General features: G+C 44.6%; 5 protein-coding genes across 6 annotated transcripts in view; all 5 read right to left on the reverse strand.

The window, feature by feature from the left end:
* Positions 1 to 4081: 4081 nt before the first annotated feature.
* emx3 (empty spiracles homeobox 3) lies at positions 4082 to 12103 on the reverse strand. The gene is made up of 3 exons (XM_053429281.1): positions 11734 to 12103; positions 5619 to 5803; positions 4082 to 4252 (listed from the first exon to the last, which is right to left on the reverse strand). The coding sequence occupies exons 1-3, from the start codon at positions 12101 to 12103 to the stop codon at positions 4082 to 4084; spliced, it is 726 nt and encodes a 241-aa protein (XP_053285256.1).
* Positions 12104 to 18748: 6645 nt separating this feature from the next.
* ccdc69 (coiled-coil domain containing 69) lies at positions 18749 to 29726 on the reverse strand. The gene is made up of 9 exons (XM_053429282.1): positions 29548 to 29726; positions 23413 to 23476; positions 22363 to 22541; positions 21936 to 22023; positions 21322 to 21395; positions 20996 to 21097; positions 20677 to 20796; positions 20481 to 20578; positions 18749 to 20382 (listed from the first exon to the last, which is right to left on the reverse strand). Exons 1-9 carry the CDS (start codon positions 29566 to 29568, stop codon positions 20214 to 20216), a joined length of 915 nt encoding a protein of 304 aa, XP_053285257.1. The 5' UTR covers positions 29569 to 29726; the 3' UTR covers positions 18749 to 20213.
* A 3335-nt stretch (positions 29727 to 33061) lies between these two features.
* On the reverse strand, positions 33062 to 40427 carry ltc4s (leukotriene C4 synthase). 2 transcript variants are annotated; one of them, XM_053428986.1, is made up of 6 exons: positions 40382 to 40427; positions 35326 to 35385; positions 34797 to 34896; positions 34024 to 34094; positions 33851 to 33932; positions 33062 to 33707 (listed from the first exon to the last, which is right to left on the reverse strand). In XM_053428986.1, exons 2-6 carry the CDS (start codon positions 35381 to 35383, stop codon positions 33566 to 33568), a joined length of 453 nt encoding a protein of 150 aa, XP_053284961.1. In that variant the 5' UTR covers positions 35384 to 35385; positions 40382 to 40427; the 3' UTR covers positions 33062 to 33565. The 2 variants fall into 2 exon arrangements, with proteins under 2 accessions (XP_053284961.1, XP_053284962.1); XM_053428987.1 differs by lacking the exon at positions 40382 to 40427 and having other exon boundaries at positions 35326 to 35919.
* Positions 40428 to 40997: 570 nt separating this feature from the next.
* Positions 40998 to 57387, reverse strand: maml1 (mastermind-like transcriptional coactivator 1). The gene is made up of 5 exons (XM_053429200.1): positions 55761 to 57387; positions 48091 to 49461; positions 46069 to 46335; positions 45460 to 45589; positions 40998 to 44313 (listed from the first exon to the last, which is right to left on the reverse strand). Exons 1-5 carry the CDS (start codon positions 56097 to 56099, stop codon positions 43271 to 43273), a joined length of 3150 nt encoding a protein of 1049 aa, XP_053285175.1. The 5' UTR covers positions 56100 to 57387; the 3' UTR covers positions 40998 to 43270.
* A 6150-nt stretch (positions 57388 to 63537) lies between these two features.
* Positions 63538 to 70643, reverse strand: part of canx (calnexin) — a 13009-nt gene continuing 5903 nt past the window's right edge. Inside the window, exons 3-15 of the mRNA XM_053428705.1 lie at positions 70618 to 70643; positions 70455 to 70513; positions 70012 to 70153; positions 69849 to 69930; positions 69528 to 69720; positions 69258 to 69447; positions 68916 to 69029; positions 68655 to 68811; positions 68307 to 68522; positions 67624 to 67743; positions 67125 to 67245; positions 66962 to 67050; positions 63538 to 66653 (exon numbers count right to left, since the gene is read on the reverse strand). The exon at positions 70618 to 70643 is cut by the window's right edge and continues 48 nt beyond it. Of these exons, the coding sequence (XP_053284680.1) occupies positions 66594 to 66653; positions 66962 to 67050; positions 67125 to 67245; positions 67624 to 67743; positions 68307 to 68522; positions 68655 to 68811; positions 68916 to 69029; positions 69258 to 69447; positions 69528 to 69720; positions 69849 to 69930; positions 70012 to 70153; positions 70455 to 70513; positions 70618 to 70643 (1569 nt within the window). The 3' untranslated portion in view covers positions 63538 to 66593. The remainder of the gene's footprint in view (positions 66654 to 66961; positions 67051 to 67124; positions 67246 to 67623; positions 67744 to 68306; positions 68523 to 68654; positions 68812 to 68915; positions 69030 to 69257; positions 69448 to 69527; positions 69721 to 69848; positions 69931 to 70011; positions 70154 to 70454; positions 70514 to 70617) is intronic.

Here is a 70643-nt window from a genome sequence, read left to right on the forward strand (position 1 = left end):
AATGTTTACAGTTATATCATTTTTTAAATTCAGTCAGATAAGTATGTCAAGGCACGTAGTTAAAAAGAAAACATTTTCCTCAGTGTATTTTCAAAAATATCCTTGCGATTATTTATTTATTCTTTGTGCTTTGCAGAAAGTCTGTGTGTAACGATGAAATGATTTATTGACCCATGATCCTCAGAGTGGATGAAGCAACACGGAGATGAACGTGAACTCAAACCTTATTTCTCTATGATTAAGTGTAATTATCTCGATCTGTGCTCCTCGGCTGTCATTACACTTAATTTGACTCTTTCACTGATTCATTAAAAAAAACATTTTACTGGCCGAGCTCCGTGACTGGAGGCGCTCTATCATTAACCCTGTGCTCCTCAGCAGCCAATCACAGAAGCCCGTCCAGGTGGCTTCTCCGGATACGCTCGGCGGAGGTGAGGTCGCCTACGGGCGCTGATTCAGGATCAGCTCTTCCTCCTGGCGCTCTCCATTGGTTGTGCAGATTGGAGGCTGATCCGGGAGCAGTGTCTGCGCCGCCTGAACCAGCCCGGCCTGTCTGTAAACGCAGCTCCACTGGCAGCACAGCTCCGGAGCCTGTCATTACCCCGTCATGGCATCGTAAATCAAACAGCGCCATCGCCCTGGCAGCACGAGAGGCCCCGGGTTGTAACTCCACATTCAACTCCAGGCGGGGGGGGGGGGGGGGGGGGGGTCAGACGAGGCGTTGAGGAAACATCGGGACAAACATCGATTGAGGTCGATCGATGTTTGCAGTGAAACGTTTCCCTCGGCTCATCGTTGAGCTTCAGCTCGTCAATCACCTGGTGGTGAGTTCGATACCCGGCGGCTTCTGAGGCGCAGCCGTGCACGTGGCTCGTAAACGTGATTATCGATGGACGTGTGTCATCAACTTTTATAGACGTTCCATTTTTCCCAGAGTCGTTTTTGTCAGTTGCTGTTTGGAAAACTCACGTTGAGGAAACGATTTCTTTGTTCTTCAGTTTTCTTTCAGTTCTGCGACTGATGGAGTTGTGATGTCACTGATCAGTGAAGTGAGAGGACAAAACACAAAGTCACAAGTCTCTTCATATTCATCACTTTCCGACCAATCACCTGTCAGTCTCAGCTGTCAATCATTCACAAACTTGACCACGCTAACATGGAGGAGAAAAGGTTTTTGATGTAAAATGTAATCGTGGAAAATAAAACGTTGTGTATCTGCTCAAAGTCGTCATGGTGTTTGTCAGTGAACGCAAATAAAGATGGACGACATGAAAGCTCGTAAAGTATCTCTATCGCCCCCTGGTGGCTGGCTGCAGTATCCTCCATAACCTCAACTAAGTTTGGTTTTGATTAGTTATTATGTTATGTAAAATCAGGACATCTTTATTGACAGCTCACGCTGACTGGTGATTGGTCGGTGGGACAGACTAATACCCGGAGTCGAACCTCCTCTCCATCCGTCGTGCTGTGGTCATGTGGTCAAGTGGTCGTGTGGTCGTGTGGTCATGTGGTCGTGTGGTCATGTGGTCGTGTGGTCATGTGGTCGCCATGCGGAGCCGCAGTTAAAGTGGCTAACGACTGCCTCTGATGTTAATTGCTTTTATTTGCAGCAATTAAGTTGATTAGTCTGATTAGAGGTTTGATAACGAGTGGCTGGTTAATTTGTTTCTTTGGATAAATAGTCTGATGAGCGTCAGCCCCTCGGATCAACTCACGCAGACGTCCTGTGGCTCTCGGCTGATTGGACGACGATTAACTCAACAAGTGAGAAACAAACTTCACGTAACGGAGAAAAAGCTTCGACGATAAACGAAGCCTGGAAACTTATTCAATAATAATATATAATAAATAAATAACTTTGTTTTCTTTCTGTCAACAAAGACCCAAACACTCAGCCTGTTGTTGTTTTCACTGATAAACTCCAGAACAGAGTCAGAACCACTCGCTCTCTGTGAAGGTTCCCGACTCTGACAGGTTCCTCAGTTCCTCAAAATCTGCTTCACATGATGTCTGAGGATTAAATTAACAACTATTACTAACCACCATGGTTCACCTGCCCCCCCCCCATCACACACACACTCACACACTCACAGTAACACACTCACACACTCAGAGGAGGTAATGTGTTTCTGTCGATCGTGCACCTACATGATTTCCAGCGTCTGTTATTTGAATTCATCGTCTCAGTGTGAATATTGAAACGTCTCCATGGCAACAGCAGCAACATAGACAGGTATCAGCGATCGGGGGGGTGGGGGGGGGGGCGTGTCGTGAGAAGCTCAGTTTTGTTTCCTGTGATGTCATCGTGTCCTGGTTTAATCTCTTTTCTAACATTCAGTTTCCTCAGTTTGAATCAATGTGTTTAAAGCTGATTCACTTTATTGATTTTTATTTTTATTATTATTAACAATCGAGTAGAAAATCATTTAGAGCAACGAACACATTACAACTGAATCAGTGTTGTTCATATTTCAGCTCATGTTTCATGTTCAATATGGTCACATGATTCAAGTTTCAGGAGAAACATGAAAATGGAGACAAAAGAAAATGTTAAAATAATAATGATAATTATTATAATTAATATAAATTTCTTTAAAAACAAAGTCCTTAAATTTCTTCCAACTCAAAGATCTTCTCATCAACTTTAAAATCACTGATTCATAATTTTTATTTTATCTGAAAATCCAAACCAAATTAACAGAAAACATAGAAAATCGATTCAACACCGTTTCATTTTATTTCATTTTATTTATATTTTTTCCAAATGTGAACACAGGAAGTACAAAGTTTCTTTCTTATTCTTTTTCAGAGTCAAACAGTGTTAGTGCATTCCATCCTAAAACGAGGAAAACGTAGAAATGACAAAGAAGAAGAAGATGAAGAATAAAGAAGAAGAAGAAGAAGAAGAAGATTAAAGAAGAAGAAGAATAAAGAAGAAGAAGTGCTACATGTGAGATGATGAGGTAAATCTGTCCCAGAAGAAGAAATGAACAGAACAAACAGATGAAGAGAGAAACACCTTGTTTTTATCTTCGTCATTATTTACACATCAGATGCATAGAATACTTTTCAAATCCATTTTTACATAAATAACTACAACTTTTTTTTGTTTCTAATAAAAAAAACGTTCACAGCAGTGAAAAGTGAAACAGATCAGCTGCAGCTCTGCCGCAGTGCCGCTGAGCAACCACCGGAGACACACCTGACTTCCTGAAGCAGTTCAACAGACGATTGGTTCGAGTCTTTTCATCACGATCAAAACGTGATGAGACTGAAAACGTGTTTTTATCGAAACTAACGATGGAGACGGTTTAATTTAAACAAACAGATTTTGGGAGAAAAGAAGACGCCCCCTGCAGGACGCCCCCTGCAGGACGCCCCCTGCAGGACGCCCTGCAGGACGCCCCCTGCAGGACGCCCCCTGCAGGACGCCCCCTGCAGGACGCCCCCTGCAGGACGCCTCTGTCCACGTGAAACTGAGTCAGTGACGGTTTGAAATCAGGTTTGAACCGTGTTCGTCACAGACGGAGGATTTTTTACTTGAGTTAAAAGAAACTTTGAGGATGAAAGTTCTTCCTCCAGACGTGTGGAGCAGATTTCCTGCGACTCGCCGTCCGTCTGCTGTGGACAGACTGCTGGGGACAGACTGCTGGGGACAGACTTCTGTGGACAGACTGCTGGGGACAGACTGCTGGGGACAGACTGCTGGGGACAGACTGCTGGGGACAGACTTCTGTGGACAGACTGCTGGGGACAGACTGCTGTGGACAGACTGCTTCTCCTCTCGCTCTCATCCACACTCTCTCTCTCTTTCTCAGGACGCTGGTTTTGTTTGGCACCAAAAATCGTTTTTTCAGTCGACAGCTGTTTCTTTATTTCTGCCGCTCACACGCGTCAGAACTTCCTGTTCAGTCCGACTCCGACAGGAAGTCACAGTTTGTGTTAAGCTCCGCCCCCCTCGTGGCTGAGGAGTCTCTTTTGTTCCCGTCGACATGTCAACAGGATCCGTGTCTCTCTGATGGGATCGTCAGAGGTGTGTGTGTGTGTGTGTGTGTGTGTGTGTGTGTGTGTCTGAAGCAGTCTAGTCCTCGCTGAGCACGTCCACGTCCTCGCCGGCGCCCCCTTGCTGCGTGGCGGCTCTCCAGCGGCTGACGTGTTGACTGCCCTTCCTCTTCAGCAGCGCCTCTGGAGACTCCTCCTCCAGCTTCTGACGCTTGTGCTTCGTCCGGCGGTTCTGGAACCACACCTTCACCTGGGCGGAGACACAGAGACACACAAACGTTACACAACAGAGACACAAAGTAAAATCCACATAATTAAATAGAACGGTGGATTTCCCACTTGCATTATTATATTTCTGTTAAATTGAATATCAACGTGAGAAGTGTCTTTTCAGGGCTGAGTTACTTTCAATGGTTTAAATAGTTCATAAAAAGAGATGCAACACAAATCAACCAACAGAGACAAAATGAACACAAACAATCGCACACACACACACACACACACACACACACACACACAGTTGTGACGTGTCGCTGCTCAGGACGGTTCTCTGACTGTTGTTAGCAAAGTGACGAGTTGTGAGTCTGTCAGTGACGAGTTGTGATGAAGTGTTAAACTGCTCCTGAGATTTAAAATATTCTCTGACAAAACAAACACGGAGGATTTTCTAGTTTGATCTAGTTTGTAAAACATCAGCCTCTGACCTCTGACCTCTAACGTCACCAGGTCATTAATGTCGACACCGTCTAGGAGACAGGAGTTTGAGACAGAGGCTGAAACGAGGAGCAGCAGCGATGAACTTTAAAGCATGAAAACGTTTTACACTCATTAAAATCCTCGACCTGAAGATGAACAGGATCTTTAATGTTACTCTGAGAGTCAGGAGGAAGTAATCAGATACTTTGGTCCGGTTAAAGTACTAATGCATGTCTTAGCAAACTGCTTCCAGCCTTTATGCTAAGCTAAGCTACGCTAATCCCCTGATGAATCAGCTCTGAAGACGTCTCATGTGACTCTGGGAGAGAACTCAGTGAGACGTGTTTTCTTTGTGACTTCACGACACACACGTTGTGTTGTCTTTGTGACTTCACGACACGTTGTGTTGTCTTTGTGACTTCACGACACGTTGTGTTGTCGCTCTGTGGCGTCGTTGTGTTGTCACTGGGATGTGAACGGACGCTCAGCGTTTGTCGTTGTGAGCGTTTCTGGGTCGAACCATCCCGTCTCCCGCGGGGGCCCAGGTGATTTACGTGTGATTAACAACTGCTGATGTCTGTGATTGATGGTTCCCCCCCCCCCCCCGCTGTGAAATGAGCTCATAAATATCTGCGGATGATTCACGTCCTTTTACGGGCGTCGGGGTTCGTATCGCCGTGGCGACCTGATGACAAACAGTGAGAGAAGGAGGAAGCTGACTAACTGCTGACTCACCACCCCCCCCCCCCCATCATTCCTGGGACCTGGATCCGCTCCAGAGACGACGAGGACGCTGCGAGACGTTTGAATGGAAACGCTCACTGAGCAAGGCACAAGGGTTCCAGGTTCGAATCTCTCTCTCACACACAAACACACACACACACACGTCAGGCTCCTCCTCCTTTTCCCAGCATGCCTACCTGCGTCTCGGTGAGGCACAGGCCGCTGGCCAGCTGCTTCCTCTCGGCTCCGACCACGTAGTGGTTCTTCTCGAAGGCTCGCTCCAGACGCAGCAGCTGCGACGGAGAGAAGGCCGTCCGGATGCGTTTGGGTTTCCTGGAGAACGGACCGTGGAGCAGCAGGTTCTCTGGACTGCTGTCGTCCCCTGGACACACACACAGACACACAATCAGTTATTACACCTGCACACAACGTCCAGGAAACACAAAGGTCACAGCTGATGTCTCAGTTCTCGTTCTTCAACTCTCTCATCGTTTCTTCTACGTGAACGTTCACTGTGACTCGATGAGCCTGAAGCAAAGTCTCCTCTGCCGCCATCTTGGCTCCGGACGTCAGATGGCGGCAGAGGAGGAAGAAGACGAGGGTGACACGACTGATCAGACTGAGGATTACAAAACAAACACTGGGAACAGGAGCTTCTGTTTGTAACATCTATTTGTTTACATTGTTATAATTAACGACGGCATAAAGTAAATGTAATCTGTGACTGTTCGATGACTGACTAACCCTATGAATCCTGGGTAACGTGTCCTCGTTTGTTGATCTGAGGTTTGACTCAACGTCTTTAACAAGAAGATGAATATTGAAATATGTAGCTGGTCAGAATCGGCTGATAAGCACAAAGTGGTATTTATGTAAATACTTATTAATATATATGTGTGTACTGTACAAGTTCATCATTTGTATCCCCCCCCCCCCCCCATGGTTCGTCTCAGTTGACTTTTCACTGATGAGGTGATTTGTGTTCGGTGAGAACCCGACAGTGATTTGTTTATCGGACGTGTCGCCGGTGACGCCGTCTCTTTGTGTCCCCGCTCGTCCTCCACAGCCTCACTCAACATCTGCTTCATTTTTCTGAACCTTTATTGAAATCTCACGGTAATCTTTCAAAGCAGTTTACATAAAAACAAATCCACGAAACAACTCCTTCAACCGCCGCCGCCCGGCTGAAAGGAGAACGCCGCGCCGCACGCAAACCCGTCGGTTGGTCGGCGGCGTCCAGCGGTGGACGGGACAATGAGGCCGTGACTCGGAGGCCGACACGTAGCCAGCGGCGGCTTGAAGTGATATTCACATGCAAAGTGGGAATCGACTGCGTCTGTGTCTGCAAATATGACGGTTGATTTCTGTTGAATATCAAATAAAACGTGTCGACGCTTCAACGAGTTTCCACGAAGGTCGTGAGGTCACGGGGACCGCAGGGTCACAGAAGAGGCTCATTCATATTACAGCCATACGCAGGAGGAATAATAATAATTGTAAAATAATTATTATAATTATTTGTAAAATGATATAACTAATGTGACATAAACTTGGTGGTAAAATAGATTCAAGTTTAACCGGCTTAATAGTAATAATCACAATATAAATTATCATTATGATAGAAACTAAAGTTTTCTGTACAAATAAATAAACCTGAACTAAATACAGATTAATTCTCCGAACAAAACAACTTCATGGAATCAGTGACACAAACTGCAAACACAACAATCTGATTCACACGTTTGGTTGAACTCAACACAGCCTGTTGTCGTCGTTAACACACAACAAGTCAGATCGGAGCTCATGTTCCTTTAGGAGCAACAACACTAGACGTCATATTTCTGAAGGTCGACGGAGGATTTGCTCTGAGGTCAGAGCTTCCTGTTTATGAGACATTCTGAAGTTTGAATTGTTGTGTTGCTGTTTTCTGTTTCAGACAAACTGTGAGACCGACAAACTCCTCCTGTCAAAGACAAAACCTCCAGTTGTTGCCTCAGACGTTCCCTCCTGTCTTCAGCCTCTAATGACTTTTAGTTTGAAGGTGTCGACGCTTTTAAAACACCGGCTCACGTTCTGGAAGCAGCTAATGACAACGTGCTGCAGAGGTTACACACTAATGGACCCACAACATGACGACAGGCCGGAGACGTTTGGTGCAAAGGTTCCAAACAACGTTCAGAAAAAACTGCAGCAGAAGAAAAACTCATGATGAAGACTACAACTCCCATCATCCCTCAGTGCTGCTCCACAACAACTAACTCATGATGAAGACTACAACTCCCATCATCCCTCACTGCTGCTCCACTACAACTAACTCATGATGAAGACTACAACTCCCATCATCCCTCACTGCTGCTCCACAACAACTAACTCATGATGAAGACTACAACTCCCATCATCCCTCACTGCTGCTCCACCACAACTAACTCATGATGAAGACTACAACTCCCATCTTTCTTTAAACACTTTAAACACTTAATTATTTAGTTTTTGCTGAACTCAACATTTTGCTTGTGGAACCGAGCTGAAGAAAACTTTGATTGAACAGGAAGTCTGAAACTACTGAGGAAGAGGAGGAGAGACAGAAAGAATGACAAAGAAAGGAGGAAGACGACGAAGAGGAGGAGTTTTGTTGGGGCAGATGGTGAATCAGGGTCCCCTGGCACTGACAAGTCCAGACCTGTTTGTGTGTGTGTGTGTGTGTGTGTGTGTGTGTAACGATTAAAGCAACTGATTAGATTTTCATGATGATGATTATCTCCACATTAACGTAGAACGAGGTTCTCTCAGCACAGAGATGATCCTGAACTTTTTCAAATATAAAAAACTAAATTTATCATAAAGTTATCGATGTCCAGATAATCATTATTTAACATGACTGAGAGGATGCTTCGATCTCAGGGGAGACACTGACCATGTTCTCACCTCCAGAACACGTGAGGAACACGTCAGTGGTTCAGTTCACGACTGAAAACAGTTTTAGAATAATATTTTATCACACAGACGTTTTTAAAAACAAGACATTTAATGTTATATTTAAATCTTATTCAGTTTCTGTTTTTAAGGCGTCAAGAGCCACAATTTAATATTATTATAACCAATAATAACTACACTCATCAATAGTTGCACAGAATCAATAAGGAGTGAAACTTCACTGCTTCAGTCATTTTTCATGAGTTGAGATGAAGTAACTGAACTTGTTCCTGGAATCTGTGACGACTCTTTTCATTCCGGTTGTTGACAATAATCATTAACGTCAGCTCATTAAACAGAGTCAACAGCTGTGATCCTCTCCGAGTCATTAAAGTTCATATTACATCTGTGACACATTTTAATAGACGAGGGTTCAACCCGGCGCATTTTCCACAAGACTTTAAAACAACGGCTTAATGTTGACTGTCAGTTTAAAGTCTAATGTTAAATCCAACAAGAGAGGTGAGGAAATTATATTTATTAATTTCAATAAAACTATGAAAATTGAAAGAAGCCACAAGTTAAACTTCCACTTGTGAGATCCACCGTGGAGAAAGCTGATGAATGTCTTATTTTTATGCAGTGAACTGCGACTTCTTTAAAAGAATGTGTGTGTGTGTGTGTGTGTATGTGTGTGTATGCGTGCGTGTGTGTTTGTGTACGTGTGTGTGTGTACGTGTGTGTGTGTGTGACAGGTGAATACACATCATCACAAACTGCACGAGATCGTTACACAGAATAAATTCTGACAAACCAGATATTAACAGTGAGGTAAGTGAATCACATGGTATTTAAACTAAAGTATATTAACATTATTATTATTATTATTATATCTCAGCTTGAGATGATCAAAAACAATGTGATAATCTAGAGGTTTTAAAACTGTTGATTAACTAAAACATTCAATATGACCAGAAACTGGACAAATGTGGTTTAATGGTCAGTGATCACAGGTTGTATAAGTTTTGTTTGAAATTTATGATTTTAATCAAAATAGTTTTATTGTTGTTTCACTGAAAATGTGAATAACTTTTTTTTATATGATAACAGCAATATTTTATACGATAATGGGTTAGGGTTAATAAAATCAAATCTCGACTTTTTATTATTTTAGGAAACGGACATTGTTCGGACGGTGATAACAGAGAAGAGCTGCTCAGCTGCCGGATGATTGACAGTGATGAACACCAATCAGCTGACAGCACTGCTCTGATCCTTAACCCAGAGGTCAAAGGTCAAGAACACTCACAAACTCTGAATTTAAACTTGAAGAGGAAATTGTTTTTTGTGATATCAACTTTCAACTTATTCATCACTGATCAGAATCTGTGAAAAGTTTGTTCTGTCGTGTGAACGAAGATTAAAACTCAAAGATATTAAATTAAAAAAGATACCAAAAATAGAAAGTGTCATATTTCAAACATGTATGAAACATAAAGAATGATTCAAAACAACAGGAATCACAACAAGACAAAGAAATTAAATCTACTGAACTTTTCAATTATTAATAAAAGATCAAACTTTGCGTTTCACACACAGGAAGTTGAGCTTTTCAAATTTAAAGCTGAGAGGAAAACGAGGGGAGACTGGATGTTAAACAAATAAAAAACACCCAAATAAATATGAATATAAATAAATGAACAAATGACGTCTGATGTAATAAAGTTTTCTTCCTGTCAGTCACCGTTAAATAATATAAATAAGAGTTTAATAAAACCATCTTTAAATATTCACAGGTCAAGCTCTCATATCTGTATTTATCATATTTAATATATAACATATACATCACATGTATGAGTTTTGTTTTGATACACATTTAGATTTGATTAATTGATATGAAAATGTTGATATCATTAATGTTTTATTTTTAATGTAATTAATGTATTGTTATTATTTATACCCTTAACAAAATGTAACTTATAGGAGTAACATCATGTTTCCATCTGATTACAATGTTAATATATCTTAATGTTATTTAATAAGAATAATTATATAATTTATATATACATATAATTTATAATTCCTCCAGATTTCTGTGTCAGAAATGTTTCGAAACTGAATAATTTAATTTACTCTGTTTTTTGTAAAATATCAATAAAATTTAACAAGATTATTTTATGTTTGTCACATTACAAATAAAATTTATCAATTTCTCTTGATTTGTCTACTTGTGGTTTCATCATTTTACTTATAACTTCACTAGTTGTTTAAACTCATTTCACAGACATGAAAAGCTTCAGTTTATATTCATTATAAACCATCATTATTACTAATATAATAATTATTGTCATTATATACGCTGAAAATAATCTTGAGTTTACACTGAAAACACAAAATGTACATTTACAGAGAAAGTTTATTTAAGTGAGAAGTGATTTTCATGTGAAACCTCATCAGGTTCATTTTTGTTTTAGCTTGAAGATAAATCTCGTTTAAATTTGATTCAAAAAAATTATTTACAGTAAGAAAAAATTAACATTTGATCCATTTCTTTTATTACATTTTTTTTTATTTCCTATAATTTCATTCAAGTCAAAAATTAAGGTTAAAGATTCTTAAACGAACAATAATCAAACACCCGCGATAATAAAGTTTATTCACGGATCTAAAAGCGTCCAAATGTTATTAATGTTCTATTTTGAAATGAAGCAGTAATTTGATATGAGACTCACCCGTACAAATAAAAACAAGTTTAAATATCAGTTAGTGATGCTGTTTATATAAAGTTTAAATATTAGTGTGTGATACTGTTTAAATAAAGTTTAAATATCAGTGAGTGATGCTGTTTAAATAAAGTTTAAATATTAGTGTGTGATACTGTTTAAATAAAGTTTAAATATCAGTAAGCGATGCTGTTTAAATAAAGTTTGAATATGTGCTTTAATTTGAATATAACGTTAATCTTTGTGTTATTTGCTGCTTTGACCTGGTTTCACCTTCACATCAGAATTTAACGGAAAAATAAAGATAATAATAAAAACACGAGGCCTCAGAATCAAACAAACAGTGATCACCAGCCTCCATCGATCCATACACACAGTTCATGTAAATATATATAATTAACTATTTATCTGCGAACCCTGAGAATCTGTCATAAGAAGAAAACATCATCAGAGGATGCTGCAATAAAGATGAAGAAAATCAATCGTGTTGATTAAATATGGGGAAAAGATCTTCTCATGTTATAAAAAATTATATGAATGAAAATCCAGATCACTTCATTCACGTCAATCAAGTCTCACACGGTCAGAAATCAACAATAACTATATTCTGATGAGAGATTCACATGAATTTGATTCATATCGATCGTGACTGACAGAAGCCGGAACCCCCCCTCACCTTGGAAGCGGTGGCCCAGGTAGCGGCTCCTCAGGACCCAGGGGTAGAAGCTCAGCGCGTCCCGGTGCTGCGGGCTGAAGAAGCTCTGCGGGGGGATCTGCAGCGGGTGCAGCGGCAGACCACCGGGGCTCTGCGTGTGCGGCCCGGGCTCCTGGAGCACCATGTCCGGCCCGGACGAGTACAAAGTCCGTCCGCCGCCCCCCTGGAAGCAGGAGCCGAAGATCCCGGCCGCGGGGTGCAGGGACTCCGGGAAGCGGAGCGCCGTGGGCCGGATGGGCTCGTCCCCGGGGCAGCCGCCGTGGCCGCCCGCCTCCTTCCCGACCAGGGACTCGATGGTGAAGCACTTCTTGTGGCTGCTGTGCTGGAACATGGTGAGAAACCTGCAGCTGAACACGGTGGAGCTCGAAACACTCTGCGTCCACTTCCTCGGACTCAGAGAGCCAGCTGCCCCCGGAGAGACATGCCGCTCCCCGGTGTCCGGCCGTGCGTCAAACCCTGCACCAGTCCCGGCTCCTCGCACCTGGAGGCGGCTGAAGTTCACCTGGCTCCGGGGCGGTGTCTGCGGCTCTCCGCTCCTCGACCGGACCAACTCCTGTCAAAGTCTCAGGGGAGAGCGCGGATCCTCCGAGCTGCAGCCGGGTACACAGCGCTGAGCGGCGGCTACAGGACTCGGGTCGGTCGGTGCCTCCGTGCGTCGGTGCCGCTGCCGGTTGGAGTGAGTGCGTCTCCAGGCGGCGCGCTGCTACCTGCCCTGCCCAGAGGTGCGCGGCGCATGCGCACTGGCGGCTCCGCGCACTGCCATTTTGTTGATGGAGCGAATAGAATCAGAATAAAAGCTTCGATGAATTAATTCTTCTTTTTATCAAGTGAATGTAGTGACACACTTCTTCTTTGTTGGTTTCCACCTGCCAAGAAACCAACGAAGAAGAAGAAGTTGGTCCCTGAAGTGAACTTTATAAAAGTTCACTTGAAGAGTCCTTGGGCAAGATGCTGAACCCCCCCCCTCCCCCACCCCCCATAGAATAACTAAGTGCTGCGAATAGATGCACTGTATGAATGTGTGTGTGAATGTAAAACAGTACTGTAAAGAGCTTTGAGTCATCAAGACTAGAAAAGAGATTTATAAATACAAAACCATTTACCATTTACTGGTTTTATAAACAGTGTGTGGTTCAGAGTGAAGTTACACAACTTTGTGTTCATCCTACCTGGTTCATATTCATGACGTTAGAGTCAAACCAACTTCAGAGCCCACAACCTTTCAAAATAAAAGCTCCGTAATCACTTCCATAAGCATTGCAGCTTTTACTTTGTCGAGAACTTTCTCTGTGAATGTTTGAGTCTCAGTCCGAAATCATCACTTTTAGATTTTTGTCTGTGGACAGTGTGTCTCTGTCCACAGCCTGAAGACAAGCTGTCCCCTGTGGCCGACACAGACTGGGCCCCTGCTTATTAAAACTGTATTAATAAATCAAACCAGAGTCAATCTTGCACATCGCTGCAGCTCCAACGAGACACACAACTGTCAGACAGAGACTCAGGACTCAGGACTCAGGACTCATCAGACTCAGGTTCAGGCTCTGAATCTCCTCAACAAACTGAGGAACATCCTGGTTTTGCTACAAAATCTGTTTTGTTCCATACAACTTTTCATGTAAATCAGTTGAGTAGTTTTTTCATAATTCAGCGAACAAAGACACAAACAAACACGAGTTGAACAATGAATCAACACAAAGAAATACAACATCTGTTGTGATTTTATCCTCATTAATGCTGCTTTTATTCCTGAACACATTCATTTATAGTGATTTTATAGACTATATATCAATATTTAATTATTACTTATTATAATAGACCATTATAGAGACTGTTTAGTTATTATTAGACTTTTTCGTTATTTAAAATGTTTTAAATGATTTTTAAATGATCGAAATTAATTGTCTGTTGTTTCAGCTCTGGTTCCTGATGTAAAGTGTGTGTGTGTGTGTGTGTGTGTGTGTGTGTGTGTGTGTGTGTGTGTGTGTGTGTTGTGAGAATCATATAATAATTCCAATATGAATAATGTATTCATGTCGGGGACATGAGTCGCTGCAGCACGATGAAGAGAAGCAGAGAAAAGACGGAGGTTTCCTCTGACCTTTGACCTCAGGGTCAATTGTCTTGTTCTGTGTCAACTGAGCCGTCAGTCATGGGGAGAAAGACTCACACGCACACGCACGCACACACGCACACACACACGCACACGCACACACACACTGGTTTGTCTCATATCCTAGCAGCTTTAATGCAACAGATTATACTTTTGTTTTGATAAAAATGAATAACTTGAGTCACTTATTAAGTGTGTTTCTCTTTTTGAACATGTTTGTGTTTGTGTGGTCGGAGAAAACGAGACGTCACCTTCTGCTTCAGGAAATTCATCTTCAGCCTCTTGTTGGAAACTCAACAATCAAATGAAATTATCATGGAGATGTAAACAAGTCACATTAGAATCTAAACTAATACAAATAGAAACTGAATAAACAGGAGATTTAAAGCAATAGATGCAAAACAACCTAAATAATCAAATTAGATGCAAAATGACACAAAGCAACTAAAGTAAAAATAGAGACACATATAACTAAATGAGGCAAAAAAAACACGAAAGCACAAGCTGACGACCGATGACATCACTGGATCGACCAATGACATCACTGGATGTGTCCCTGGACGCTCGGGGCCTTTTCCCGTCAGGGGCCCGATGACCTGAGCCTCCACGAGACGAAGAGTCCCAGAGGAATCACACAAAGTGATCGACACGTGTTGTTCGAGCCGGTCTTGTGACTCGTGTCCTGTTCACGTCTCTGACGCCGTCGATCAGACTCGACCCTCGCAGCCGGACTCGATCCTTCCTGTGCAGCTTTGGTACGCGGGGGACAAACGGCAGCCCTTTCAGGAGCCTCTAATTGTGGCCGGAGCAGCTCCACAAAGCCCCCCTGCCTCCGGCCTCAATGGGCCGCCCTGCCGGGGCCCGTGTGAACCGCAGAGCCCCCTCCCCCCCCCCCCGTCCTGCCCCTGCCCCCTCCACATGTTAATTAATAGGCCTCACTGGCAGATTTGGATCCCGCTCGGCTTTGATTGAAGGCGGCCATTAGCATCTATTAATTTAGCCTCTGGCGTTTTATCGCCGGCTCTGAAAGGAGGAATTAAGTGGAGCGAGTTATTGTGAGGACTCGGGTGTGAGGCTGAGTTAAAACGTGATTATTGTCCCGCGGCCTGGAGCCAGCTCACTGCTGCTAAGCCCTCTTGAAAGTGAAGGGCGCCTCCTCTCATTAGAGCCCAACAAGGGAAAGATATTAACAGGAAATAACTGCAAATTTCTCTTTTCCACTTTTAATCTCTCTTCTTTGTGTTCCAGGTGAAAAGGTCACAAGGAGAAGGGAGGTGAAGAGAAGAGCGACCAGCAGCCACAGCCATGATACCGCTGATGAAGAGGCTGCAGAGCTCTAATGATGAAGAGGAGGAGCGACCAGCAGCCACAGCCATGATACAGCTGATGAAGAGGCTGCACAGCTCTAATGATGAAGAGGAGGAGCGACCAGCAGCCACAGCCATGATACAGCTGATGAAGAGGCTGCACAGCTCTAATGATGAAGAGGAGGAGCGACCAGCAGCCACAGCCATGATACAGCTGATGAAGAGGCTGCACAGCTCTAATGATGAAGAGGAGGAGCGACCAGCAGCCACAGCCATGATACAGCTGATGAAGAGGCTGCACAGCTCTAATGATGAAGAGGAGGAGCGACCAGCAGCCACAGCCATGATACAGCTGATGAAGAGGCTGCACAGCTCTAATGATGAAGAGGAGGAGCGACCAGCAGCCACAGCCATGATACAGCTGATGAAGAGGCTGCACAGCTCTAATGATGAAGAGGAGGAGCGACCAGCAGCCACAGCCATGATACAGCTGATGAAGAGGCTGCACAGCTCTAATGATGAAGAGGAGGAGCGAGACCGCTTCTGCTCCACTGAGACAGAAACTCTTACACTACGTGATTCTTTCATTCTACAATCTGCAGGATGAAGCTGTGTTCAGGCACAAACTGGGAGTTGTAGTCTTCATCATGAGTTAGTTGTTGTTGAGCAGTGAGGGATCATGGGAGTTGTAGTCTTCGTCATGAGTTAGTTGTTGTGGAGCAGTGAGGGATCATGGGAGTTGTAGTCTTCGTCATGAGTTAGTTGTTGTGGAGCAGTGAGGGATCATGGGAGTTGTAGTCTTCGTCATGAGTTAGTTGTTGTGGAGCAGTGAGGGATCATGGGAGTTGTAGTCTTCGTCATGAGTTAGTTGTTGTGGCGCAGCAGTGAGGGATCATGGGAGTTGTAGTCTTCATCATGAGTTAGTTGTGGTGGAGCAGCAGTGAGGGATCATGGGAGTTGTAGTCTTCATCATGAGTTAGTTGTGGTGGAGCAGCAGTGAGGGATCATGGGAGTTGTAGTCTTCGTCATGAGTTAGTTGTGGTGGAGCAGTGAGGGATCATGGGAGTTGTAGTCTTCATCATGAGTTAGTTGTGGTGGAGCAGCAGTGAGGGATCATGGGAGTTGTAGTCTTCATCATGAGTTAGTTGTTGTGGAGCAGCAGTGAGGGATCAAGGGAATTGTAGTCTTTATCATGAGTTAGTTGTGGTGGAGCAGCAGTGAGGGATCATGGGAGTTGTAGTCTTCCCCTGGTTATATTCCTTCAGTGTTCTAGCTCGGCTCTGATTGGCTGAGCTGCCGCTGTTGGCTCAGCTTGTTTCTCTGTAAACTTCAGATCAGACGTGAAATGAAGTTTTAAACTGGAGGAAAGTTATTTTTGACTCTGCAGACAAACAAACACTGACACAAGCTCAAAGAGGAAGTGACGCCACCAACAGGCGACAGAAGGAAACGGACCTGGACTCAAACTGATTTCTGCTGGCTTTGAGATATTGAGTAGAAACTCGGTTACAGAAATAAATCAAAAATAAAGATTATATTAGTTTTTTACTCTAAAGATGAAACATGAGACTCAGTTCCTCTTTCTGTTCCATCACTTTTCTGTTTCCTCCTTCACCGTTTATTCCTTTTCACACAGACACACACACACACACAGACACACACACAAACACACACACAAACACACACACACACACAGACACTCTCTCTCTCTCTTCTCTGCTTCAGGTGTTTCCAGGTGGCTGTGAAGTGCCATGGGAACACTGTGACATGACAGCAGAGGCTGTGACCCATAGCCAACACACACACAGACACACACACACACACACAGACACACACACAGCAGGGGCTGACCTGCAAGTTTCAGGTATTGTCTCGGTTTGTCAAACAGACACTGACACACTGATCCCTCTACATCCGCACAGCGCTTCTCACACACACAGACACACACACACACATACACACACACACAGACACACAGACACACAGACACACACAGACACACACACACTCAAACCAAACTTTTTGTACCTGTGAGGCGGCGTGATGATGTCACAGGAAGTCACGATTAAAAAGGTTGAAGATGAGAGAGAGATGGAGGGGGGGGGGGGGGGGGGGGGTAGATTTGACAGATATTAGTTCAGTTTAATTATAAATTTTATTATATTCTAACAAATCTCTCTGAACAAAACAAGACATCGCTGTACGATGAAGAAAAAACGATCAATGATCTGGTTCTTGGGTTTTAATTCTGCAAATAGAAAACTGAATGAAGTTTGTGGTGTTTACACAATATTAATAAAATAGAATTACCTGTACTGTCTAATATTACAGATTTAGTGTGTTACTGCTGGACACTGCATACTGTGACTTTATATTATTTTCTGAGAAAAATATTCATATGATAAAATATTGGTTCAGCCCTCAAAAAGCCAATTCATTTGCCTGAATAATAATAATAATAATAATAATAATCATTACAATTTCAATAGGGCCTCCCACTGTCAGTGCTCGGGCCCTAATTAATGAAAATAAGGGTTCATCCTCAGAGGAACATGAACGTCTGAACCTCATCTCATCACAAACTGTCCAACAGCTGAGACGTTCCCCTCAAACCACCAACATCAGCCTCAAGGTGGCGCCAGAGGGGAAGTCAGAGCATCTCTAAAGCCGTTAGGATTCATCCTGAGGACCAGGAATATATAAAACATATAGTGAGAGAAATAAATGGAAATAAACTCAAGTTTGTGACTTTATACTGTAGGGATCTGTGCTGCAGCGCCCCCCAGAGGCAAATTACAGGTTTTCATTCTCTCACAGCTTCATTCTTCTGTCTCTCTGATCACCTGAGGGTCGGTGGTTCGATCCCCATCTCCTCCAGATGTGTGTGGTTGTGAATCTAGTTGTTTAAAGAGCGTTGACTGGTTCTGAGAATGTTTCTTGTTTGGATTTGATCCCAGTTGATCAGCCGCTGGTCGCCAAACAGAAAAGACTGAGATGGGTCAAAGGTCACAGCGCTCTTCAAACCGCCCAGTCCTCTGCTGCCCTCTAGTGGAGGAAACACTCTGCACAACCTGGTCAGAGCCGAGGAGGAACAGGAAGTTTCCTCCAAACTAAAACAAATCAGATTCAACGAGATTCACTTTGTTCACATCAGGATCTGAGACCTTTTATTCTGAAAAGGAGAAGCATCATCCTTTACCTGATTATAGTGTGTGTGTGTGTGTGTGTGTGGGGGGGGGGGGGGGGGGGGAGACATTAGTTTGAGGAGAGTGGAGTTAAATTCATACAAATGTATAAAAATAATAAAATTGACTTTCATAATGTTATTATAAAAATGTCATAAAAGATAATCTGAAAGTGGAAGTCTCAAATCAACCAACCACAATCTCTTCAAAGGTTAAGAGTTCATCCTGAGTGAGTTTTAAATCCAGATTATGTGCGAGTGGTCGACTGGAAGCTGTTATACAGTAAGTTCTGAAGTATGAGACATGAATTATTATAATAAGGTCACAGGATGTGATGTCATCCTATGAGTAAAGAAATTAAGACTTGTGACGAGTTTCAGTTTCAGTTTTTTATTTATTCAAGCCGAGGCACGCTGAAAACAAACCGCTGGACTTTAAACCAGCCGAGAAGAAGATAAAATACGTTTCTACAAGTAAGAAGCTGAAAAAGGTCAAAACTGTACAACATGAAAAATCTCTCTGATACAAACTCCAGGTGAAAACTGGTCAAAGTGCTCGTGCATAAGGAGAAACTGTCAAAACACTGACAAAGGTTTTTTTTTGGCAATTTCAAACGTCACATCCCATAAATCCCATAAACTGTCAAAAACATTTTCACATTTTCAAAAAGTAAGTAAATCAAGTCCTCAAGCTTGTGAAAGGCAACATGTGACTGGTGAGAATCAGGATTGTAAACAGTTCGTGAGGAACAAGGTTCACTCTTCTCTCCGAGACTCGGGGAACATGATGAAGCCTCAGACGGTTCTTTAAGTTCTAGGAAAGTTCTGTACAAACTGATTTCTATCAAATGGGCTCAGCAGAACCTTCCTGATGTCACAACGTCTCTTTGTGTCTGAGGCGCTGACGCTCGATCGTGACACGACTCAGACTCGCCTGCATCTCTGTAGCAGAAGATCCATCTGACTCAAGGTCAAAGAAAAACACAGTGGATTAGATGAGTGTGAAGTGGGAACTAACCAGCGCTGAGGGAACTAACCAGAGCTGAGGGAACTAACCAGCGCTGAGGGAACTAACCAGAGCTGAGGGAACTAACCAGCGCTGAGGGAACTAACCAGAGCTGAGGGAACTGACCAGCGCTGAGGGAACTAACCAGAGCTGAGGGAACTAACCAGAGCTGAGGGAACTAAACAGAGCTGAGAGAACTAAACAGAGCTGAGGGAACTAAACAGAGCTGAGAGAACTGACCAGCGCTGAGGGAACTAACCAGCGCTGAGGGAACTAACCAGAGCTGAGGGAACTAACCAGAGCTGAGGGAACTAACCAGCGCTGAGGGAACTAACCAGCGCTGAGGGAACTAACCAGAGCTGCTCGACGAGGAGGAAGTGACGTCTCTGAGACGTGAACTCATCAGCAGCATTAAAACAGGATCTGACCGTGTTTGATCCGAAGTTGTTTCACTTGCAGGTTTTTACAAAACATTTAGACCGTGACAACATGTGACTCGTTCCCGAGTGAGAAGCCGGAGGAACAGACGACAGATCAGTGGAGACGACCTGACGTCTGTTCTCAGGGTCTTTGAGTCCTTGTGTCGGCTGAAGAGCAGCAGCTGTAATGGCGTCTCACGGACAGCAGGGGGCAGAGAGTTCTCCGGCCTCGCTGGTGAAGCCGCTCAGAGGACAAACAGACTCAGACTTTAAAACGACCTGATGTGGATTCACACCTGGACCACGCCTCCTGTTGGTGGATGGTAGGATGTGCAGCTTTCACCCAGTTTGAAGAAACCAGACAAACGGCTCGTAGGCTTGAGAATCTTTGAGTCTGGTTTTGAACTCCACGGAGTCATCGGGGGGCGATCTCGTGCACCATGACGGGCAGGTGCAGGGTCGGACACGAGTCTCTGTGTCGCAGCTTGAACATCAGCTGCTCTTTTTCCTGAGAGAGTTTCTGGTTCACTGCTGCCTGCCGCTCCAGCGCCACCTTCAGGTCAAGCTGCTCCTTTAGTAACTGCCTGGAAATCAATAAAAACAGACGGTTGTTCAGGGTCAGAGAGACGGAATCGACTTCAGTTAGCACGGTTCGATCAGACTCTACTTCAGAATCACGTACTGAGTGAGGGTCTGACAGTTGTCGATCCGGACTCGGAGATCCTCGTTCTGCTGCAGGACGTTGATGATCTGATCTTCTAACGACAGATTCTTCTCCACCTGACGACAGAAGAGAGGAAATGAACAAGTTTCATTAAAACAAAAGTAATGGAGGTGAAGGGAGGTGAAGGGAAGTTGGTGAACGCCAGTGAACCGACCAGATCTTCCATCTGCTGCAGCTTCCTGCTCTGCTCCTGCACACGCTCGCTCTTCATCTCAATGACAAACACCAGAGACTCCTGCTCAGACTCCCAGAATGCACCTGGGCTGCCGTGGGCCTGGAGGGAGCAGAGATCGACACTGAACCTCAGACAACGTGGAAATGTTTTCAGGGTATTTGACATTTGTTCGCTGTTGGTTTTTTCAGCTCTTCTTCTGGATTCTACAGATCTTTGAGTTTTATTACTTGTATTGTGTTTTATTCAGATCTGAACCTGATTAGATTTGATGAGCAGGAGAAATAAACCCGACACACACCTGAATATTTCTCTGCAGGTCTTTATTGAACGTGGAATCTTCAGCTCTCTTCTTCAGGTCGTTGTAAACCTTCAGCTCTGCTCTCAGCTCCTCCACTTCCCCCTGAAGCACAAAACTCATGAGTCTCAATATATAATATACATGAATATACTAATATGCAACTGTGACACAGGAAAATCACATCAGGTCTGAACTGATGCGGCAGTTTCCTTTGTGTCCTCCAGGTGGTGTCAGGGGACGGGTTAATGAATCGAGTTTGTTAGACGTTTTGTTTATAATATTAATAATACATTTACTGTATTTGACACAAACAGAATCTCTTTCACCTTCAGGACGTTTTCAGCAACTTGAAAATTTACCGTCAGTTGATTTTTCTCTTGTTCGTGTCTCTTGTGCAGATCTGCAGGAACATGTAGAGAACAGGTGGTGCAGTGGTTACTGTGTGTTACTGTGTGTTACTGTGTGTGTGTGTGTGTGTGCAAATACCACAATGATCACACACTTACTTAAATACACACACTAGGTGAAGTTAAATATACAGACGAGTTAAAGGAGAGTTTTTCTTCTCCTCTAAATCTCTTTTCTTAGTGTCACAATATTCAGTTCATATTTATGAGAGCAGCTGATGTTTGGATCAACGACTCTGGTTCATATTCACTCTGTTTTTGCAGCTCAGCTCTAAACTGTCACGACTCGATTCGACTCATCACCTCAGCTCCACTATAATTAGCCCGTTAGCTTAGCGCCAACATGCTAATTATAGAGCATTTGTACTGTGTCAGTCAGACAGCCTGGCTCAATGCTGCGTTCAAGGTCAACAGCACTTTTCTGTCTTATCACAAACTGACCATAGAAAAACACATGTGAACTTATATAACATGTGTTTTAACAGGAAATGAAACGAAGATGTTCCCTTTAGAAGTGAACTTTAGAACTTTACCTTCCACGTGTCGCTCGTGTTCCTCAGTCGCAATTTGACTTTTCTGTTCGTGGAAAACGTTTGAATCGGCCGTCGTCTCCGTTTTCACCTGAAAAATCACATCAGACGAAACCAGATTCAGTTTGATAAGAACCAGCAGCACAGAGCGATTTAAATAAATCATCAGACTACAACCGACTCGACGCGCAGCAATGAATCAATAAGTTATTGATAATTGATCTTTTTAATTGAAGAAAAAGCTAAATAATCTGTGGGATCAGACAATTTGATGATTTTCTCTGTCGACTTGTTTTGTTTCTATATTTTCACACATAAAAGAAATGAAATGATTCAATGTTGAACAAAAGCTGTTTCCTTGGTTCTTCTCTCATTGTGGACGTTATATAGAACAAATCCCTGACCAATCAGAACATGAGCAGTCAGGCACCTTGTCGAGGATGCTCTGGACGAGGGCGCACACGTCCACGTCAGCGTGGTCTTTGAGAAGCTCCGCCCTCTCCAGGTTCCCATTGGCCAAGAGCACTTCCTTCAGAATCCTCAGCTGCCACTCGAAGCGCTCCAGCTGCTTCTCCAGGAAGACGTCCTGCTCAGCGGACGCACCTTTACCTGCAAACAACCAATCACACGCAGGCGTGGATTCAAACACACGAGTAAGTGATCAGGGAGAGGCACCGCCTAGTGGCACAGCCAGGTACTACAGAAAACTGCAACATATTTAGTGAATCGATTTAACTATTTACAGAAACTAATTGATATTGATTAATCATCAACATCTTAATATATCAGGAATTTCAAGTAAAAGGTGATTTCATCTTAAAAAGTTTGTTTCATTTCTGTCTCTTCAGGGGTTAACACAAAACTGCACAAAGATATGACATCATCGTCCACACAAACGAACACACACACACACACTGACGTTCAGGAAGTGTGTGTGACTGTAATTAAAATTTCAATCTGGCGATGACATCATCGACGTGTTGAAACATGATCTCACACACACGTTTGTCTTTCTGTAGTTGTGAGGACCCTCTCTTCTTCTACACTTCTAACCCTGTGAGGACAGAGAAGATGTCCTCAGTGGTTTGAACCAAAGTTTGTGTTCACTGCCAAGAAAAGAAATGGACGCACACGCACACACACAATATTCTGTCTGATTGATACGAGGTGTTCTTGTTTCTGTTGTTCACACATGAGGGGCTGACGTGAAGATCTATAGTTTACATGGGAAGCTTCACTCGTGATACATATATGAAACTCAAATGTATTTACTGTCTGACCCTAAAAGAACCAGAAGATCCTCACTAACGACTACAACCTCCTAACAGGATCAGAAGAACCTGAATGTAACTCTAGAACCTTCGTAATGAAAACTAAAAAACCAAGAGAAGCTTCTCATTCTGTAAATAATGAAGTCAAACCTCCAGCCAGGTTTCAGAAAACAGGAAGTGAGGGGGCGTGATGAGAACATGGAACTCACCTCCGTCATCTCGGCCGCTCTGGAGCTTCTGGCTCTTCTCTCCTCGCTTGCCTTTGCTTTTCTTCTGATAACGACAGGAAGAGAAGAAGAAGAAGGAAAGAACGTTGTTTTATGTTGTTTTTATATTGTTGCTTTATGTTCAGTGCACCAATGAACGACACCATGGCAATTTCCTGAATGTGCAATCATACTTGGCAATAAAAATAATTCTGATTCTGAAGAGCAGGCGGAGAAATGACACAATCAGTTTGTCACCTTCTAAAATTAGAATTCATATTCATACACACCTCACAGTGTGGACTCAGAGGCTCCGCCCACACTGAGGTTTTACTTTAAAAACTGAAACCACCTCCGTCCAGATGAATCATCCATCAACACTAACACACCTGAAAACACAGGTCACATGACCGTTCACCTACACAGGTCATGTGATGTAAACAGGAAGTAGATTGTCTCTCCAGTTGGTTGCTTAGTAACAGAAACTCCTCTGAAGGAGGAGCAGTGATGGTGACGAGTCACTGACAGGAAGTGCTACTGACAGGAAGTGCTACTGACAGGACGAGTCACTGGCAGGAAGTGTGACTGACAGGAAGTGTTACTGACAGGAAGTGCTACTGACAGGACGAGTCACTGGCAGGAAGTGTGACTGACAGGAAGTGTTACTGACAGGAAGAGTCACTGACAGGAAGTGGTACTGACAGGAAGAGTCACTGACAGGAAGGGATACTGACAGGAAGAGTCACTGACAGGAAGTGGTACTGACAGGAAGTGCTACTGACTGGAAATGTGACTGACAGGAAGTGTGACTGACAGGAAGTGCGACTGACAGGAAGAGTCACTGATAGGAAGAGTCACTGACAGGAAGTGCCACTGACAGGAAGTGATACTGACAGGAAGAGTCACTGACAGGAAGTGCTACTGACAGGAAGTGCAACTGACAGGAAGTGCTACTGACAGGAAGTGTCACTGACAGGAAGAGTCACTGACAGGAAGTGCTACTGACAGGAAGTGTTAGCAACTCTTTGTGTTCACTGCTGTAGTCGAGTCATGTGACTGATGAGAACCAATCAGGAGAGAACGTCTCAGTTTCTCTTCAGAGGCTGAAAAACTCTGGGGAGTGAGGACGGCAGACGTAACCATAGCAACCACAAAAACTCAAATTAAAAATGTTAAAATCTGCTGAGGTCGTTTTTTTATTTAACGTCAGAGTCGCTCCAATAACAATGATCCTGATAAAGTCCTGTCCGACAGGAGCAGGAAGCAGGCGATGGTGGAGGAGGGGGGCCTGGCGTGGCCCCTGAGAGCCCCCCCCCCCTGTGGCCCCTGAGAGCCCCCCCTCACCAGCAGAGTCCTGGTCCAGGTCTGGTTTCACAGGGTTGTGTTGTGAAAGCTGCTGATGGAGGTCGGACTCTGAGCTGCCAGCTTCTCTCTCATTAGTCTCCACATGACTGACGCTGTAACTTTCACTGACAGTTACATAACGACTGACAACAGGCGACTGTCTGTTCACGCTGCTGATCACAGACCAGCGTTCCTCCTCCACAACAACAGGCCACGTTTTACCTCAATTATTAAATCAAAAACTTCAAATGTCCAAAACAAAAGAAGTTTCAGTAGCTTCAGCCTCAGAGTGACATGACATTCGATTCAGTAGTTTGTTTGAAGCTTCTAAAACTGTCAAGTCATCCTTGAATTCACATTAATTGACACATAAACATTGACAAGATGTAAAGTGAGAAATTCAGTTTCATGATCTAAAAAATGGTTCAATCTAAATTGTCATTAATCAGATTTAGTTTTTCACACACGTGTTCCACAAATGCTCGGCCACGTTGTCTGTGCACAAGCATCGACTAAACACATTGAAATGCTTAGAGTGTTGCCTCACACCCACTGTGCTACACACACACAGACACACACACACACACACACACACAGAGTATAAACACTTATAAACTGGACACGGACGTTATTTCTACTTGGAGCTGAAACAATAAATCTCTCTGGTTAAACACGGCTCTGGGAGGAGACGTCAGACTCTGGTGGGTTGACTGGTGCAGCAGCAAGTTGTCGGAGGGGGGGGGGGGGAGGGAGGGGGGGGGGGCAGTAAATCAAGGCAGAGGCTCCTCTCGTGTGTTTGTTCAACACTTCACCCGACTGCAGCCCAACGTACGTCTCGTTTCACGTGAAGAGAAAAGTTCTCAGAGAGCAGATTTACTTTCTGCAGATGTTTCACAGACGTCACATAAATCACCTGATTGGCCGATTCAAACCAAAGTGGGAGGAGCTGAGGAGCAACACATTTCCTTTGTGAGTGATGGTGAAATTAACTGAAAAACATAAATCACAAATTCTTAACAAATATATTTTGTTTGACTGAAAAAGGAGGTGAAACAAACGCAGCCACACAATCAGCGCTAAAACAATCAGAAGGACAAAGAACCAGGCTCCACCCACAGGATGTGATGTCATACTCATTACGTTCCACACAGGATGACACATCACCACAAGTTCTCCATTAACACACACACACACGACTCCAGTGTCTCTGTTGGTCTAACAGCACATTCACATGGTCCGAGCGGAACCACGGTGACCTCTGACCTTTCCCCCTGAGCAGGACGCGTCCTGTGACGCCTCAGACGACCACCGGCGAGAGGACGAGAGCGAGACCATAGAGAGACGACTGCACCTCCACAGACGTGATGACAGAGAAGAAATCTGGTCTCACACACAAATCCATCTGTTCATGTGCAGCTTCAAACTGTCAAAATAAAAGCAGCTGAACCGACTGATCGGCTCCTGTGTGCAGTGAACTCAGTGATGACTGTCACTCGAGGAAATTAGAGAAAAAATGCAGGGTGAAGTCATAGTTGTGTGTGTGTGTGTGTGTGTGTGTGTGTGTGTGTGTGTGTGTGTGTGTGTGTGTGTGTGTGTGTGTGTGTGTGTGTGTGTGTGTGTGTTAGATGCTTTATGACCATGTCAGTAACAAACATGATTCCAAACTAATGAGTGTCGTCTTCCTCTGAAAAGCCGCAGCACAACAGAATAAAGTGGAACTGTGTGTGAGACGCTTCAGGCTTTAAACTTTATCACTTTGACCTCGAACCTCATCCTCAGATTTATTCTGCTTTGACTTTAGTTCCATCTCCGTCTTTTGTTTTTCTTCTTGGGCTGTGAGGGTTTTAAATGTTCTGGGACTGGTAGTGAAGGGTCGAGATTCAACGTCCTGTGAAGAATCTGAGGTTCAACTCACACCCGGACACCAACGGCAGCTCCAACTCTTTATCTGACGTGTGAAATGTCTCACGTCCTTCCAGCAGACACAACATTCCAAACATTCAACTGTAGCTTGAACTACTTCGTTTTACACGGGGAGAGAAAGTCGATGAGATAAGGAAACGTTTCAGAGTCACGTCATTAAAGAGGAACTGGAGAAACAGCTGCTGTGGTTCAATGCAAGGTTTCTCATCATATCTTCTCCAGATAAATCTTCAAACTACTCTGAAGTTTTCGAGCTGCCAGAAAGGAGAAGTTGGAAACTCTGAGTCTGACCGAGCAGAAAGTGAGAGGTTTGGAAACGATGAGGTTAGACCCTGAAGGGATCTGAACGTCTTCAGGACTAAACCGACCTGTTAGATTAAGAGTCTATGAGTTGAAGATGTAGACGTTGACAGACACGTTATAAATGAGGTTCCTCAGGTTCCTCTGGTTCTTCAGGTTCCTCAGGTTCCTCCGGTGAGAGAAATAAAAACCCACCCGGGCCGCTGAGATCTCCTCCTCAGTTTCCAGAAGAGTCTGAGCAGCAGAAAACATCATGTGCCGGTTTCTCCTCGGCCCGGAGCCCAGGGCCCTCTGACCTCTGACCTCCATGTGACTCTCTATCAGCTGAATTCACTATGTATTCACGTTACCACGGCAGCGGCAAAACACTACATGCTGCCCTGAATCCCCCAGCCCCCCCCCCCCCCCCGGTGATGTCAGCCCGTCGGAGTCCAGAGAGAAACTAGAGAGAGGGACGAGCGAGGAGCAACTCGTGACCTCACGACCTCTGCAGGCGTGAAACCATGACGACGCAAAACACGTCTGTTTTTAATCAGACTCGACCTGTTTTTAAACAGGTCGTGATGATGTCACCGAGACCAGATCCATCCAGATCTGATAACTTATCAAAGTCCTGATTGACACGGACCAGAGGACCTCATGGATTAGTGACGCAACTTGTTTACAGGGAGACCTTCACTGAGTGTACATAAAGAACATAAAGTATATAAAGACCTTCACTGAGTGTACATAAAGAACATAAAGTATATAAAGAACTTCAGCGACTACAGTTTTAATTTAATCATTTTGAAAAGCTTCACAGGAAGTCAAGACAGGAAGGTTCAGTTAAAAACGATTTCCTGTGAAATCCTCTCTTTAAGTTTTAAGACCAGAAGAACTCAGGTGTGTGTGGTGCTCAGGTGTGTGTGTGGTAATCAGGTGTGTGTGATGGTCATGTGTGTGTGGAGCTCATGTGTGTTATCACAGCAGGATTAAATCTATTGTCTCGGTGGCTGCCGGCCACACTGACCTCACTGACCTCTCCAACCAATCAGAGTTTATTCTGAGCTAATGGAAGATTTACTGGATTTCAGGTTATATAACAGCTTTTAAAACTGCTCAGCTTCTGTTCTCCTTTTTGTTGAAAGACCCCGAGGTCCAGGACATTTTAATGGAAGCATCAAGCAACCTCCATGTTAGCAGCCGGGACATGGACCAAACTAACAGGTCAAAGTAAACATTAAATAAATGTTTGTAAAGATGCTTCAGTCGTTTCAGCTCCTTCTTCTCTCTGTGATGTTGTTCAAGTGTTTCTGATCAGTTTGGTTTGAATCAGTTATTTGATGATATAAAAACAGACGTGATGGTTGACAGCTGAGACTGACTCTTGATTGGAGGAGCGTATGTGTGGGTGGGACCTCATTAAGCTCCACCCCTCCAGGTTCTGTAGTTGGCTCAAGATGGCCGCGCTGGTCTCTGAGACTTTCAGGCTTCAGCTCTGGACGAGCTTCTTTATTCACAGTGAATCAAAGCGCTGAACGGGTTCGACAGCCACTATCAACATAGTGACTGAAACAGAAGAGTCAGATCGTCCATCCTTCTATTATCTATAGCTCTCGTCCTTTGAGGGTTATTATTTCTCCATCATCTGTAGTTAGTAGAGAAACTAAGGCAATAGGTGCTTTTCAGGTTGAAGTTTCAGAGTGTAACAGTTTATATAAATGGTTCTTAACATATCAGACACTTAGTGATGCCTGCACCACACAGTGCAGTGTTCAGCTGTGAGCGTCACAGCTCAGCTGCAACAACGGATTTAATACGATTCAGATTAAACTCGATTTACTGAGGAAATCACAGAAATCCTCCGTCAGGAACCTGCTGAGCCACCAGGGGGCCTGCTGCGTCACGTTCTATCAACAAGTGAGCAGGACAACAGCTGACACACAACACACAGCTGACACACAACTACACCACACAACAACAACACACAGTCACACTGTATATACACTACACCACACAACAACATACAGTCATACTGATGATACACAACAACAACACAGTCATACTCTAGATACAAAGAGAATCACAGCCATAGCACACAACACAGTACACACAACTACAACACGTGACACACACACGCACACACACGCACACACACACACACACACAAAAAAGTCACAATAGAACGTTATTAGAGTCACATTATCAAAATAAAATGCACATTAAATATATAAATGATCCATAAACGTCACTAATGAACTTTGGTTCACATCTGGAGAACTTTAAACATTAATAATAATGAATATCAGAGATTTTCTTCATAAACATCACCAACATTCAAACATGATTAAAAACAGATGTTCAGAGAAACGACCGCGTTTCCTTTGGCGCCACTTTAAACCTTTAAAGAGAAGAACGAGAACGAGCTCCATGAGGCCGGACGGCTCCAGGTTCAGAGGCCGAGCAGCAGCAGCCTGCTTCGGCCTCCTGCTGCTCGGAGAGCCGCTGAACCTCCGGACCCTCCAGCCGCTCCAGGCCCGACACACGCACACACACACACCGGCTCCCCGCGCCCCTCGGGCCGCTGCTCACCTTACTGTGGCCGCAGCCCATCACTCCTCCTCCGGCGAGAAGCTGCTCACACGCTCCGCTGCTGCTGCTGCTGCTCTTTCTTCTTCTTCTTCTCTTCTTCTTCACCTCCTCCTCTTCCTCTTCCTCTTCTTCACTTCTTCTTCTGTTGACAACTTTCAAACAGAAAAAAAGTCCTTGAACGCACCGCTACAGCCGCCTACAGTAGGGGGCGGGGCTTCTCCGTGCTGCGTTCAGGGATGCCCAGTACAGTAATAAGGTTCATTTAAAAGGTCGTGATTTGTTTCACGAGGGAGAATATTTTGGAAATTAAATACACATCAATTCAGGATTAAATCAATTTAAGAAGTAAATGATAAGATTTGATTAACATATAATAATAATAATAATAATACTGTTATAGGACTTTGTTGCAAGTGTGGAAAAAACTCAGGTAATCACAGAAGCTCGTGACATGAATAATCGTGACGACAAATCAAATCAAACGCAGAAGTATAACAACATTTTCAGTTCAGAAATTCGTTTATTATTCAAAACACAGTGTAACGTTTACAATCATTAAACATTCATAGTTACACGTCAATCAGAAGAAGAGTATTTTCCCGCAGCACCTGAAGGCAGCAACCTCTCACACAGGCGCAGTGAGGATCTATTGTCTGTGATTTGAACTTTTACCGTAAGGTCGAGAGAAGCTGGGAATTTACAAAACCTCTGTAAAACCACGTGGTTGCTCTTTTAAACACTTTAAATGGGACAAGTCCCGGATGTGACCAAGTTTGGAAGCTTTAACAGCTGATTAGTCACAGACTGCTCCTGATTGGTCCAGACACACATTTATTTTCAGTGTTTACTTTGGTAATTTCTTCGTCATGACTTCAGAATAAACTTGTAAAGCAACATGGATAAAGTTAAGTTTAATAAGATTGTTTATGTATGATGTGTTTACTTTACTGTCTTCTGTTGAAATCTTAAAATTCATATCACAAAGCCTTTTAGCTTAAATAGAGTTGTTCGCATCCCGGAAGGATCTGTTGCCGAGTTACAGTTCAGCTCTGAAGTTATAACAACACCACAGATCATAAATACTACTTCTGATATATGTATTACTCTGTCACATGACCTGTATCAAAGTACAAGTATTCTTTGTGTCTAACGGCCTCTCACAGAATAATGTACACATGTTTATTTATTATTGTGATTTACTGCTGAGTAGCTATCTCATCTTTATAGAAATCAAATTAAATTCAAAATGGCCGCTGTCTAAATGTAACTAAACCTCATAATGGTAACCATGGTGACGACAGACCAGGACATCTGCGTCCTAGAGGCCGGAAACCGTCACTACACCTCGAGGGCGGGGCTCTGTGTGTGTGTGTGTGTGTGTGTGTGTGTGTGTGTGTGTGCGTGTGTGTGTGTGTGTGTGTGTGTGTGTGTGTGTGTTTAACTGTGAGTGTTCCAGTGTGTGAGTGTGTGTGTGTGTGTGTGTGTTAGTCTGTGTGTGTTTGTGTGTGTGTGTGTGTGTGTTAGTCTGTCAGGTCTGTGTGTGTGTGTGTGTGTGTGTGTGTGTGTGTGTGTGTGTGTGTGTGTGTATAAATCGGATCAGATTAACACTGCCAGGTGAGCTGTGTTCAGGTGTATCAGCCAATCAGCACGAAGCTGTTAAGTGGATCAGCTGATGAGGACGTTTAGTTCGAGTCTGAAAACAAAGTCATGAATCGTTAATGTTTTCAGATCGAGTGACGCTCTATAAATTAATAATTAATTCATTATGTGATCCAAATAAACAGCTCCTCATCTTTTCTGTTATGATTCAACAATCAGTTGTTAATAAAGATCTGAAACATCAAAAGAGATTTTGAATCTAATTCCAGATAAAACTCCTGGTTCTAATTTTCTCAGATGTCATGTTTATGCACGTTGTTCATATAAAGGTTTGTTTGCACTTTATTAGGAACACAACACTGACTCATTTCTTCAATTCATTCAGGGGCAGGGGTCATCAGGTGGGTGGGGGCTTCTGTAGTCATGTGTTGGGGGGGCGTGGTAATCAGGTGGGGGAACTGTGGTGCCCTGGTGGAGGTCAACAGGTGGGGGGGGCTGTGTTCATCAGGTGAGTAGGGCTGTGTTCGTCAGGTTGGGGGGGGGGCTGTGGTGGAGGTCAGGTGAGGGGGGGCTTCTGTAGTCAGGTGTTGGGGGGGCATGGTCATCAGGTGGGGGAGCTGTGGTGCCCTGGTGGAGGTAAACAGGTGAGGGGGGGGGGGGCTGTGTTCGTCAGGTGAGTACGGCTGTGTTACTCAGGTTGGGGGGGGGGCTGTGTTCCTCAGGTGAGGGGGGGCTGTTGTGGAGGTCAGGTGAGGGGGGGTTGTGTTCCTCAGGTGAGGGGGGGTTGTGGTGGAGGTCAGCTGACGTGTGTTGGACAGAAAGTGAAGCAGCTGCTGTTCGATGGAAACTTTTTCTGATGCTGGAAACAACAACTGCTGCCATCACAGACGACAACACGCCAAGAATACACACAACCACATTCCACACAGGAACTGGTCCGTGTGTGTGTGTCTTTATGATCTGTGCATGTATGAATAGAACAACTTGTGAGGCAATAAAAGAAAGGGTGTGTGTCTGTGTGCATGAATGAGTGTGAGAGCATACAGTACATACCTGAGTGTGAGTGAGTGAGTGTGTGTGTGTGTGTGTGTGTGTGTGTGTGTGTGTGTGAGTGTGTGTGTGTGTGTGTGTGTGTGTGTGTGTGTGTGTGTGTGTGTGTGTGTGTGTGGTTCTTAATATAAACTGAGGCCGAGCTGCTCTATAAATAATCCTCAGTTCTGTGTGAGTGAGCTGAAAACTTTAATCTGCTTTAAAACAACATCCAGAGACCAGGTCCACAGACCAGGTCCACATCCACAGACCAGGTCGACAAACCAGGTCAACATCCACAGACCAGGTCCAGGTCCACAGACCAGGTCCACAAACCAAAGAAAAGAAGTGACTCCGACACTCTGCTGCTGCTGCAGCGCCCCCTGCTGCTGGAACTTGACCGACACAGGGTTGAGCCTCGAGGCTGTAAAATCTTATTGAATCTTTTCAGAACGTTTCAATCGATTTTACAGGAAACTCGATTCTTTAAACTTAGATTTTTTTATTTATACTGAAGATTTAATGGAGGAAAAACCAAACACATAAAACCGTCAATAACTTTAAAGAATGTTCCATAACAAAGGGAGACAAGGATAAATTATGATTTTATATATATATATAATTAAAAAGCCACAATGTTGTAGTTTTATATAAATAATTAAAGAATAAATATAAACAGAGAGTTCTATTTGAACTATTTGTGTGAAGAGTTTTATGTGAGAGACTGGAAACCAGTGGTCTGATGTGGTTCCGTGATGTCGTCTGGTTTCCATTAAGTTTAAAGTTTAAAGTCTTTACATCAGAGTCCAAACAGGAAATTGTGGTTCTTTATCGTCTGTCGTTGCTGCAGCAGATTGAGATAAAGAATCAAACAATACGTGAAAGAACAAGAGAAACGTTTTATTTTGTCAAAGTCAGGAAACACTCACATGATGAAACACTTAAATCGCTCTTTTCTCCTTCACAATAAAACTCCAGCTTGGGACAAAAATCTGTTACTCAGCATATGTTGGTTTTACTTTTAACAAAATATGGAAAAGTAAGAGGATTGTTTAGGTATACAATATATTTACTGATTTATTGCTTAACTGATAAAAAACGAGATGCATTTGTGTTTGTTTCTTTTATTTAAGTTCTATATATTTGGGTTTTCTTTGTATTTCTTTGTCAGACAATTTTGAAAACGACATCTTAGGAGCCATCGACTTTATTTTCTTATCAAAGACATAAGCAGAAATGAAAATTAATATATCATAATTAAATATATGGACATAGGGTTGGGGGGTTAAAGAACCTGTTTTCAGACTTTTAATCTTTCTTATCTAAAAGGTTCACTTCCTGTGTTCTCTTCCTGGATCGAACACAACATGTCTTCTCTTGACCTTTGACCTCAGGGCAGGTCGAGGGCGGAGCCAAGCTGCTGCAGGACGTCCACGTTCAGGTGAACTCTGAAGAACGAGAGGCCGACGCCCAGAGACGAGAGGCCAATCAGAGCCCAGAGAACCTGAGCGCTGAAGTAGAGCGGAGCCAGACTGACGGAGACAGGAAGTGAAGACGTGTGTTCAAACAGAATCTGAACTGGAACCTTCCCTCTGTGTTATGGTTCTACTGGTTTGTATCGAGTCATGAACAAGTTCAGATTAAACCTCAAACAGGAAGAGGAGGAGTCTCTTACCGTCCCTGAGCCGACTCCGAATAACCACGAAAGTAACGGAAACGTCCGTATAAATACAGCAGCCCGCACAGCGAGGACAGACCTACAAGACCCCCCCCACACACACACACAGTGTTACACAGAGGATCAACTGTGTGTAGTCGCTGACTGTGTCGTGTCAGGTGTGCGATCACCTGGGCTGAAGAAGACTCCGGCCGTCCACAGGACACTGATGAAGATGGGGAAATACTCGGAGCAGTTTGCTCTGAACACAGAAACATCTGCAGTTAGACCTGATCCCTCAGGATGAAAGTAATATTATATTAGATAATATCCTGATTTATAGGTTCACTGATAAAAATCCGCTGATAAGATGCTTTGTTTGTTTCTTAATAACATATTTTATCTATAGTTATTGTTTCGTAGCCAAAGGGTTTGATAACGACATCGTACCTTGATGTTGTATTTATATTTAGTTTAATTGTCTTGGTCAGTATATATATATATATGTATATATATTTCTATTCTTGGCTGTAGCGTCTGTAATGAATTATTTTTGGAGTATTTCTGATGATTAAACTTGTTCCAACGAAAGTTTCCTCCTTCTCTCCCTGAGCGTCTGTGACTCTGCTGAGTGGGTTCCATCTCCTGAGAGAACAACTGACTGAGAGTCACAGACACAACCAGCTGCAGCTGAAGAGTGAAGCTGAACTGAGATCAGTTACAAACACTCTGAAATTATTAAAAACCAGAGTTTATCTCCAATATTCAGCAGGAAACCGTGAAACATGAAGGATTCTGATCAGAGTTCGGTGGATTTGTTACAGCTGCAGCTCTTCAGGTTCAGGAAGCTGAGGATCATGGGTAATATCCAGTGGGAGGCTGCAGGGGGCGCTGTAGCCCAGTAACAGTTACACAGTGCTGCTTTAAATAAATGATCCATCTGAATAAAACCAAACAAACTGACTGAGCTCTGAAGGTTCTCTCAAACTCCGGTGGGCCGGTCGTGGCCGGAGGCGTCACAGAGAACTTCCTCCTGATGCTGATCACCTGTAGAGAGAAATAAGCTACACACACACACACACACACACACACACACACACACACACACACACACACTTTTTACTTTATTCAAATTATTATTGAAAATAAACATGTTTTAGTTTGAGCTCAGTTCAAAGTTCATTCTGTGTTTATGGAAAATGCAAAGTTGATTCATAAAGTTTACTAGAATTTAAAACCTTATTGAACTTTCAACCGTCTGGTTTTGATGCAGGAGATTTATTACACACACACTGAGCCTGACGTGTATTTTATATATGTATTTTACATAATAATAAACACTTCATTCATTCATGTTGATAGAATCAAATCAACAGGATCTTTATCTTAAACCTTCAGATGTCATAAATTCAGACTTTTTGATGAAATTAAATATTAAAGAAAACACATCAAAGCAACGTGTCTTCTCACATTTCCCAGCATGCATCTCTTACCTTGCTCCAGAACAGCCAGCACGGTGACAGCGGCGAGGGACAGTGTCTTCTCCTCCATCTCTGCAGGGAGACGACGAGACGGACGGTCATGGGACATTACACTGATCAAAGTCTTCCAACTGGGATCAAAGTCTTCCAACTGGGATCAATGTGTTCCAACTGGGATCAAAGTCTTCCAACTGGGATCAATGTGTTCCAACTGGGATCAAAGTCTTCCGACTGGGATCAATGTCTTCCTGCTGTTTGGACTGTTTTCTGTGCACTTAGCTGATGATCAAAGTTCAGGCCCTAACTTGGTACCTTCACCTCCTGTTGACCTTTTTGCGACCTGTGCCACTGGGTTCGATTCCTCTCTCTGTAGCAGTGAGGACAGACAGCCGACTGTCCGCTGTGTCTCGTTTCCTGGTTATCACATTAAGTAAAACCCTCCTTTCTAACTTTCTAATGGTTTCACTCTGAGCCACTGACTGTGTCCCTCTCTGCAGAATGAATCATGAGGACTCAAAGACAACGTCTCAGAAACTCAGTATTTATAATCTCATGATAAATTTCCACGACAGGAGACACAAGTGAGACAGCAGGAGAGAGACAGTAGGAGAGAGACAGTAGGAGAGAGACAGGAGAGACAGGTAAGACAGGTAAGACAGGTAAGACAGCAGGAGAGAGACAGTAGGAGAGAGACAGGAGAGACAGCAGGAGAGAGACAGGAGACACAGGTGAGACAGCAGGTCAGAGACAGTAGGAGAGAGGGGAGACAAGTGACAGCAGGAGACACAAGTGAGATGAGAGACAGCAGGAGAGAGACAGTAGGAGAGAGACAGGAGAGACAGGTGAGACAGTAGGAGAGAGACAGCAGGAGAGAGACAGGAGACACGGGTGAGACAGCAGGTCAGAGACAGTAGGAGAGCGCAGAGACAGGTCAGAGACAGCAGGAGACACAATTGAGACGAGAGACACAGGAGAGACAGTAGGAGAGAGACAGGAGACACGGATGAGACAGCAGGAGAGAGACAGGAGACATGGATGAGACAGCAGGAGAGAGACAGGAGACACAGGTGAGACAGTAGGAGAGAGACAGGAGAGACAGGTGAGACAGCAGGAGAGAGACAGGAGACACAGGTGAGACAGTAGGAGAGAGACAGGAGACACAGGTGAGACAGCAGGAGAGAGACAGGAGACACAGGTGAGACAGTAGGAGAGAGACAGAAGACACAGGTGAGACAGCAGGAGAGAGACAGGAGACACAGGTGAGACAGCAGGAGAGAGACAGGAGACACAGGTGAGACAGCAGGAGAGAGACAGGAGACACGGGTGAGACAGTAGGAGAGAGACAGGAGACACGGATGAGACAGCAGGAGAGAGACAGGAGACACAGGTGAGACAGTAGGAGAGAGACAGGAGAGAGACAGTAGGAGAGAGACAGGTGAGACAGCAGGAGAGAGACAGGGGACACGGATGAGACAGCAGGAGAGAGACAGGAGACACAGGTGAGACAGCAGGAGAGAGACAGGAGACACGGATGAGACAGCAGGAGAGAGACAGGAGAGACAGGTGAGACAGCAGGAGAGAGACAGGAGAGACAGGTGAGACAGCAGGAGAGAGACAGGAGACACAGGTGAGACAGTAGGAGAGAGACAGGAGACACAGGAGAGACAGTAGGAGAGAGACAGGAGACACGGATGAGACAGCAGGAGAGAGACAGGAGAGACAGGTGAGACAGCAGGAGAGAGACAGGAGAGACAGGTGAGACAGCAGGAGAGAGACGAGAGACACAGGAGAGACAGTAGGAGAGAGACAGGAGACACGGATGAGACAGCAGGAGAGAGACAGGAGACATGGATGAGACAGCAGGAGAGAGACAGGAGACACAGGTGAGACAGTAGGAGAGAGACAGGAGAGACAGGTGAGACAGCAGGAGAGAGACAGGAGACACAGGTGAGACAGTAGGAGAGAGACAGGAGACACAGGTGAGACAGCAGGAGAGAGACAGGAGACACAGGTGAGACAGTAGGAGAGAGACAGGAGACACAGGTGAGACAGCAGGAGAGAGACAGGAGACACAGGTGAGACAGCAGGAGAGAGACAGGAGACACAGGTGAGACAGCAGGAGAGAGACAGGAGACACGGATGAGACAGCAGGAGAGAGACAGGAGACACGGATGAGACAGCAGGAGAGAGACAGGAGACACAGGTGAGACAGTAGGAGAGAGACAGGAGAGAGACAGTAGGAGAGAGACAGGTGAGACAGCAGGAGAGAGACAGGAGACACAGGTGAGACAGCAGGAGAGAGACAGGGGACACGGATGAGACAGCAGGAGAGAGACAGGAGACACAGGTGAGACAGCAGGAGAGAGACAGGAGACACGGATGAGACAGCAGGAGAGAGACAGGAGAGACAGGTGAGACAGCAGGAGAGAGACAGGAGAGACAGGTGAGACAGTAGGAGAGAGACAGGAGACACAGGTGAGACAGTAGGAGAGAGACAGGAGACACAGGTGAGACAGCAGGAGAGAGACAGGAGACACAGGTGAGACAGTAGGAGAGAGACAGCAGGAGAGAGACAGGAGACACGGGTGAGACAGCAGGAGAGAGACAGGAGACACAGGTGAGACAGCAGGAGAGAGACAGGAGACACAGGTGAGACAGTAGGAGAGAGACAGCAGGAGAGAGACAGGAGACACAGGTGAGACAGTAGGAGAGAGACAGCAGGAGAGAGACAGGAGACACAGGTGAGACAGCAGGTCAGAGACAGTAGGAGAGAGGGGAGACAAGTGACAGCAGGAGACACAAGTGAGATGAGAGACAGCAGGAGAGAGACAGTAGGAGAGAGACAGTAGGAGAGAGACAGGTGAGACAGCAGGAGAGAGACAGTAGGAGAGAGACAGGTGAGACAGCAGGAGAGAGACAGGAGACACAGGTGAGACAGCAGGTCAGAGACAGTAGGAGACACAATTGAGACGAGAGACACAGGAGAGACAGCAGGAGAGAGACAGGAGACACAGGTGAGACAGTAGGAGAGAGACAGGAGACACAGGTGAGACAGTAGGAGAGAGACAGGAGACACAGGTGAGACAGCAGGAGAGAGACAGGAGACACAGGTGAGACAGTAGGAGAGAGACAGCAGGAGAGAGACAGGAGACACAGGTGAGACAGCAGGAGAGAGACAGGAGACACAGGTGAGACAGCAGGAGAGAGACAGGAGACACAGGTGAGACAGTAGGAGAGAGACAGCAGGAGAGAGACAGGAGACACAGGTGAGACAGTAGGAGAGAGACAGCAGGAGAGAGACAGGAGACACAGGTGAGACAGTAGGAGAGAGACAGCAGGAGAGAGACAGGAGACACAGGTGAGACAGCAGGTCAGAGACAGTAGGAGAGAGGGGAGACAAGTGACAGCAGGAGACACAAGTGAGATGAGAGACAGCAGGAGAGAGACAGTAGGAGAGAGACAGTAGGAGAGAGACAGGTGAGACAGCAGGAGAGAGACAGTAGGAGAGAGACAGGTGAGACAGCAGGAGAGAGACAGGAGACACAGGTGAGACAGCAGGTCAGAGACAGTAGGAGACACAATTGAGACGAGAGACACAGGAGAGACAGTAGGAGAGAGACAGGAGACACAGGTGAGACAGCAGGTCAGAGACAGTAGGAGACACAATTGAGACGAGAGACACAGGAGAGACAGCAGGAGAGAGACAGGAGACACAGGTGAGACAGTAGGAGAGAGACAGGAGACACAGGTGAGACAGTAGGAGAGAGACAGGAGACACAGGTGAGACAGCAGGAGAGAGACAGGAGACACAGGTGAGACAGCAGGAGAGAGACAGGAGACACAGGTGAGACAGGTGAGACAGTAGGAGAGAGACAGTAGGAGAGAGACAGGTGAGACAGCAGGAGAGAGACAGTAGGAGAGAGACAGGTGAGACAGCAGGAGAGAGACAGGAGACACAGGTGAGACAGCAGGTCAGAGACAGTAGGAGACACAATTGAGACGAGAGACACAGGAGAGACAGTAGGAGAGAGACAGGAGACACAGGTGAGACAGCAGGTCAGAGACAGTAGGAGACACAATTGAGACGAGAGACACAGGAGAGACAGCAGGAGAGAGACAGGAGACACAGGTGAGACAGTAGGAGAGAGACAGGAGACACAGGTGAGACAGTAGGAGAGAGACAGGAGACACAGGTGAGACAGTAGGAGAGAGACAGCAGGAGAGAGACAGGAGACACGGGTGAGACAGCAGGAGAGAGACAGGAGACACAGGTGAGACAGCAGGAGAGAGACAGGAGACACAGGTGAGACAGTAGGAGAGAGACAGCAGGAGAGAGACAGGAGACACAGGTGAGACAGTAGGAGAGAGACAGCAGGAGAGAGACAGGAGACACAGGTGAGACAGTAGGAGAGAGACAGCAGGAGAGAGACAGGAGACACAGGTGAGACAGCAGGTCAGAGACAGTAGGAGAGAGGGGAGACAAGTGACAGCAGGAGACACAAGTGAGATGAGAGACAGCAGGAGAGAGACAGTAGGAGAGAGACAGTAGGAGAGAGACAGGTGAGACAGCAGGAGAGAGACAGTAGGAGAGAGACAGGTGAGACAGCAGGAGAGAGACAGGAGACACAGGTGAGACAGCAGGTCAGAGACAGTAGGAGACACAATTGAGACGAGAGACACAGGAGAGACAGTAGGAGAGAGACAGGAGACACAGGTGAGACAGCAGGAGAGAGACAGGAGACACAGGTGAGACAGCAGGTCAGAGACAGTAGGAGACACAATTGAGACGAGAGACACAGGAGAGACAGTAGGAGAGAGACAGGAGACACAGGTGAGACAGCAGGAGAGAGACAGGAGACACAGGTGAGACAGCAGGAGAGAGACAGGAGACACAGGTGAGACAGCAGGAGAGAGACAGGAGACACAGGTGAGACAGCAGGAGAGAGACAGGAGACACAGGTGAGACAGCAGGAGAGAGACAGGAGACACAGGTGAGACAGCAGGTCAGAGACAGCAGGAGACACAATTGAGACGAGAGACACAGGAGAGACGAGAGACACCAACTCACCTGAAACTCCTCTGGACTGAAACACAGCTCGACAGAAACAGGAAGTCATTATACCATCACACCTGAAGGGGGCGGGGCCAAACACACTGACCATCTGTTCACCTGCAGGCTCATTTAAATCTCTTTATATAAAATCTATGGTTTAAACAGTTTTGAGAATAATCTGAAGAATAAACCGATTCTAAACTCGTAGATTATTTAGTGCATAATTGATAAGTTTAAAATTGATACGTGTATAAAAGATGTTTAGATAAAAGGTGTATACAGAATATTTGTGATAAGATGTGTATATAATAGATGTGTATATAATATACGTATAGATAATAGATTGTATATAGTAGATGTTTGTATAACAGATGTCTGATTAGATAATAGATCTGTTTGTATATAAACAGATGTGATTAATAATAGATATTTGTGGGTATATAATAGATGTGTGTAATTAGATAATAGGTGTATATAATAGATGTGTATGTGTATAGATAAGATGTTTGTATATGAAAGATGTGTGTTTGTATATAACAGATATAAATACACATAGATATTTCCTGCTCCTCTGGTGTTGGATCATTTGAATTTTCCCTCCAGTCGTAAAAACACAGACACAAGACAGACGTGTTTCTAAAGAACTATATTTACATAATACTCTTGTTTTACAGAGAACCATATCAAAAGTATAAAATACTTACAAAAAATCCGCAGCAATATATAAAAATAACATCTATCTTCTCCAGATCATTAGGAAAGGCTTACATACAAAAAATATATTTATAGACATTTACACAACAGTTGAACCCAGAAGCCCCGGGAGGCCGAGCCGGGCTGGAAGCTGAAGAACCGGCGGCAGAGTCGGGAAACCAGCGCCAAGCTTTTGTTGAGCAAATATACCGTTACAAATAAAATACACAACATGTCTGCAAAAACAAGATGCATACGTTTCGTTGAAAAGTCAAACAGTACAGTAGATAGAACGACCAGTCCACCTTAAACCGGTCCACCTTAACGCAGACCACCTGCTCACCAGTCAACCTTGAACAGAGAGTTCCACGTTTGAGAAGATGATAAATAATGAGCTGCAGAACAGAAACGATGAGTTTGGATGTAAGGTGGCTAGTTTCCATCATGAGAACCATGAAGACTCAACTTTATATCACGTTAGATTCTCTGATGCGTCTTCAGAAACAACTCGTGAGCTGAAACGCTGCGTTCAAGTTCTAACTGTGAAAAACGGTTTCATGTCAACAATTCATGAACAGCTCTGAGAATAATTTGTTTTCATTTGTAAAAAACACTTTGAAGAATCAGATTTTAGCTTCTCAAGATAAAAAACTAAATAATACATTTAAATGTAGCTGTCAAATATCACAGATGTAAATTTACCATCGAGAACATTAACCTGGATTTATGTGTTTGGGAAGATGAGCAGGTTTCCTCCTCAGAGCGATTTCATTCATCACAGACTCGAGCAGCAGGAAACAAACAAGTTAATGTGTTTTTGAATGTTTCCTGTTTGTTTTATGGATATTTTTTAATGAATGTGACAACTGAAGCTTTAGATTCATATTTAAAGGAGCTTTCCACGGCTTTACCTGCTAAACTGTTACTAAATATTATCTATTGACTAATAATCAGTCAACTTAAGGTATTGTTAGAAATTTAAATATCTGCTGCAGATATTTGCTGACAGTGTGAATAGGTTGTAACTTGTTTACAGATTGTTGAAGTATCAAGTCAACTTTTAATTTTAGGACTGAAATAATAAAAAGTAAAACCACAGAAATAAAAGAGGAAAAAGAAAAAATCTCGTCTCTTGTTTGTTTTTGGAACAAACTCAGATCTGAGAATTTAACCTCAGGTTGTGAAAGAGTGAATATTAAACATTCAATGAGGGAATGATTCTTTAAAATGAAGCCATGTGACCATCTCATAAAAGAATAAAGCGACTCAGAGCTGGTGGTCTGTAGGTGGCGCTGTGGAGGGGGGGGGGGTAGCATGAGGTCGTTAGTTCAGTCATCATTAACTCAGTTCAGTCTGTGTAACGTTAACACATTTATCTCCACACACCTGACTTCAGTCACACGTCAACACAAAGGAAAGATGGAATCCAGGCGACGCTCGGGGGATTCTTAAATCAAGTTCACCGATGACCTCATTTCTCTGGAAGTTTGTGTCACATGTTGAAAAACATGAATTGATTTAATGTGAAATTGTGATGAAAAACTTTTATATCAAAAACTAATCTTCCTCCATTAGATGCTTTTATTTGTTTGAAAACTAAATTTTGAAACTTTTCTATATCACATCATGTGATAAACTCAAAGTCACGAGACAGATTCATCTGTGATGAACGGCAGCTCGTGGGTCTTCAACCGAGAATCAGATCAAACATTCACAGAATGAGTCGGAACATGTTTAACGGCTGTTTCCTGTTAACGTGTCATATTTCTGAATGGGACCTGGTTTCAGTCCTGATCAGTCAGAGTTCGTTTCTGCGTCTGAACTGGTTTGGATGTTTTGCTGGTTTGTTTTAAACGTGTCCAGCTGACGAGTGTTTCAGTTTCAACTGTCGATGTGAACGAGCTGAAAGATGCTCGACTCCCTCGGGGGGGAGAAAACGTCTGGTCAACGGGTCAGTGTTGAAAATAACTAATTTACCACCGACAGGCAGTGTGGCGTCCCCAGCTCAACCACAGGAAACTGATGAACGCCATCGGCTGCCCACTGGTTGCTTCTCATTGGCCGGGGGGGCTAATGCTATCTCACAGACCTCGTCTGGATCTTTTCTCCAGATCTAAACGGTCTGATGGTCCGATGGGAGCGGCGGCTCGTGGTCCAGGTTTCCAACGCGCAGCCTCAGCTCAGCAGGGCTCAGGTGCTCCAGGTTCTGGACTAATGGTGGCTGGCGAGCAGTTCATCCAGGTCGGCCATCCACTCCTGAGGGTTCTGACCCTTCAGCAGCGAGTCCACCAGGTCGCTCTCTGCAGCGAAGCTCCCCGACGCCATGTTGTACCCGAACGACACCTGCTGCTGCTGCTGATTGGCCGTCCTGCTCACCTGGAACCCTTGATTACACTGCAGGCCCTGCCGCCCGTTGCCCTGCGGCTGTCCGAACGCCACCAGGTCAGGGAGGACGGCCTGGCTCTGATTGGCCTGCTGTTGTTGAGTCTGCTGCTGATTGGCCATGGGCTGGCCCAGGCTCTGAGGGTTAGGTGGCGCCCTCTGTTGGGCTGCAGCCATACTCGCCTGCATCATCTGTTGCCCGGGGTTCAGGCCCCCCATTGGGCGACCTGCCGGGTTAGCACCGAAGGGTGCGGCGCCCGGTGGCATCTTGGGAATGCGAGGCTGCTGCTGCTGCTGCATGTGGAAGGCGTTGGGCGTGTTGCTGAAGGCGTTGGGGGGCAGGCCAGCGCTACCGGAGGGCGGCTGGTTGGCGAGCTGCTGCTGCCAGGCCGCGCTCTGTGCACTCTGCATGTTTCCTGGCATGGAGCTGGGCAGGCTGGCTCCTATGCTGCTCTGCATGGAGCCTGGCATGCGGGCGGCGGCCAGCTGCTGCTGCTTCAGCATGGCGGCGTTGGGCTGCGTCTTCAGGTGCTGCTGCTGGGCCAGAAGGCTCTGCCTGTAGGAGGCGCTCATGGGCCCCAGCGCCTGACGCTGCAGGGCGGCCTGCTGCGGCGTGTGGCCCGGGTGGTTGGGGTGAAGGTTCATGTTATTGTAGAGGACCTGCTGGACGTCCACGCCAGCCCCGCCCCCTCCGCAGGACGACAGATTCATGTCAGACTGACTCGCCGCAGAGGGCGGAGCTACACCGCCTGCCGGCCCACCGCCCTGAACCATATTCATTCCCATCATGCCTTGGTTCTGAGGGAACATACGCTGGGAGCCAGGGGCGGGGCCTCCCATGGAGCCGACGCTGCCCATTGGCTGAGACGAAGCTGGGAAGAGACAAACCGTCAGTTAAGAAACGTTAAACAACTTCCTGTTAATGTGCGCAGTGATGTCATCACTTCCTGAGACACAAACTGAGTCATTTGAAAAACTTATACAATAATAATACATTTTTGTATGTTTCTCTCATAACATGAAATCATGTGTTTTACTTTGAAATTTATTTAACTGATCTTAAAAACAACATGAAAACAGAAGCAGATTTGTGTAAAATTAGAAATCTTCATTTGGGCGGATTTAAAATCATAAAAATGTAATATTTGTACTAGTATTTTTTGGACTTCCTGTTCAGTGCTTTGTAAACACTGTATTATTATTATGATGATGATCATCTGTCAGTCAGAGGCTACAGCTGTGAACGTATCATCGACCTGAAGCAGCTCTCAGATCAGTTCGTCACATCAGATCATATTTTACATTCAAATCAGCGGCGAGTTTCATTTACAAACTCACAGAGAAACTTGTGTCCAACAACAACAAGCGTCTGTTTGAGTTTCCTGATCTGAACTCCAGCTCACGAGTCTCATTGTTCATTGTGAAGTTACCTGGAGCCGGATGGAGAGAACAGAAACAGTTTGTTCTGGGAAACTAGTTTTTATTATAATTATAATATATAAGAAAATGTCACATAAAACAATGACGTCACTGTTTGAAGTTCATTTTTAAAGTTGTAGTTAATTTGATAATAATTTTGAAAGAATGCTTAGGGTATTTTGTTAAAGAAAATAAAAGCAGATTTCTTTAAAAACCAAGATCATTAAATGTGTGATCAATATCTTAATTTTTTTATTTGTTCTAAATATATTATCCCAATAAAACAGTCAAGTACATCTCAGACAACACATGAATGAATTTAAATAACTAGTCAATCGTGATCTGAATATTTGGTATCCACTTTATTAGGTACACCTCGATAACAGTACTGTCATGTGACGTCTACTGAGCCGACTCCTGGTTTATTAAATGAAAGTTCTTCTTACATGATGATCCTCAGGAGGTTCATATTCTGATCATAGAATCTCGGTGATAAACACATTTGAGATTGTGACTAACCCTCATGAGGTTTGTAGGTGGAAGTCTGTTGTTAAGTGTTAGTTTGTTTGTGTTCATACGAGTTGAGTGACTGATCTTACCTGTAAACTGGTTGACTGACTGCTGTGGGAAAGGGTTCTGATTGGCTGGTTGGCCCGGCTGGTCCTGGTACTGCGGTGGCGGTCGGGTCAGGCGCCTCTGAAGCTGCTGGTCCTGCTGCCGCTGCTTCTCCTGCACAGATGAGGGTCAGACACTTATTACACTTTTATTCTTAATTGTTTCCAGAACATTTTAAGCTGAATCCACGCAAACGTCCTTGGAGGCACCGTGACCTCATCATGGGATTCTAACTTCTAACAGATTCAGATCTTGTGGCCCAGAGATGTTTCTCGTTCCCACACAGTATCATATCATGGTCACGGTATATCATTTTACCAAAAGTCAGCGATTGGTCATACGCAGTAAACCCCGCCCCTTTCAGCAGGTGCTCAGATCTTGATGAAGAAAACCTTCGTTAACTTAACGAGTTGATAACCAGCGTCATGTGACCACTCATGATGACTGATTATCAGGTTCAGCTGGATAAACAGATCCTGGACATGTTGAACTGGCTTCGTAGTTCAGACCCCAGGACTCAGGGGAGGCTGTGATTGGCTCAGTGGACCAGAGGAGAAAGACACGGAGGCATTGAACACACACGTGTAACTCACCTGTTCAGCCATGAGCTGCTGTCTCTGCATGTACTGCTGCTGCTGCTTCTGCTGCTCCAGGATCTGCTGCTGATGCTGCTGCTGCTGCTGTTGTTGTTTCAGCACCGCCGCCACCGCCGCCTGGTTGCTCAGGTACGCAGCGTTAGCATGGCTACCTGCCATGGCGTTCGCCCCGGGCTGAGTCGCCATGCCGTTGTTTCCCGGCGCAGGTGCCATGGTGTTGGCGGGGCCTGGGCCGTGAGGAGGAGCGGGGTAGTTGTTCTGGTCCTGAGAGAGATGAAGATCTTATGAGTAAAGATACTGACCAGAGACCAGGTTTCACCACAACAACACATTGAGTCGAACATTGATTTATTACAGATTTTATTTAATGTCTTTGCATCACATGTTTATGATCTGCTCACAGATTCAGGTCAGACTCATTTCTATGTCTGTTTGCTGCAGACGACTAATTTAATTCACTTTTCATAAATACAAATTTGTAACTTTTTATTTTAAAAGGTTTATAAAAAATTTTTTAGAAACTCTAGAATTTAAAAACGTTAGAGGGAGTTATTGAAAATCCGCATCTTGATGTTCTGTTAACATTAATTTGACATTTTAATATTATATTTAACGTTAACTTGACACTGAAATTCTTAAGTCATTGTGGCGCCCCCTAGTGCATGGAGTTGGTGTTACAGTCACAAAACGAAAGATCTAGCAAACTGTAAAGAAATGTCAGAAAGTGAGAATGTTCAGTTGGTTCTGCTGGTGGATCAGCAGCTCTGACCAGTTTGAACCCAGCAGCTTGTGGCTGTCGTGGGTTGTTGTAGAAGAAGAGTTGTGATAATGGAGAGAGAAGTGCAGCAGGGACAGAGCGTCCTGTCTACTGAGAGGAAACACACAAGCAGGAGCAGCTATATTTAAATACAGAGAGAGAGAATATGAAAGGCTGCTTTGTCAACGCCTCCATTCACCCCCCCCCCGTGAGCCTTAGCAACCAGCTGCTTGACCAAAGAGCGAGAGAGCGAGAGAGCGAGAGAGAGAGACACACACACAGACACACAGGATGTGTAGTGTGGGGCCCCGACCGGTCAGAACAAAAGGCCTCCCTGCTGCAGCCTGACTTCATCTCCTACATCCTCACGACTAAATTTTCATTTTAAAAATCTTCATCTCTTGACAGGTCGAGTTCTAAAGCTGCTGGTCTGGTTTTAGAGTTCTGGTCTGGAGGGAAACGGAGATGTTTGGACACAAGGCTCAGAATCACTTGCTGATTGGGTCACTTAGGTCATAAAGTAGCCTTCACTGATTGTTCATCATCAACCAGCCTCAGCTCCCAGAGAAGAACAACAGAGAGAATCAATGACCAGTGTTACTGACCCAGTTTAAGTGTTTGGATGTGGAGGAGACCAGATGTGATTCAATCTGTTTACACTGTCCACTGTCCACGAGTGGTCACATGATATAAGTTCACAGGTTGTAGCCTTAAACTGATCTGGACAAGTTCTGTCGCTTTTCATTCAAAATTCAATTGTTCATCCCTCTGCTGTTGTTTGTCTGATTAATGTGCACGTTTTAAATTATTGATATACTCGTCACACCGGATCCTTTTATTTGATCTTAGGATGCAACTATAAGCAGGAGGTGTTAAACGCTCAAACACGGGTTTTCCACACTCTGACTTTAAAGCACATTAACACACTTGAGCCTTCAGAGCAGAACATGATGCCACAGGAAGTCGACTCAGGAATCAGCAGCACTTCTCTGCTTCATGAGCTGCAGACCGTGCTGAGAGGATAAACTACAGAGTCTGGGCGCGCTCTGCTGGACAAACTAACCCTAAGATATGATAATACAGAAACATACATATTTTGGTTAGGATCTAAAATAATGTGCAGGAATCACTAAAAGTGGGAGAGACACTTATGAACCTCAAATATGAGAAAACCTCCTTCGCTGTGTTCAGACGGATCAGTGTGTGTGTGTGTGTGTGTGTGTGTGTGTGTGTTTGTGTGTGCGTGTGTTTGTGTGTCTTACCTGTGCGTGTGGTATATGTTGGCGAAAGTTCATGCTGTTCTTCTGTTTGATCTGCTGTTGTTGTCTGAGCAGCGTCAGCAGGGCCGCCTTGTTCTGGCTCTGGGTGTTGGGGGGCCGGGGGGGCCCAGGCCCGGGCCCCGCCTCAAAGTGTGACAGGGGTTTGGTGTTGTTGTAGTTCAGCATGGCGGCCTGGGCCTGAGGTCCAGGGGCCTGAGGGTGACCAAGAGGAGGCCCTGATGTCGGGTGACCCAGCATGTTAGGGTGCCCGCCGTGCCCCGGCATGTAGCCGCCAGGCCCCACCTTGGGGGGGCCTTTGTTGGGCTGACCGGGCATCAGCAGCTGCTTCTGGGCATTTGGGTTAAAGTCCTGTGGGTACAAGGAGGGACTCGTGGGTTTGTCCATAACAAACGCTCCCCCTATTGGGCTCTGAGAAGTGTTGGCCATCTGGGGCCAAGGTGGGGGGTGGGCACGGGGCCCCTGGTTGTGGAACTTGGCCCCCGGCTGTGGTTGTTTGTGCTGCATCTGGCCGTGGAGGTGCTGCGCCCTCTGCTGCTGGGCTGCTAGCTGCTGGAGCTGCTGAGCAGGGGAAAGATCTTTAGGCACCTGGGGCCCCGGAGGGAGAAGGTGGTTGGGGGGAGGCTGAAGCTGCCTGGGGTTGGGAGCGGGCTGGGAAGGAGGCAGAGCCGGAGAGGAGGCAGAGGACGAGGCGATGGGGGAGCTGGTGGGGTGAGGAGGCGGCCCAGAGGAGGTGGACCTTACATGGGGGGAGCCGGTGCGAGAGTCCTGCTCGAAAACTGCAGAGGCCGGAGAGAACTCCGTCTTCACACTCACCAGATCTGGAGGAAGTAGTCCCTGGGACGGCTGGCCCCCCGAACCACCTCCTGCTCCTCCCCCCACCGACCCACCCCCACCCGGAGTGGGCGCCAGCTCTAGAGGGTCTTTGCGGTCCTCAAAGCCGTCGTTGAGAATGTCTTGAATGTCCTCATATGCCACGGCACAGTTCAGCTCCTCCATCAGCTCCGTCCACTCCTGCTCGTTTAGGTTGAGGTCAGGGAACAGGCTGTTGTTGCCTCCTCCTGATGGAGGCATGATGGGCAGCATGTCATCGGGCTCCTGCTTCATCTCCTTCCTAAGGAAGTCCAAACCTGGCTCGCCACCGCTGTCTGTGGACTCCCCCGCAGGCCCATGGTTCCCGTTAGAGGTCAGAGAGTCACTGATCCCCAGCTTGGAGTCGAGCGGGGAGCCGTTGGTTGTGCCGTTGTCCAGACAGGCCTTCTTGTTGGGGGGGAACCCGTCACTGAAGCCGTTGACTTGGTCTCTGCCCAACGGAGAACCAGCGCTCTCCAGCTTCCTCTTTACCGTCTCCTGCAGCTGGAGGAACAAACAGAACCATGGAACTTTTAATAAATCACATCAGCATAAACAAACACAAGTTCAACAACAAAGCAAATCACTCAAAGTTTCAGGACAAGCAAATGTCTAAAAACATGAATTATAAAACCATGTCATCTACAAATATGCTAATTAGTTCATTAAATGTTTTGAGTCAGACGCTAAAAAGTGTCTGTCATCCAGCAGAGAGATTTTCTGATGTATAAACACTTTAAACATGAAGTTACAAACTGGTTGATGTTGTGTTGTTGTGTTGATGTGTTCAGTTCCATCAGCATGTGTGTGTCCTGGGAGAGGATCCTCACATGGGACCGAGCTTCATTCACTGATCACTACGTTTCTATTTGACTCTTGTTGAGTTAAGAACAGAGGAAGTTGATCCTTGTGAACATCTATGAGACTAACTGGGATTTATGAATATGGGACAAATAAAATGTGATTGACTGAAGTTTTTCAGTGAAAACAAACCAAACATTATAGAGTATAAATGTTTTTTCTTCAAAAAAGTAGATTTATTCCCTGATTGTTTTCTTCAAGTATTAAATCCAGTTGTAGTTAAGCATCTTGATTTAGACTCGTATTATGCAATGAGGTTATTTGGGGAACTAACCAATCAGCTGTTGAATTATGACAAATCTTCTATTCTAGTGCCTGCAGAGGTTGTTTATGAGCAGCAGGGGGCGCTGCAGCTGAATGGACAGAGTTATGGAGTGGCAGTTGTTGGTATAAAAAGCTGCAGCCCTTAATAGAATCAGCTGCAGGCCGGCTTACATAACGCTGATAACAAAGAGCTTCCTCAGAGCAGTCAGCAGATCAGATCTGCCCTCTCTGTAGGCAGCTCGACCAGCACATCTGATGGGAACCAGCTTCCTGTGCTGCCCGACCCAAACAGCATCAGCTGATCCTCACCCGGTCGCTGAGTCAACACCAGACACTCAACACCTGAAAGCTGCACTAACCAGCAACAGGTAATTACAGGCAAAACCAGGCGTGATTATAGAAACACTCAAGTGACGCATCTAATCCTCCCCCAAAAAGATTGGATTTAGTTATAATAGGGTTTATGCTTATGCTTTTAAATGCAGAAACCGGCAAAGAAAATAAAGATAGTGTGATCTCTGGTTTCACTTCAATGAGTCAAACTACATTGTTCTTGAGGAAACCATGTATTTGGAAATCTCACCCCCTCAAAATAGACTTTCATTTCCAAACTTAAAATACTGTTGCAAGTTTTTTCCCTTCTAAAAATACACTGGAACAAATCTTTAAAGACAATTTTATCAAACGAGAGCACTCTCTCCCTCATTTCCCCCAAAAGCTCAATTCCCTGAACCAACAGACTCTTCAGTGTCGATTATATTCCCTCGAGAAAATTCATCTGCGGCTACTATGAAAATCCAAGTGTGTATTTCTGCAGCGTTTATTTATGCAACATGAACATAAACCGATGTTCTTCAAGAGAAATATAATTTCTCGTCTTTGTGCTGGTGGTGTGGATTTATCACTGACGGTTATTTAACCGTTACTTTATAAATGAAAACAGAAGAAAGGAGATTTTACTGAAGTTGCTGTTTGTGAAAAAACCTGAATCAGAACTGGCACAAAGTTGTAAAATCCAAGTAAGAAACTAACGTCCTGCTGCTGTGAAGGGTTGTTTGTGTAAGAGTCCACTGATCATTACACTGATCATAACGTCCAGACAGGAATATCTAACAAGAACAACGTCTGCTCCTCAGAGATACAACTTTAGAGAAACTTTCAAAGTGGCGTCACAGAGCGGACACAGGTGATGATGTCGTCCAACAAATATGCAGAGAATTTCCTGATCAGCCCAACTGGTGCCAAAATGGCAGCATCAACACATTTGGTCAGACGGGTCTGTCAGTAGCGTGGACACTCAGTCGTTCTTACACTTTGTGTTCACAGCAGAGTTCAGTGAAACTCTGGATTAGTCAGCAGCGAGTGGGTGGAGAGTTGAACTGAGAGTGTGACGTCAGGGCGGCCTCGTGTTCAAGGAAAAATCCTCTCACTCAGTTTCTGCTGGTTATTGACAGAGGATCCTTCATTTCTAAAATCTAATTTACATCACTGTGGTATACCCAGAACCTTAAGGGTTAAAGATAATGAATACATATATTGCTGATGAAGCGTGTTACTAATTTCCTGCTCCTGTTTACTATGATCTTTAGATTTCAGTTCCTGCCTCTGAGGTTTGGTGTTTGTTGACTGTCGTCGTCGTTCAGGTGAGTCGGACCCGTTTCCTCTGAGGCGAGTGAAGTGAACTCTGGTCCAGCTCAGAGGGAAACAGCTCATAGCTGCAGTAACACAACACGTTGTTGTTCCAGCTGCTGGAGCCACGGAGTGACCACAATGTGCATCACTGGCTGAGCAACAACTGAGCTTTGTGTTAAAAAACGATTCAGTCATAACTGTCAGGGAGCTGATGAGGCCGAGTGCAGTGTGATGTACATCTGAAGGGATTCATCTCTCAATCCACAAGTTGAACCAAGGAAATTAATCAGCGATAATTATTAAAGGTTAAAGTTTTATTCAATATTAGATTGAACCTTTAAGTGTTTTTACCTGGTACCACGTTCATAAATGTGAATCTTCTGTTACTCAACATCTTTATCACAAGTTCCACCACCAGTCCAACACACAGCTGCTCCTCTCTCCACCAATCAGGGAGACAGACTGACAGGGAGACAGAGAGACAGACAGAGAGGGAGAGAGACAGAGAGGGAGACAGAGAGAGAGAGAGAGACAGAGAGAGAGAGAGCAAGATCCAGGGTGTTAGAGAGAGAGAGGGACAGACAGAGAGGGAGCGAGAGAGAGAGAGACAGAGGGGGGGGGGGGGGGGGGGGGGCAGTGTGTTTGCCCTGAAGGAATCATGACTCAACTCAAACCTGAAATACTGGTCTGGCCCCTCCCACGGGTTGCCATGGTTACAGACTTTGAGATGGGGAGGGGCATGGGGGACAACAAACGATCTACAGCCATCTGTTGGGGGGGGGGGCACTGGACCTATAGTAGGTGAACCGATACTGCAACTACTGACAGAACTACTGACAGAACTACTGGAGAAGAAAACTGCACTTTCTGGATTGTTGTTGTTCTGGGTTTGTTGCCTCATGGCTGATGCACTTATTGTGAGTCGCTTTAGATAAAAGCATCGGCTAAATGACACGTACATGATCACGTGACCTCTGCAGCAGAGGTAGCGTCTCACTTCCTGTCGGCTGCTCCACCACTCACCTGAACAATGATCTGAAGAGGAGTCTCCACCAGTTGAAACATAGCAAAGGTGAAGTTTTAAAACTGAAATACATCAGAGTGGACTGAGCCAAATTATTAATTCTGCACATGGTTCCAGTAGAAACTTCTGTCAGAGGCTTAATTCATCTTGTATTAGTTTATATAACAGTTGTCTCAATAACAGACGTTTCTTCTTCTTGTCCACTGATTCAAACAAGAGACAAACATTAGAACAAACTCAGGAGACACCGAGTCTTACTCTGCATATTTAACATTTCACTCACTCAGTCAAATCAATGAACACGTCTGAATTTCTTCACAGTGACTCATCCTGACATTTCTGGCTCTGGCTTTACCACAAAAATCCAAAATATCTTGTGTGTTAATGTCGGCTTATCATCGTCTTACTAAACACTTTCCTCACATCTGCCGTGGCTCTGGAATTCTATCTGTGCATAACTGACATTTTTAAACATCTCATTTTGCTAACTTTTTACAGATTCTTTCTTGTGTCTGCTCCTCTATGAACCTCGACACACTGGAGGCAGTGACTCAACAACAGGCAGGTTTTACAGAGGCTGTGTCACTTTTTGATATAGAAATATACACGGGTACAATTTGAAATACTGGTATTATATTAACCATGAGATCAGCTCTTAAAAGGATGCGGTCCAGAAGTTTTTGAAATGAGATGCATTGATATTGTGCATTTACAGAAATAATTGAACTTTGACTCCAATAATCAGGCAAACAACAGAACAATAACAGGAAGACTTGACTCCAGATTGTTTGGGTCATTTGTCAGATTTCAGCCTCAAACAGAGGTTTCTCTGCTTCTCTCTGTCGTATGGTTAATAACTGAGTTTTTGATTATTTTAACCTTTGACCAAACTTAACAGACGCCACATTTGTAGCTCTGAAATCACGATACTCCAACTACACAATCAATAAGAAATAATAATGGATAAATGAATCAAATAACAATAAAAATTACCATTTGTTCCTTCAGTGACCCGTTTAAACATATTATACATCTAGAACGCGAGTACAGCTTAAATCAGACACCTGTGCAAAATACTGCAAAAGAAATACTGACAAGAGGGAGGTCAAGAGTTCGGTGTGATCCAACAAGTCAGTTTGTGTTAAAGAGACGAGTGGGAACCAAGGATCATGTGACCAGAGAGCACTGCTACAGCAACACTACTTCCTCTGTCAGTCACACACACACACACAACAGTGGTTTCACCTGAGCTGAGATCTGTCACGTGTCATGGGATGAGCTCTGATTGGCTCTGATTAACAAACACACAGATCGTCTAACTCGTCCAGACGTCCGTCCACACGTCCCATGACAGAGGACAGACTCTTAACATGATGACACCACAGCTGCTTTAACTCTAAACAACCATCAGAATATGGGCTGAAATAATTCAGGTGCTATTTGTAAGTGAAGGTTTTGCTCTAGAAGAAAACAGCAGCACAGCTGATCTGAGATTTGATTCTGTTTCATCAGACAAAGAAAGAAACTGAACTCATGTGTAGATGTGACGTTCAGGTGGAATTGGAACATTCAGGATCATTGACCCGACGTCCTCTTTTAAGACGACTGCCGGAGAATTATCAGAAACTGTTGAAATAATCGAATGATGTTTCAGACATTTTTTACTTCGGTACTGTTACCCTCACAATCCATACATTTTTAAGACCTGCCAATATTGTATTTAAAATATGTTAAGACCTAAAGATAATCGGTTGTGAGTTTGTAAAATGTCTCAAGAACCTGTGGACTTAAATCTGTATTAATCATGACCAGCCAGCCATCCATCCAAAACTCCAAGATATTAAGTATTGAGGAGACATGTCTAAGAATGATGAAGATGAACTACAGAGGTTTTGGCCCACGGTGAAGATAAAACTCTGAGAATAGAGTCGCAACTATTCTTGAGCAAAGTCATGAAAGTCAAAGTATTAAGTTGTAATTGTCGGGTATGTTATGTTAGAGGATGAGTCTGTCTGCTGTGTTAAAACATGGAGCATCTTATTAAGTTCTAGTTTCAGTTTCACAAATAAATTCCTTGCTGGTTTGTTTCCTCAGTATCAGGACGTTGAACAGATTATGTAAGACAGTGAGTCAAGAGTGAAGAATCACACAGACTCTGAGGAAACTCTCTCTTTAGAAGAGGAAATGTTTGCTGCTGGTTTACTGAGCTTATCTTTGGTCACATCTGTATGATTAGGTGGCACAGAGAGATTTGTTTAAACTCTATTGAGTCTTTATTCTCATAATATAACAACTGTATTGAAACAGTTATTTTCTTGGCCGATATATAGAAATCACAATTTTCTTAGGACTTTAATCCTAATCTCAAAAGGTTAGAATATTTTTTCTCGAAATGACCTGATGCTCATAAATGTTTGTGTATTAATCACTTTCCTGCAGAATGACTGAAGAATGTTTCAGTAATTCTGTACTTGGTTAGTAAGGGTGGTCACATAAACACCATTGTGATCATATAGTAATGATAGCTTGTGTTTTGAGATCATTTAGTCATGTTAACATGTGATTTGTGGTCATATAGTGATGTAAGCATGTGATTTGAGATCACATAGGGATGTTAGTGTGTGGTGGTGATCACATAGTGATGTTAACATGTGAATTGTGGTCATATATTGATGATAGCGTGTAATTTTAGATCATATAGTGATGATAGCATGTGATTTGAGATCATATAGTGATGTTAGCATGTGTTTTGTGGTAATATTGTGATGTTAGCATGTGATTTGAGATCATATAGTGATGTTAACATGTGTTTTGTGGTAATATCGTGATGATAGCATGTGGTTTGAGATCATATAGTGATGTTAGCATGTGATTTGTGGTAATATTGTGATGATAGCATGTGGTTTGAGATCATATAGTTATGTTAGCAAGTGATTTGTGCCTGCAGCTGTCAGTGTGATGCTTTATTCCGTCAGTATCTGACCTCCAGCCTGAGCACCGCCTGTGTCCGCTGTTCACTCACCGCCATCAGGGTGCTGTTCCGGCTCTGCTCAGCCGCCGTCCCTCCGCTCTCCGCGAGCTCCGCGCTGCCTCCTCCTCCTCCGCCGCCTCCCGGCGCCCTCTGGCCGGCCTGGTCCCCGCTGGGCTGGGCCTGCCGGTGCTTGTTGGACCTTTTGGCCTTGGCCTGCAGGCAGCGCTGGTGCAGGGCGAAGGTCTGCTGTCTGTCCAGCTCCAGCCGCTCCAGCGTCGCGTTCTCGTAGCGGCTCTCGCAGCTGTTGTGATGCTGCCGGAAGAGCTCGATCCTCCGGCGTAGCCTCTCCATCACCGCGCTGTGTCGCGGTGTAACAAAATCCGCCATCATCAATACAGACTTGTAGTAAACTCCGGCTCAGGTTTCGTCCATAAAAAGCTGAAATTGGCTCTTTTCACCGTGGGCGTCTACACCCCCCCCCTCGCCCTCTACAAAGACTCCTGTGCTGGCTCCATGGAGGCGACCTTTGTCTTGCTAATGGCTTCGGTCACAGCGGCACTCACTGCCGGGCAGGGAAACGAAGGTTTTTGGGTGCAACACCATTCAGCCTCCTGGTTAATCTCAGTTAAAGCCAATGAAAACTACGGAGCTCATCAGTGCAGCGGCTGGTTAAAGTGTCTGTGACCCAGAGCTGCTGGAGTCCTGCTGCGGACTTTACCCCCGAACCTACCCCGCACCTTCCCGTGGTCATCCCCGAGCTACGAGCCCCACTTTAAATCATCCGCGTCTAAATGTGCAGAAGCGAAGCGGCGTCGCCACCGACCCAAGTCCCGTCGGGCTCACTTCACTGAGCACATTCCTCCACACAAATCAAAGTTGAAGCGTCGAAAATTCCTTTAAAACGACGAGCTGCCGCTTCTACCTGCTGGTTCCGGAGCTAGCGGACATTAGCTGCTGCTCTGCCCGCAGGTAGTGGTCGATGGACGGCTTCGGTCTGTGGAAGCATCGCTGCGACTCTACAACTTGTCTCAAACTTTATTAACTCGAGTATTTAGCTCGGCTGTGCTAGCCAGCAGCAGCTAACATGCTAACACTCACTAAGTTGGCAGCGAGTCGTTCGGTAGTGAACCCATCCCGTCCCCTCCGGTTGTGAGGTCTAACCCGCGGTCCCACCCGAGCAGCACCTGCGTCCACACAGTGAAACGTAGTAATGTTTGAAATCCACTTACTGTGAAGCGAAGCTGCGGCTCTTCCTACAGCATCTGTCTAACAGCTGATCCTCCGCCTCCGTGTAGCCGCTAGCTGCTAGCGCTCTGTTCGGGCGACGGTAGCTCGACGAGCATCAAACATTTAAATGAAGCACCATTCTCTGATCGCGTTTGTCCCGAGGTGAAGGATAAGCCTCCCCGGGGCCGAGGCGGGCAGTGCGCGGTGGCGAGGCGGCGGCTCCCCGGTCAGGAGCAGCTAAGACGCGGCTAACTGTCCCTCTGCGCTGCTTCTATTGTTTTCCAGCGGACCTGCAGCTCCACGCCGCCATCTTGGAAACTTTCTTTTTTTTTTTTCACCAGAGAGAGGAGGAATGTTCCTGAGCCCGCCCCCCGATGACTGACAGCACGGACAGCCAACAGGGAGCGGCCGCAGCGTTGACCGACAAACAGTAGACCAATCAGGGCCGAGAACCCGCCTTGACGTCATAAAGTAGCCCCGTTTATATTTTTCCTTTAAAAATGAGAGTACGGATTTATTTTTGTACAAAGTGATGACGTCATATTAAAGGTTAATTTACAATTACATGAACCTTTACAAGGAACATCAATATTTATTTAGTTATATCATGTTTTCTGTGTACAATAAGAACTTTATTTGGTTTTCAGCCTGTATTTGATCATAATTTACTAAATTAAATTCACCTTCAGCACCTCTGGTTTAATTTTTACCATTAGATTAACTGATGATTAACAATAAAATATTCCGAAAAAAACATAAAAAACGGAATATTCTCAGTTACATTCTGCAGTTATTATACATTATATACATTATATGCATATTGTTGTTATAATTTTTCAGTCAGTTGAAATACATCTTGAGGAGAAACATTTTGTGTTGTTTTGTGTCTGTATAGGCCTATTATAAAAAAGACTTAGCATTTTATTATTTTGGTACTTGTACTTTTACTTTTCAACACCAGATACTTTTGATACTTAAGTACATTTAATATGAGCTACTTTAAGACTTTTACTCAAGTCATTTTTCTGATGGGTGACTTTTACCGAAGTCACTTTCAGGTAAGATATCTCTACTTTTCCTCAAGTATGGCTTCCAAGTACTTTATACACCACTGCTTCAGAGTGATGGAAGCATCGTGTGTGTTCAATATATTAACAAATTCATCAAACTCCTCCTTGTAGTGGGTCCAAATCCCCCAAATGTCATCTAAATATCTGAAACAATGAAGTGGCTGTTGGAGCTTTTCTTTCCAATATGCCATGAAAGTATAGCACAGGCGGCTGCAAATTTTTTGCCCATCGGCGTACGTTTGATTTGTAAATACAATTTTCCATTAAACTCAAAATCATTATTGGTGAGATTGATTTCCAATAAATGTAATAGCGCCTGATCCGGCCTTTTGATGTTAAGATATTTTTTCCTTATATTTTTCACAGCCAGCAATAAAGGTCCAGCACACAAACAATAAAGAGTTAATATATATTGTGTTGTGGATTAGTAAACATACTTTGGACATGTCGTGGTTTAAAATGTTGTTTGGTAGTTGTTTTCTTAGTTAGTTCAAAGTAGTTGCTTCTTTGTGTTGCAGTTGTAGTCGACTGTTTATTTACATCGCCCCTGCGGCTCCTCCAGCCTTTTTCTGGAGGACAAATTGTCCCTGATCTTCCTCCACAGCTTCGTACACTCGTCGACCTGCAACCCAACGTTAGCCGAGATCTCCTTCCAGGAATTGCAGGCCATCTGCGCGTCCTTGTATTCCGTCAATGACGGGTTATACAAGTGGTCATACGTTCGGATCTCTTCTGCACACAAGGGCTCTTTCGTGCTTGCATGTCTCTGAAAACGCAGAAGCATGCGCCGGCCTAAATCCTCAAGACAGAAATATCCCAACTATTCCTATCACTCTTTTTTTATACCAGCATTACAATGACTGAATTACTAAATGGGCTTTTGTCTTACTTGGACAACTGCAGAGGGCAGCAGACGAAGGCAGTTTATGATCTAACATCATTTCTGTTGCCTTCCACATAAAAATATCCACATGTTTAACTGTTATATAGTCTCGGTGTGCACAATGCTTTTAACAACAGTTTAAAAAAAACTGTATACACTACCTGAGACAATTAGTTTCGTAAAGTCAGGAAGTGTCAGGGTTCTTTTGACGTCAGCTGCTGCTGCTAACACCTACAAGAAAAAATACATTAAAAAAATAGCTTAACTGTTGAGGGTAACAAGATCATACCAATATAATTTAGCAAACTTTATACCTGCTAGAACAAACCACAAAAACGTTACTGCAAATCAGTCGATTTCACAGACGATCAGCGGGAAAAAAACGCAGGTCATCCCTACTACAAACCATGAAATCCTAAACTTTCAGTAAAATAATTTGTTGAACATTCTTTAGCCTACATAAATAAGCAAATTATCATGCATAGTGGATCCAAAAATACAGCTTTTAAATTTATGAAATGAGCTCTTCTGTTTCAAGTGCTTTATAAACATGAATCTCAGCCATACGTTGAGAAGCCTCCGGAGGGAGCTCCTCCTCTGATGATCTGCAGGTGGGTTCCACTCCTCGTCCAGGAGGGACAGTCTGTCCTCTGAGACACTCTGTAACACCACCAACACAGCTTGTCTGATGTCCTCCCCCAGTACTGACATGTCAGTATATATCTGGGAGGGAGTGGTGACATATAATCACTGATGTGCCATTCAGCTTGTACACCATTAATGGACAATGATCAAGGAGATCTTCTTGCTTAACACACATTTGACCCCTGGACCTCTGTTAGACTGTGAAGAGCCAAACCAGCCAGTTCCACAGCCCCCCCCCCCCCACCCTCCCCGACCATAAGGTAGACAAGATGAACGCCAAATGTCTCTTTGCTCAAAACACGACTTAGCTACAATTATGGGAAACTGCCCAATCCCATTTCACCCAGCTAGCGTTAGCATGCTAGCTTTAGCGCGTTAGAGTTAGCATGCTAGCTTTAGCCTGATGTAAATGAGCTTAACTACTCAATGTCATTGATTCACTTCAAGTCATTCACTTTGGTAACTTGACTCTTTAGTAACCTCAAACAATAGCATTGGTTTAATTAAGATCTCAACAAAGCTCATATAAATGTTGTAGGTAATTAACATTCCACTTCAGTATTAGGTGATGGCTGCTCCTCTGCTCTCAGGTCAACGTCCTCTTTCAAACACAATCCATATCAACAGTGTTTAACTGTAAACTGCACAATCTGCACTCACAATACAACTTGTCTTTAATTTTACAATGTGTGATACTGAAAAATGCTGTCAGCTACGGTAATTAAATGTGGCCCATGATGCATTGCGATATACAGATAAACTTCGTAAAACGACAGAACAAGAAGTTACTGTAAAATGTTTCTGTAGAAACTACAATGATTTGTTACAATGCAGCACTCTGCATATTACCATCATATAACACTGATCTTTTTTTTCTATTAATCATCCATCTAACAAATGAAAATGTCCCGTTGAAGAGTCCTCATTTATCTCTGATCTCAGGTCTGTGTCTCAGTCGTGCAAGTTGGATCATATAGTTCTGTAATCAGAGATGGGAAGTATTTCTATTACTTGTATTTGAAATACGTATTTCAATAATTTTTGTAATTTGATAGGGCCGCTAAAAAATATAATGTAATTTGTAACAAAATACTTTAGAGTGGAGTAATTTTGTATTAAAGATACTCAAAATACTTTCTCCACAAACCAAAAACCGATGCTAATGACGCTAGCATGCTGTCTAAGCTAGTACATAGCCCGTGTTTAGCAAGTTAACTTATCAGTCGAGTAGCTAGCTATAGGAAGAGGGAGATTTTGAATCCTGCACTGTATTACAAGTTCTGCTGTATCTTCTCAATGTGAATGTCATGATGCCATCTCAACTACGAGCAGATAATATAGTTCACAGTTAGCCAGGCTATTACAGTAGATGTCCACTTTAAAAGGCATATTATGAAAGTATTCTTAGTTTTATTATTTCATACATTCTACAGTTGGCCAGGTGGACAACATGTCTCAGTAAGATGATTTTCAAGAAGGACCATCAACAAGCACAGATGGAACCAGGCCTGTGTCCTGATGGAAAGTTCTTCAGTGTCGTCTCTTAAACACCAGATGGGAAGGTCCAGGCGGAGTGTGAGCTCTGCACCAATCAGGAAGCAGATATATCTGGAACTCTTTTATTTATATCAAATTTCAAAACTCACCTGAAGAGACTTCACCCTGACAGTGTTGATGATTTTGAAAAGCAGAAGACAGAGTGTAGGCCTAAGTGTCAAAAAGACAAACACCCCCTGTAGGCAGACCTGTCTTCTGGAACACTCAGGGTGAACTTGATCTTCTCATTACTTCGTACATAGTGAAGTGAATGCATCCTTTGTCTACAGTTGAACAAACTGAATATGTTGAATTGATTCATGGATTAAATCTGACAGTGATTTCCAGACGTGAAGGAAATAGAAGCAGATTTCAAAGAGAAACTGAAGACGGTGAAATATGTTTGCACCACTGCTGACATCTGGTCCACTAGTAAGACCAGCTTCATGGGCGTCACAGCTCACAAGCCAGATTCAACTGAACCTGGATCAGTCGTTCTCACATGCAGACATTTCCCAAGTCCACACAACTACAACCGCGCTGCTGAGGTATTGGAGGAAATCCACTCAGAATGTGGCCTGTCAATGAAAACATCATGGCAGCAGTGACTGGAGTCCAACATATCTGAAGACGAGGATGATGACACAGAAGAGGATGGTCTATCCTTTGTAACATCACTGCTTCAGAAGAAGAGGTGTCTGAAGGTGCAATCATCCTACCACCTCATGTGAGATGCACCACTGATGTGAAGCAGGCGATGAAGGACTCTCCCGTCTGAACCACACAGCCGTGGGACAGTGCTCAAGACAGCAGAGCTCCTGTCAGGAGGGACAAGAGAGCAGTTGAGAACTCACCATGCCCCTCACGTGCTATGTGGGACAGTTTGAGTCAGCTGGACACTTTAAGAGACAAACTACCTGAAGTGATGTTAAACTTCAGCTCCCTCCAGTCAAAGAGGTGCAGCTTGACTTCCTGGCTGAGTACTGCAGAATCCTGAGACCTCGGCAGTAGCCATAGATCGGCTACAGGGTCAGATGTCCTGCTGCCATGGTGAACTTATCCCTCCCTACCATTTGCACTGTTCAATCCAAACTCCGTGACCTACAAGCCTCCAGCCTCAGGCACACTTCACCCCTTTACAAGCCATCTTGGTAGGTTTGGAGAAAAGGTTCAGTATTTATCTGGAGTTGGAGACGGATGTGAATGAAGCCATCATGGCAACAGTCACCCTCCCATTCTTCAAAATGCGCTGGCTACACCACGATGGTCAGGATTGTCCAGCAGCTCCACTCAGCTGAAGATCCTGGTCTGGTGGCAGAGAGTGAAACGACTTCCTCCAACCTCCAAGATGATGAGGAAGATGACTTCTTTGTTTTCGTAGCTGAAGAAACTCAAGTCCAGGAAAGACAGGAGATCACAAGCTAAAGCAAAGCTGAGTTAGAAACCCTTCGTTTTCTGGAGGACACCAGAAAAGACCTGCTCTCTCTTCAGCAGGACCCACTTATCAAGCTCCTGTTTGTTTGATTTAACACAAGCCTCCCCTCGGCAGCTCCGGTTGACCGACGGCTCTCGTTCTCGAGGCGGTTAACACCAAACATATTTGAAAAGTTAGTTGTTCTTAAAGGCAACTAAACGGGCTGCTCATTGGTTGGGTCTCAAGAACCAAAATGGAAGGATTATTATATCATAAAGATGTCAGTGTGAACGAGTCTGAGACACTTAATGTAATTTAGAACTATGTGGCCTACCATGCCACTGGCCAAGGTACATTGAGATATATAAGTAGGCTACTCACTTGTTAAGTTACTTGTTCACTTTGTGTTGATTTAATATTTACCTTTTATTTTTATTCATTTTTCTGTGCAGAACCTGATATAAAGTAATTTATGTAGGCTCTTTACCTGTGTACACCTGGTTTTAATTCTATATTATGCTTTTATAGTATACATAGGCCTAATGTGTGACTGTGTGAATATTTTCTTGTTGATACAAAGCCAGTTTATGGGCTAAGTCCCATTAATACAAATTATATATACACACATTATCAATGAAGTTGTCTTTTGAAAGCTTTGCTTAGTTTCAGACATTGTGACTTTTCCTTATTGTGGGTTCACCAGAGCTTTGTGTACATTATACAGCCGGAATGCTCTGCTACACCAAACTGGGAGAAAACAGGAAATCCAGAATAAGTATTTCCTATATTTTAAATACATGTATTATAATTGGTAACATTTTCTGGCACCAGTATTTTATTTAATACATTTATTTGAGGGGTGTTTTGTATCAAAATACATTTTGATGTATTTTTGCCCGTAATGAACAAAACTGTGAAAAAACCTTTGGCGGTAGATTTGAGAATCTGTCAACGAGTCCACTGATAAACACACAATAAAGTCAATGTGTGAATCATCTGGATCGTCTTCACCTTCAAAGACACACGGGGGAAATAACACACGGCAGTTTCTCATTCAGTTTCCATTTTGGCCTTTTTATTCATCAAAACAAATGTTGACTTCACGTCCACACGAGGCTCCGTCCTCACAGCACTTCTACCCCAGGCTGGACCGTCTGTGCTGCGGCTGCACAGTGTGCTCAGCAGAAACACGCTGGGCCCAACAAATAGTTTAAAAACAAAGTCAACAAAACAATAAAAAGTTAATAGTTACAGAGTCACGTTAAGTCTCACCAGCAGATACAGTGTTCAGTCTATACAGTCTGTTAGCTATAGGCAGCCTCAGCTGGACACGACCAGAGAAAACAAAGAGTCGGACACAACAGGAAGAGGAAGAGGAGGGTGGCAGACGATGAATAGTGGCTGAAACATACGTTGATGATGGGAATGTAACGCTGCGTCAGATTCATCCTAAAACCGTTCACAGCACAGGGAGAAGAATGAGTGAAAGCAACAGCTCACAGCGAAAAGGTAACCACTGCAGCGTGTTGACCCGGGGAGGAGGGACAGATGAAGGTCACCTGCACCAGGGACCTCCGGGTCATCTCAAGGCCCCAAACAGGAATCAAGCAACAACCAGGAACACACACACCTCAGACTTTGAAAGTGATTCCTAACTCGTCTTTAACTGAGTCAAATGTTTCAATAGATAAACAGAAGGAAGACCTGACGTGACGTTTGGTCGAGACGGACACATCCACAGTCATGAGACTACACAAACAGACGTAGTTTTCTTTTCCACACTGACTGAATTCATATTTAAATATTTATAAGTCTGTTGATCGACGCCGTGTCGCTCCGGCTCAGTCACACGGAGGAAACCTCGTGTGATCTCATTTGCTGCTCTGCTTTTTCCTTCATCACAAAACTTCAGTTTAACAAAGACACACGATCACAGTCCAGGAGTCTGAGCTCCTGCTGCAGCTTCACACACAACGTTCATGGAATAATTAGTGTTTTTTATGCTTTGATAATAGATTTGTCCTGATGGTGGCGCTAGAGGCAAGGTCAAGAGGTCAACACAATCAGTTTTTGACACATAACACTTTTTATAAAACACTAAAATATTGCAGTCAGCAGTTTTTCAGAGTTAAATGAAGCAGAGTGGCTTGACAGCTTTGTGTGTTTGTGAGAAACGACGCTGAAGATAAAACGTTTGACGAACAAACTGGAAACGAGTTTCAGATTCAGGATTTTTCAGCTGCAACTAGAAGCTTTTTCAAACAGACCATGTGACCGACAGGAGTTTTGGTTCAGATATTTCTTCTCCTATTTTTGTGGTTAAGAACGAACTTTTCGCTCAAGTGCCGTCTCTTCAACATGGGGCTAGAATCCAGAGGTCGTGCAGCAGGTGGACGGGTGAGGGAATAAGCGCCTGAGTCTTTTCCGTTAGTGCCTTTTCTTTTCACAAGGGGTTGATGAAAGAGGGACTGGGAGTTTGTCCATCTGCCGACATCAGTGTCAGTCCAAACAAACATGACTGGGACTCAGTGAGGATGAGAAAAGGTTTAAAGACACAGCAGCTGAAAGGTTTGATGCCAAACAGGAGTTTCACTGTGAAATCTGTTGCTCTGTTTCACGATGATGCTGATGTGAAACAGATTCAGTTTTTCCTCATAACACATCGACACCAAGCAGCCAAAAGGTTTTCAACGCGAGCAGTGAAACGTCTGCCGTCACTCTTTGGACTGAGATCTAAATGAATTGTTTTTAAAGATGGAGTGTCGGGTCATAAGGGGTAGAACCCATGGACAAGCTGACTCAACCGTTTAGGGCGAGAACCGGTCTGACTCGATCTGTCTGTGACCTTGACTCCAGGTGACCTGACACCTGTGGCCTGGAACTGACAGTTTGTTCTAATCACAACACAAGCGCTTGACCTCTGACCTTCTCTGCTGCCATCAGGACAAAAACACACGTTAAAAACACTGAGGACAAAACATCCACGAACGTCTGTGACAATAACACGAGAAGAAGAAATAGTTCATGTCAGCTGGAGTGTACTCATTTCATTTCAGGAGCCATTAGCATGCGACTGCTGCAGCGGATTGAAAAGTAATGGGTGGGATGCTAACAGGCTAATTTCCAGAGTCTTGGAAGAAGAAGTTAGTTATTAACGTTATCTGTGGACTCGTTAGCAAACTGCTGGGATCAGCTGAGTAGAGGGATGAGGTTTCCATCGCTACGGACTAGCTCATGAGCTAATTAGCTAGAGCATTCAAGCTACTGCCCGGATCATGTGTTGACATCCTGTCTGCTGGTTGGTTAAAAGTCAGGACGCTAGCTGATAACATCTGTGTGTTGCTAAGAAGCTGCTGGACAGTGGTTAGAGAGTTAAAAGATAAGTTCTGTGGCTAATTAGCTGAAAGGTTAACATGCAGAGACTTCTGGTTGTTGGATAACCTGTTAGCCTGTTTAGCACCCTGATGGATGATTGGCTAGTTATCTGCCTGTCAGCAGACTGCTCTGTTAACTGTATAGATTATTGATCAGGTGTATGGGTTCAGACTTCCTGTCGTTATATTCTGACTGGTGGATTTGCAGTGGGTTAGTTAATCCTAACCGCTAACAGCTTCGATATTAGACCCAACAGGACGACGGTTGAGACCAGGCTGACGTCAGACCTGAGGTCAGACGGTTTAATTCGAGTCAGTTACCTACGTTAACTAAGGAGACTGATCAGCAAACTGTCAACAGGGTTTTAACAGGCTGTTCGGGGGGCGGGGCTTTTGCCAGCTCGTGGGTGGCGGCAGGCGGCGGCGACTCGGCAGATGGGAAGAGGAGACGTTGGCGTCGTGGGTTCGAGTCTGCTCAGGGGTTGTTAAGGAATGATGCAGGAAGTTTTAGTTAATCTTAGTTATTCTCCTTTAATCAAACTAACTCAGTCCTGCTCATACTGGAATCATCATCAGGCGTCAGTTTCTTGATTAGTTTCCTGTCGGCTTCACTGCTTCCTCGGGATCCGTTCAGGCTTCATCACCTCGGAGCAGAGGAGGATGGGGGGGATGGGGGAGGGGTGTATAAGGGGAGTAGGGGGAGGAGTCGAGGTCAGGGCTTTGGATTCAGAGACTTCAGTCTTTTCTGACCTTCTTGGTCCTCGGAGATCTCCGCAGAACATCGTCCTCCAACTTCTACAGAGGAAACAAAGACGCTCACTTCATTTCTCAAAGAACAACTGAACCGACTCAAACTAAATCTCACATCAACTCTGCCTTCAAAACTGGGTTTTATATGAACTGAAATTGATATGAAACAAAACTATAATAAGTTTTTATGTAGGGCTGCCGCAGAAGTCTGATTATAAAGATCATAAAACATGTTTGGTTCAGTTCAATAATCATCAGATCTGAAGCTGTGAAGACGTCTAAACCAGGCCCTTCAATGGAAGGTCAGGTCGTCAGCTCAGTTCTAACTCACGTGCGGCTGCTCGTCTCCTCACCTCATCTACTGAGGGGTCCTCATCTTCATCATTCTTAGCGTCCTCTTCCTCTCCCGGACTATCCTCTTTGTCGCTCTTGCCCTCTGCAGCTGAAAGAAGCAGAATCAGTCAGTTCCACAGAACGGAAACAGGTCAAGATTTCTGAAACCTCAGTCACACCAACCTGGACTGCTCTCCTCTGCCTCTTCAGCCTTCTCTTCCTGCTCCTCCTCTTCCTCCTCCTTCACATCAGGCTGAGGTTCGTCCGTCTTCTTGTATTCTGCTGGCGTCGCCGCACTCTTCTTCTGCAGAAGAAGCAAGAAATCAGTTCACTTTGACTTTACAAACGCAAATCCACAGGTCACAACGTTTAAACGTCACACATTCAACTCAAAGACAGAGAAACTGATTTTTATGATAAATGATTAAGAAGCACTGAGAAATGTCACAAATGTTCATTGCATTTTCTGAAATGTCAAATTTTTCTCATCACAATGTTCAAGAACTACCTTCTGTGAATTTTAAATAAATGTTCATTCATCGTTTTTCCATTTCCTGAACTTGTGATAAACTCATTTTAACCAAAATTGTTTTTTGTTTTGGACTTAGTCACTTCAGAGCCCGCAGCATGGTAAACCAGCCTTAGTAGTGTGTGTGTTTGTGTGTGTGTGTGTGTTAGTTACCTTGCCGGTGCAGCAGAAGATAACGATGAGGACGATCGGTAAAGCCACCGTGAGGACGTAGACGACCCAGAGCCAGGGACGCTCCTCTGCAGCGTTCATCATCTGCGTTGCCAGACCAGGCTGCAAACACAAACAACACAATGAGTCAAACACACAAAAACATTATCACAGCGATAAGAGAACAAATCCACAGAACTCAGTCTTTTATCCGAACAACTACGACATGCGAGTGTGTTCACAGGATTGAAAACAGGTTCTGAAACCTTCTTTCCTACTGTTGAATATTGTAGATATTATGAAATTTAAAATAGGTGAACTGCTCCAGCTTTGATTGAGTTGTAGTAATGGCGGTGAGGAGCAGTGTCCCTGAACGCAGCACCAGTCTGTTTCATCTGTGAACGTTAAGGATGTGTGAGTGTTGCTCAGAGACGCTTCCTCTCAGGAGGATTTCATCAGCACTGAGGTTCAAAACAAATTTCTATCACTTCGTCATAAGAAAATTGTAATTCTTTTAATATTTTGTAAAATTAAGTTTTATTTCTTATTATACAATGATATTGTATTTTTTAATAATGTGTTTGTAAACGTCGTGATTTGAATTCAGTCAGATCTACTCTCTGCTCTGTAACAGATCTTATAAAGATGATCCTGTTGAATCTGAACCCCCTTCAGCTTGAACCTACATCAGCAGCGCCCTCTGCTGCCTTCTTCAGCCCCCAGCCATCGGTGGCCCAGCGCTCGGCCGTGCTGCGGTCGTTGGATATGAAGAAGTTGTCGAAGAAGATGTCGGAGGTCATGGACCAGAGCTCGAGGCCAACAGCGTTGAAGGGACTCATCCTGAACGGGTGCAGGTCCTCAAAGAAGTCAGGGTTGGCGATCTTCCTTGGCTTCCAGACGCCCTGAGAACATCGAGGGTCAGAGGTCAGGTTCAGATCAACAACAAACACAGACTCTGGCCGGTGACCAAAGAGTCTGTAATGTGGATTCTCAGTTCAAACTGCGTCCAATGTGGGAGGGGCTAACAAGCTGACCTGGTAGTTGGGGTTGTCGATCATTGGGGGCTTCCACTTGCCCTTGTAGGCGGGGTTATCGATCACCGGACGGCTCCAGGCGCCACAGCCGGGGGCGGACTCGCAGGCGGCGTTAGGGATCTGAGGAGCCTCCCATTCACCGTCCATGTCCACATCCCTGACGGACAGGAGATACACAGACTGTTACCAGGCTGAACATGGAGAACAACACCGGCTGACTTCACCGTGGATGATCGCCACCATACGAGTGCATCAACGTACCAGTCTTCAGGTTTCACGGCTTCAGGATCTCCGATGTACTCCGGCTCGTCGTCCAACCAGCCGTCTGGTTTCACTGCGTCTTCATCTGGGACCTGAGCGGGAGCGTCCTCGTCCCTGCACGCATCACAAACACAGGATGAAGTCATGGTACCAACCAATAAGAGAAGTGATCCGTTTAATCACAGCTGTTGGTCTTCATTTTAAATGGTCAAGTGATTATCTGAACAGTTAATTGGACAAAACATTTGAAAGAATAAACAACTTAAGAACATTTGCTGGTGAACCCATGAATTCAAATAAGTGGTGCACGTGTCTCCAGGGTGACCCAGGTCATGTACTGACCAGTCCTCGGGCTTGACTGCGTCTGGGTCCTGGATCTTGGGCCTCTCGTCCCAGTCCTCGGGTTTGTGGTCTTCCGGGTCCTCGATTTCGGCGAGAGGGTTCACGGGGGGGGTCACATCTGTCAGCAGGCTGCCGCTGTTCACAACCGTCTGATCGACCAGCACCTCGAAGGTGTTGTCAGGGTTCAACACTGAGGGGGGGGCACAGGGAGCAGTCACACACCTGGACGGTCAGAGAGTGTGTGTGTGTGTGTGTGTGTGTGAAACATACCCAGTGTGTACAGGTGGGTCTTCTTGTCGGTATAGTACGTCCTCAGGTCAGAATCTGGTTTCTTAGCGTGTTTCTCTTCGTACTCTCCAGTTTTGGGGTTTTTGTGTCTGAAGATGAAGTGAAGTTTGTAATCTTCTCCACATTTGTCAGGTCCAAACATGATGGTGTACGGAGTTTTATCCACAAACTGGTCCTGGAGACACACAAACACAACGAATCAGCTTCATTAAAAGGTTTAACGGTTGAAAGTTGCAGAGAAGACGAGCAGTGAAACCATGTTGTATGTTTGTGTGTGCGTGTTTGTATGTGTGTGTGACTGACCAGGTCGAGGTCAGGAGTCTGAGTCAGCAGTTTGATGTAAGCGCCACCACAATCAATCCCTGCCTGGAAGTTCACCTCGTACCTGAACAAAGAGAAACGGAGTCAGAAACACGACCCGGAGGAAACACACAACGGATCAACACAGAGCATGTTGTGTTCTTACTGGACGATGAGGGGCTGGGTGTCGAAGGTGAAAGGTCGCAGCAGCTGGGCTGAGATGGCGTGATGCTTGGCTCTGGACTTCAGGACAAGCCCTTGGTCCCCGGGCAGTTTACTATCCTTCATCTCCTCCACCGCCCATTTACCTGTTAACACATCCACATCATTCACCATCTCCTCAATCAAGCTCATCATGTGTTAGATACGCCCCCTCACTACACACTGAATGTTGTGGACTCAAGATCCCACAATGCATCTGGAAATCTAGTGTACAACAGATGGTCGCTAACCGAGACATATGTACCATCATGCATTGCTTTCACGCTGAATGAAAGAATGAAAAAATGACAGACTTAATTCAAATAAAAACAGAAGACGGAGAAAATAAACATTTTCTATTTTATCATGTTGGAAAAGGTGTTCAAATACAACGTGTTTGTACTGTACCATCATATTTTGCGATCTCTTCATCAGTGTCTTCCTTCTTGGCTATGGACACAACCCAGCTGAAACAGACACACACACACACAGACTTCAGTGACCAACACAACTGGACGTCTCAGACGGAGTTAACTCAACAGCTGATTAAACTAATCATCAATGTGCTCACCCGTCAAGTGTCCCTCGGTCAAAAGA

This window comes from Pleuronectes platessa, chromosome 8 (genome assembly GCF_947347685.1).
Source record: "Pleuronectes platessa chromosome 8, fPlePla1.1, whole genome shotgun sequence".
Taxonomy (NCBI): domain Eukaryota; kingdom Metazoa; phylum Chordata; class Actinopteri; order Pleuronectiformes; family Pleuronectidae; genus Pleuronectes; species Pleuronectes platessa.

Coding starts and splice junctions, on each gene's coding strand:
- ccdc69 (XM_053429282.1), bottom strand. CDS start 29,568: ATGGGCTGCGGCCACAGTAAG. Junction 20,797..20,995: donor ACCTGCAGAGAAATATTCAG/GTGTGTGTCGGG, acceptor TGCTCCCTCCAG/GCCCACGGCAGCCCAGGTGC. Junction 20,383..20,480: donor AACTGTCAGACCCTCACTCA/GTACGTGATTCT, acceptor ATTGATTTCCAG/GCAGTTACTAAAGGAGCAGC.
- ltc4s (XM_053428987.1), bottom strand. CDS start 35,422: ATGTCCCATGACCGTCCGTCTCGTCGTCTCCCTGCAGAGATGGAGGAG. Junction 34,897..35,325: donor GCTGGCTGTTCTGGAGCAAG/GTAAGAGATGCA, acceptor GTGTGTGTGTAG/CTTATTTCTCTCTACAGGTG. Junction 33,708..33,850: donor TCGGAGTCGGCTCAGGGACG/GTAAGAGACTCC, acceptor TGTCTCCGTCAG/TCTGGCTCCGCTCTACTTCA.
- maml1 (XM_053429200.1), bottom strand. CDS start 56,099: ATGATGGCGGATTTTGTTACACCGCGACACAGCGCGGTGATGGAGAGG. Junction 46,336..48,090: donor AACATATACCACACGCACAG/GTAAGACACACA, acceptor CATCTCTCTCAG/GACCAGAACAACTACCCCGC. Junction 44,314..45,459: donor GTCAGTCAACCAGTTTACAG/GTAAGATCAGTC, acceptor GTCTCTTCCCAG/CTTCGTCTCAGCCAATGGGC.
- emx3 (XM_053429281.1), bottom strand. CDS start 12,103: ATGTTCCAGCACAGCAGCCACAAGAAGTGCTTCACCATCGAGTCCCTG. Junction 5,804..11,733: donor CCTGGGCCACCGCTTCCAAG/GTGAGGGGGGGT, acceptor GTGTGTGTCCAG/GGGACGACAGCAGTCCAGAG. Junction 4,253..5,618: donor TGTGCCTCACCGAGACGCAG/GTAGGCATGCTG, acceptor GTCTCCGCCCAG/GTGAAGGTGTGGTTCCAGAA.